This window comes from Pelecanus crispus, chromosome 1, assembly GCF_030463565.1.
Source record: "Pelecanus crispus isolate bPelCri1 chromosome 1, bPelCri1.pri, whole genome shotgun sequence".
NCBI lineage: Eukaryota > Metazoa > Chordata > Aves > Pelecaniformes > Pelecanidae > Pelecanus > Pelecanus crispus.
The window spans coordinates 52,208,103-52,280,191 of NC_134643.1; the positions used below are offsets into that span (position 1 = coordinate 52,208,103).

General features: G+C 40.3%; 1 protein-coding gene across 1 annotated transcript; it reads right to left on the reverse strand.

Annotated features, from left to right (window-relative positions):
- Positions 1-2,924: 2,924 nt before the first annotated feature.
- Positions 2,925-50,770, reverse strand: TMCC3 (transmembrane and coiled-coil domain family 3). Its single transcript, XM_075719615.1, has 4 exons — positions 50,693-50,770; positions 7,621-8,519; positions 5,981-6,116; positions 2,925-3,227 (listed from the first exon to the last, which is right to left on the reverse strand). The coding sequence occupies exons 1-4, from the start codon at positions 50,768-50,770 to the stop codon at positions 2,925-2,927; spliced, it is 1,416 nt and encodes a 471-aa protein (XP_075575730.1).
- Positions 50,771-72,089: the final 21,319 nt, after the last annotated feature.

Sequence of the window (72,089 nt, forward strand, 5' to 3'; positions counted from 1 at the left end):
GGATTATCTCTTTAAACATATAACCATGCAACAGGCAAAGGAATTTTTCTTGCGTAAAAATGATTAATACGTGGTATTTCTTTCTTGCACGCGTACCCTTCTGAACCCATTTAACAAAATGCTAGACAGTGCTTTCTCAAGTGGCCAAACCAGAAGGTGGCTGTGCAAACTGAATAGAAAAAACGGTGATTATAAAAAAGATTGCAAGAAAACAGCATGAAGAGTCACAGCTTTCTGAGGATCCGTACCAGGCCTCTTGTTTTTTCGTAATGGGATGTACCTTGTGGCCTACAGAAATGAGGGGAATAAAAAAGTCATAGGGCTGATTAGCAACATGGGTGGTAGAATTTAGGAAAAGACTTCAGAAAGGAAGGGACTCTGAATAGAAGCATGCTCATTGGCTAAAGAAATGGAAAGTACAGACTATAAAAAGACATTAGATGCCTTTTCGAAAATGAAGATAGGAACAAATAATATGAAAACAGTGGAAAAAACCGAGGATCTCAGGACCCATCAAAAGGGCATAAAAATAAACCATGGGAAACCCTTTCTTGTGACGTAAAGGCCAGGAAAGAGCTACTTCTTTTTTCCTTTTAATCTTTTTAACGTCGTGGAAGGGGCTTTCCTGTGAAGATAAACTTTATGAGCTGCATTGGTGGAAGCAATCTCCTCAGTTTATGAGTTGGCTGTAAAAGGAGGCTAAGCGCAGGTACTTGGAAGGTGGGGGTGAAGGCCTGTTGCAATGCAAGCATACAGTGCCAAAATGGGTTGAGAGAGGTGAGAAGAAAGCTCTCCCGGAACTGAACAGCAGCAGGAGCACATGCAACAATTAAGACAGAGAAGTTTTATACATAACACAATACCTCTCTCCTTCTTCAGGGGATACCAGGAATACAGGGGTAAAGGCAAAAAGGGGAAAAAACCCCAGCATTAAGGAAAAGAAGAATGTATATAATAATTCCTCCTGACACAGCCAGGGATAAACTGGTTGGTAAGTCTGGGCTTTATAAAGGCATATCCCTCTCAGCGGGGCTTTGGCTTTCTGCTCCACCTTCCTCCGAAGATGAGGCAGGGCTGGGTTAGGCTAACATGGGTGTGCCTGATCTGATCCATTTCCAGTGCCTCCGAGCCAGCACAATCCTTCCTGATTTCTCTGTTCAAAGAAGTAGCACATATAAAGAACTCTTTAATGATTTTTAAAGTGTTTTAATTAAATTTTCTAGATGCTGAGTCATAGCATTATTTATGCAGTTAATTCTGTCCTTCCTTCAGTCCCTGAAGCCACAAAAAATAACTGTATTCACTGTTAATCCAATCGTGGTAAAATGTCAAAGTTCTTCCCCTGCCTCCCCTCCCCCACTCCCTTTCCTCAGGATAAGGTTTTCTGACTTTCTACACCAACTATTGCACTTGATTATAAACAAATACACACATCGAGTAATCCCCTTTCCCCTCCCGCCCCCATAAAACCAGCATAACAAATACTGCAACCAAAAAGAAAATCTGTCCTGACAATTATTTTCAAAGCAAGCAACACTGAATATCAAATAAGTGGAGACAGTCTTTTCTTTCATTTAATGGAGAGTGGAGAAGAATTCTGGTTATGGTGGTTTGGTTGGTTGGGGGGGGTGTTTGTTGTGGGGTTTTTTTGTTTGGGGGTTTTTTGGGGTTTTTTTGTTTTTAATTAAAAAATCTTGGTTTACATCATGGCTGAAAGCCAAGCAGATTTCAGGGAAATTTTATTTGCAGTTCTTATATCAAGCAAAATAAATTCCAGTAAGAAAACAAAACCAACCCTGTCTCCTAGTAGTGGTACTGTATGCTAATACATTCTTTTCAGGAATGGTTGTCAAGAGAGTCTGCACAGTGTTTGTATATGTACAAAAGTCTAACTCCCTGCTCTCCTAAGGACCTGTTCCCTCGTTCTTCTTCCACATCCCTTAATCTGACACCAGAAAGAGAAATCCACTGTACCCAGAGTCCCATCACCTATCTGCTTTGCATTCAGTTAGAGCACCCCAACAATTCAGTGCTAACAAAGGCTAACTTAAATGTTGCCTTTCTGCACACTCCTTTCCCCTTGCAGGTTGCAGGGCTTGAAGCGAGTGAGTGCTTTGGTCTGCATGACAACCTACCCACCAGTTACTTGCTTGGTAACTTACTCCTTTCAAAGTGGCCTGGAGATCCTGTCATTCAATTCAGTTCATCTTTGGAAGCCTTGTGCCGTGTTTATGCGTTTGCCGAGTGTGACAAGGAACAGTGCCAGGATAGAACATCCGCTAACTGTGGTCAGTAGTCATCACTGGTCTAATTTACAAACAATAAACTCTCTGTGCAAAAGGGTCACTAGCAGAAGCATCAAATTTTGCTGGTCCTGAAAACTAGAAACCCCATACACAAATACCCATTAATTTAGAATCAAGAACTAATAATACACATGACTGTATAATTTGGCTTATCATTCTAATTGGATTCAGAGAGAAAATTAACTTATGAGTCTAACAGGGCTGATACACATTATGGTGCACTCCCTCCTGATCACACTCTTTGCGCTCCAGTCTAGTAAAAAGCACACCTGACATTTGCAGTTGCTTAGATCCCTCCAGAGCATCATACCATCTTTTGTGGGTGCGGGTTTGTAAAGTGGAAAACCTGTTGCGGATGATAGCAGAAGATTGACATAAGCGAGCAGTTCATCACAGATATAGCCAATTAGACACAATCTGATTGAACAGGCAACTGACTGCCAACAAGTATGCATTTATGTATTTACACCTTAAAGTCCAAGAGTCTTTGTAGCCTTCTCTATCCGGTCTGTACATTAAACTGACAGAAAATAATTTGTATACATACAGCACTTAAAAAACAGGGAGGGGAAGGAGGGAAAAAAAAAAAGAAAAAAAAAATCACCCAGACCAGCAGCTTCATCTTGGTATAATCATCCTTTCTATGGCACAAATGATATGATCCCAGTTTTTACAAAATATTGCCAGCAATGTCACTGCAAAAAAAGTGCAAATGATATGAAAACGGCTCTTCATCATAGGAGCAATGAACTTTGCGATAGTAGAAACGCACACTAAGATGACAGTCATGAAGGCCAGGATAACATTTATACATTTCCCCAGGAGCACTTTGGCATTAACCGTTTCGGACTGCTGTGCTTGCTGTTCTTGCTGATGGAGCTCCAGCTTCGAAACCCGGGTCTGGCATGATTCCAAGGCTTCCTGCAGACAGAAAACAAGAATTAGGGCAGCTGTGTTTCCATACACCACTTTTTCCGGTTTAGCTGCAGAGCCATCCATCAGCTAGATTAGAAGTGTAATTTATTATAGACTCCTAAAACTTGAATGAACCACCAACTCTTTTAAAAATAAATGCACATATATGTCTGCATGTGTGTATCACCACCTGCTCAGGCATAAGCAAGTCTGACAACACTGTCCAAAATGTAGTTTTTACATTTTTCATGCTTGAGAAAAAGTATCATAGCTCTAATGTTCATGACAGATAATGTTTCCTGCATATACTGATGAGATGAAGTACTGGGAAAGCTGTTGCCATGGCAACTTCCACTGCCTTAAAACAGCATCAAAGTTAAGTTTCTTTGTATATGCTATTGAAAACATTAGGGTAGTACAGGCTTGCTGTGATACTAATTAAATCTACATTGCAACATGTACCATTTGGTTTACACCACCTCCCTGGTCTACGTTACTTTTTCTCTCAAAGCCACCCATCGCACAGCGCCGAGATTGAGGCCTCAGTAAGAGATTGCCTTCTCTCTGTCGGTGTGAAGGCTCATTAATCCATATGCCAAGCGGGCAGCGTGCAGTGGAGACAGTGGAGAAGTCTGTAGTGATGCTTTTATGGGATTCTCTCTCTCACATGATATACTCCACATTTTGTCCTAAAGAAAGCAGACCTCACTCTTCTGCTTGAGGGTGGACTGAAAATGGTCTTGGAGTAAAATGGTTCCTAAGTCACTAACTCCACACTTAAGCCCTCTCAAAGCGAAACATGGAAACATTTCTGACTGCTTGACTTACTTGCCAAAATGCCACTTTTTTCTGGAGTTAGGACTTGGGCACCACTATAACACAGGGCAAGGCTAGAATTTAATGAGATCAATCAACTTGACATAACCTTTTACCACTGTGTAAAAGGGAAAAATTATGCTCCAGCATCCCTACTTCCTTCCCCACTCTAACTCCAGACATTTTCCTTGCACTGGCAGGGGTGTTCAGCTGATCACACAGTAAGCTGATTCAACCCAATCCTCCATGTAAAAACAAACAAAACCACTGCACACAGAGTTATTAGCTTTCTTTGGCTGGGTCAGTTCTCCCTTGTTTCTGCAAGTTGAACTGGCTTACTGCGTGACCAGCCAGGCACCAAAGTCAGCACAAAGCATGTGGCACAGCATGTTATAAAAAGCCTGCTTCCTTTCACTGTTCTAGGAATTAGTAATAATAGAGAAGACAGTTCTTAATGGGTGGCACAAAGTCCCTTAGGGTTCATGCATGCTCTCCACTACACCCTAAAGCACTTTCCTGGTTGTTTGTCCACTCTGACCTTAAGTTATTCTCAAATCACCTCGTGCTGCTTTAGAGAAAGTCCAGCTGCAAAAGTCTGATACCTGCAGTTCTGCATTGAGAGGCTGAGCAAGTGTTTTAAAAACAATCTGCCCATCCCTTAGGGACAGAGTGCTCTAAAGTTAGGTTGTTACTTAAAATATCCACAACTTAAATGCTTTTACTGTTTTAGCTTATTTGCCAAACCCCCAAGGAGAGGTTTAAACAGGCCCAACTGTACAGAGACAAAGAAACAAGGCGGTATCAATGTAGCACTTCAATCAGTTTTAGAAGTCTCTGACACCCCTCCAGGGTTCTGCTAATGAGTTAGCAGACATTTCACAGCCCTTCTGCTGGAGAACTCCTGTCTCATTCAGTTTTTACATCCTCAAGATGCCTTCACAGAAAGGACCTGCACGAAAGACCTCTCTTCTTTAAACCTACAAAGGAACCTATGATATGCTTAGATTTAGTACCATCCTTTTCCCACTCTGTTCCCAGGGGGTTCCTGATTCTCACACCAATCAGGAAACAGGGTGATCGTCCTGCTGTCTGTGCTCTCTACGTTCAGAAATGTGAGCACAGAGGTGTACAGCACAGGAGTTTTTGGGTTTGGGTTTTTTTTTTCCCCCATCTGAGCCAATACAAAGATAATCTATAAGCATTCCTCAGTTGTTAGTGAATTTAAACTCAAGGTAAGGAAAAACAACGTTTTCACAATTTTTCAGCACTTGCTCAGACTTTGTGTAGAAATATTATGCATTATATAAATGCTTATATTGTATATAAATATTCAAGTATGTAATTACATGCTGTCAGGACAAACTTGTAGAAATTATTACTGGCTTTTTATTGAAGCCAGACATGACTACAACTGATCACTGAGGTGAACACACCCCACAGCTTTGATTATAAGGGCCGTTGTGACCATGGGTTAAAACTCTTGAATTGTAACTGGCAAATCTACAAGTCCATTTATCAGTTAGCTCTCTTTTTACCTTAAAATCAACTTATAATAAACCTTGCCAGTGATATGGCTACGTATTATTGAAAGTCTGAGCAAGAGGTTTGTGTTGGGACATTGTCAAAAGTGGCATTTTACACAATACAAGCAGACTCAATTCCCTCCTCCTCTGCTGCAAGAATTAAAACAGGCCATTCTTCATCCACAAGTCTGCCTAGGCTATATAATCAATTTCAGCAGATAAAATCCTGAATCCATTCAAACAAATGGAGACTGTCACCAATTTAAAAGTGCTGAGTTTTCATCTTAAAACAGACAAAACATGGGCTTAAATCTTTCCCCACATTCCTTATATACAGAGATGTAGAAAGATGCAAGTGTTTTACAGTACAAGATTTCTACAAAATATTAGAAGATTATGATAAGGAAAAAAGAAAAGTACCTGAACATCTCGTGATCGCTCATATGCCTGATACGCCACTTTCTCCTCTATGCTGGCTAGCTCTTGTTTCAAGTTTGCTGTCTCATGTTGATGAAGATCAGTGAGGTCATTTAACTGGTCTTCCAATCTTTCATATCTTATCAGGAAAAAAGGTCTAAATTTAGTGCATTCTATTCAAGTAATGCTAAATCATGAAAACAGTTACACATTTTAAAAGTTAACTTCCCAGTGTACTATGGATTCATCTGACTGGCATTACAGAGCACATAGGGAAATCAGTAAAAACTTTGGAAACTCTCCATAAGCATTTATTCAGCAAACTGAAAGCCTTTTTTGAGTGTTCCTTGCTGGCAGTGGGTGTTAAAAAGCAAATATTTGTACATCATTGGCAAATTATATGAACTATAAACAGTGGCTAAGGGTATCCAGCTCACATTTTTCCCATTTCTCACCTTTCATTTAAACAAGAAGATACGGTTTCATAAGTAAGCTTGAACCAGTTAACAGCTCGCCAGTAGTGAAAGGAAAAATATGTTCCCCGAATCCCCTGTCAAACACAACTGCAAGGTCCTACCATTCATGTACAGCCTGTTCTGGCATGTCTCTGCACGGTAAACCATTTCAACTAAACCACCAGAAAGCTAAAATTTTTTTGGTGCGTTTATAACTTGGTTTAACACACAAACAGGCAAACACTGCGGTCAGCACAAAAAATATGGAGGCAAAATTGTCTAGCTGTAGAAATGGTGGCAGGAGGCTTGAGATCTTAATGGCAGTGAGCTGTCAGAAAAGGCCACTCTGCCTTCTCCTGAAACCAAGTCCTGGCTGCAGTAGGCCATTTGCACTGTTCTTCCCATGTTACCACCCGATAGCCAGCCTTCCCTTGTATTTCAAGAAGCGTAAACAAGGGAAACATTAAATATTGCAATTCATACTGAGTTTTTCCATTAGCGTAGTAAAGACTTCAAAATCAACACTTGCTTTAACAAGTGATATGACAAATGGGGTATAGGTACAGCAGGTGCAAGCCCTCTGTAGAGCATATCTCACTTCCCACAGTGGATGATAAAGGAATTAATTGCCAGGTAACAAATGCAAGAGGAAGTTGTGCTACAGCACTTAAAATTACATTTCTCTGCCATGTGTTACACCAGGGTACAAAGTGACATTGCATCCACAAGATAGCAATGTGTCTGAGGAGTATTTGAATGAGGTACTCGGGACTAAAGGGTATATTTATCAGCTATAAGCTAGCTCTGCTACACTGTAGACTGATTAGCGTATTTAGGTCGCAATAGATCAGAATTCTTCCACCAGTTACAAAACAATTGGCATCTCCTATATGCAATGTTCACATAACACAATATACCAGTAAGATGTCAGACGAAGGAATTTTCTGACAAGCCTTAGACAAAAGGCAAAGAACTACCACATCAGTTGATAGGAAATATTAACGTTCTACGTGTATTTTCAGTTATTGGAAGGACTGCAACGTTTTGGTACCAGATACTGATTGGAATTATTTTTAACTCTTGCTTCTGAAATATCATACACACAAGCACACATCCACATTTACACTTTTCAAATAGCTTCTATAGCCATTCAAAACTCATTTCAAGAGAACAGTTAAAAAAAAATACCTATATCTTTCCTCTTGTAACATCTGAGAAATAAAGCCATAGTCTCTTTTAAATTGTGCTTTTAAATTCTCAATTTCATCAGCTAATTGGGACTGTGTCTCCTTGATTTCCCTTAGTTCCTCCAAAATCATGGAAAGCTTTCCTTGGCTGTCCAGGGTATTTGCCACAGCAGGACCAAAGGAAGCATTCCCATTACTATCTGCTGAGCCAGAGGTCCCGCTTGAGCATTCATCATCACTAACATATTTTGGTTTGGCAACAATGGTGGCACTGCCCCCATACGTTCTAGAACTCGTTTCCGGCCGAAATTCATCCAAGGTATTTTTGAGATGAGCAATATTGTCTGCACTACCAAATTTGTTTCGGATCAGGTTTGCAAACTCTCTAGACTTGCTGAAAACAAAGACAGGTGGTGTCAAGGATACACCTGGCACACCCGACTTGCTGCTCTCTGTTCCATGCCCAGAGGTACGAGCCTTTCCATGCTGAGTATCTTTCAAGTTGTCTTTGGAAGTATCCTTAGTACTTTTGGAAGATCCATTTTGTTCAATATCCTTGAGCTTTTTGTGATACTGTTCCAATTTCTTCTGCAGCTGGGCAATGGAGTGGGCAGATTTCTGGTTCTTTTTCTCAAAGACTTGTTTAATGCGCCCAGCCTGTTGCTTGTCCGCACTGTTTACCAGTTTCAAATACTCAGCCACATTTCCATCTCGAGCCGTTTGTTCAATTTTGATTTGTTCTGTAACCTTGAGGATTTTCTGTTTCAAGCTATCTGCACTGAGCTTGACTTTGTGAAACTCTAGGACCCCATCTGGTACATCAAAGTTCAGGTTGGTGTCAGAGCCTCCACGGCGAATGTTAAGCGGTAAACTCAGGGTATTCATGTCATGTCTTTCCACCTGTGGAGAGAGAAAAAGAGATAAATGGAATTTGAATTTTACTTTTTAAAATCCAACTTTCAGTTTCCTTTTCCACATGTAATTATGACAAGTACACAATAAAAAGTAGCTTATAGTAGCAAAATAGAAATTTCCTCATATAAAGTCAAAGCCATGGGGGGAGGCATGAGACAAGAATGACCTAACCAGAATAGCTTCATCCCTGTTAGCATCTCGTGCTAACCTCTGTGACAAAGAGGGTACACTTCATTAAAGCTGCCACAACATCCTATCTAGAGAGACTGCTTAACAAACGCTCTAGCTGTAATGGGTTTTCAGAGCTTTAAGACCAGAGGGAACTAACACAATTGCTCAGGCAAGACCATTGCAGACACAAGGCAGAAGTTGTATTAAAGTATCTTTTAAAGATGCATTTATGAAATGCTTTAACTACTCTTTGCTTCAAAATGCCTGACATCCTATGTCAGAAAGATTTGCAACTACAGTGTTTATTATTGTCTATAATACTGAAAATCTTGCAGCAAGACCTACGTACACATCCACGTCCAGTGATCACCATTCAATCTTTTCCTTGATTAAAAACATCATTAAGCATTGCTGTAAGGCTTGTTTTCTCACCCTTGCACAGTTTGGGTGGCTCTCCTGGAAATTCTCTCCAGCACTCTTGTACTCTCCTTAAAATACAGGCTCAGGAACCAGACAAGGTGTCGTACTGTTAATGACATGCATCATGCACAGATTGATCAGAACTATTCTCACCCTGTGTCTATCATGACGGGTTACAAACACAGAGGGGGTAATACAGCCATAAAGTTGGATCTGTACCTGACCATTTCAGAGACAAGATCATCTCTACTCCTACTTTATAGCCTTATCCTTATATTACTGAGGATTATAGTCTTTTTTTTTTTTTTCTTTTTCTTTTGCTACCGCACTGCTGGTACAAACCAGGTAACATAAAAGTTCACATTCACCAACCTCTAAGAAAAATAGACACTTGAAAAATGCAAACAGAAGAGCTCAGGAGCTGCAAATTTCTTCTGGAGAGTATTGGTTAATGGTGACCTTTAAGACCTGGACTCTATTCCAAGGATTAAAACAGTGCTGTGGCCCAATACCTCTGCACTTTACCAGTTTGTTAAAAATAATTGATATTGAGCCATATGCTTAATTATTAAAAAGAGGTGCAAGTAATTTTTATAAATATGTAAAAATTGTATATGATTTAATATCATCAGTCATATGTGCTTCACAGAAAATCCACTTTATTGATGAGATCTCCTTTTAGCATTTGCACATGACACACATGGATGGCATTCTATATTGAGGGTGATGCCTAATTTAAAGAGTGACAAAAATCACAAGTGTCAAAACTAACTTCCATTTTTATTGATTTTTTTTTTTAAATTGAACAAGTCTTAGAAATACAGCTAACAGGAAAAAAATAGCTTTTACAGATCACTTTTTAAAGTGATAACACTCATAATACTGTTGTGGTAGCTAAAACATGCATTTAATATAAGCAAAAATAGTTTGACATAGGATACTTGCATCTTTCAAAAGGCTCATACAGCAAAGGAAAGCAACCAAGGCAAACAGCTGAAAACCTTAGATATTGGATCTGTACCCCATATTGCAAGTATTTCTTTAAATGGATTTACTGAGTCTGGACAAATTCAGTAAAAAGAAAAAGCTCAGTATAAAACAATAGCTTCCTGAAACAACCTAAGACATTTTTTAAGAAGCTTTAGCACACAATTATACTCTAATAAATCACTGAATTGTATATACATACAAGACAGATCCATCACTGATGTCACTCAGGACAAGCTGTACATACTTCCAAGAATGGGTGGGTCTATCTCTAACCTTTACACAGTATTAAGTGTTTACTTCCTTTGTACAAAATAGTCTAAAAATATATTGTAATAATTGGATACAAGCCCAAACCAGATCCCTTTGCCCTTGTGTCCTCTCCCTCACTGGAGTCTCTAGTGGTCAACCAAAGTCTATCATCACTATGCAACCCCTGCCTTCCTGCAACTTCAAGGTCACAACATCAACAGAGATAAAAAGAAAAATAATGTCAAAGGAATACATCTACTGAAAATTGCATTGCTTTTGGAATCGAGGAAATCAATCAGCATGTGGCAAATCTACTTCTCAAGTGAGTAAAACTAATCGTAGGGTCAGTTTAAATTCAGTGAAGTTTAGAAAAGAATTGTGTCTAAATTCCCAAAACACTACTGGGAGCAGGTTTTTAGCTTACTGGATTGAGAGCTCACCAAGGGCACAGAAGAGTCATATCTAAGACATTCCTCTATCCGATTGTATTTGGCCAAAATGACAGTTGTCCTCTTGCCATCATGACGCAAGGTTGGGTCAAGCAACAGAAGGTCTTGGAATCTTCTCTTGATGTCATACACCTTTTTGTTGGTGGGGTGGGTTTTCTTGGGTTTTGTGGTTTGGGGGTTTTTTTTTGGTTGGTTGGCTGTCTTTGTGTGGGTTTGCAGGGGTTTGGCATTTGGGTTTGTTCTTTTGGGGTCTTTTTGTTTTGTTTTAAATCAGAAGCAAGCAGACACTGGAGGACCCAGGTATCTCTAGACAAGTGGCCTATCACCTGTCTTCTATCTTGATGAGGTAGAACAGTTGGCAAAGATCCATTTGGGATTGCGTTATAGTTCAACACTAATGTTACCCCAAGACACAGAGGTCCAACTTCAAATCCTATCTCAAATCCTATCCCAAAGCTTTCTCACTGCAGCAGTCTCATCTTGAGATGAGAAGAATTACACTCTGTGTACCTTCCTGAGGCACTGTAAATGTAGCTTGCACTTCCTGCTGTCTTGAATGCCCAGTTCTTCATACTGAGCAGAAGACTGTCAGTAGGAGTCTGGGATGCTACCTCATCCCCACAGGGACTGGCGTACTCTCCTGTGATGTGGGCTGAAATCCTCCCACACGCAGGAGGCTGAACGCACATCCCCCTCAAACTACACGACTGCTCTTCCAGCTATGCTACGGGAAGAGATGATGAATGCCATCCATGCCATTGTTCTTTCTGTGACTCTAGGGTCACCGGCACCTGACAAGGGCATAAAGCTGTTAATAATAAAGAAGTTGTTGAGAGATTGATTTGTTTAAGATTTTCATTGTGGCTGCCAAAAGAAAACAAAACAAAACAAAAAATATATACACACTGTAGTGGCCCCAATAGCCAAAACAACCTATCTGGGACCAGACATATTTTTGAAAGTGAGAAGCGCTTAAAAGAATGGAATCATCATCCATCTCTCCTATCACAACAACAATTAACAGGGAGCTGGGGATTAGCAACAGATGAGAGGAAGCAGTCCCAAGACAAGTGGTAACACAAGGAAAGCAATGCACCAGCCCAGAGTCTGAGGAAATACCAGACACATGTCCAGGAGCTGGCTTCTAGGAAAAACAGGGGAAAACCAGTTTGCACATGGTTACTGGGATAGCCATAGCTGCTGTTAGCTTGAAAGAAGAAATGTGGGGCTTGGAGAGACCACTGCATTTTATGGAGCAGTTCACATATGTACTTTGCTACAACCCACCTGAGAACTAATTCTAATGTTTGTGCTGCTCAAAGACTAGCTTTTAAGAACAGTGATTTAGGAGTGCAGCAATTCAGGCTCCTCTACCTGTATCAGAGTCAGACACCACAGATGACTAGGTAGGTACCTCTCAGAGGCAAAGCAACTTCGCTCTGCCCCAACCTCCATTTTTCCATGGAGCCAAGCAGATCTCTGGCTGCATGGCCAGGCTGTTCATGCAGTCCATTCCAAGCCAAAGTCCAGAGCTTCAAAGGGGATAGCAGAATAACTGCTTGGTGCAATGAATGCAGGCACACTGCTAGGAACCCTTCATTACACATGAACTGGCAGGCATACTTTCTGCCTTAAATGGTAAGTGGAGGGTTGTGTAAAAGGTAACCTGTCATTCATAAAGAAGCATTCAGAGCACAATAGCGCATCAAAAACCCAATCACAGAAGCAAGGATAGGGATTTTACTGGCATCATAATGATCCACACATTTTCTCACCTACTGCCTGCAAAAGCAACCCAAAGCTCAGATTTGCAGGCCATGCTAACAATGAGCTCAGAGCACAAAAGGACCCATGTGCCCAAATGCCACAGGTAAGACTGTTGGAAGGGGGTTCCATATGGATAGGAACTGCTGAATGGGCAAGAACATCATGCTTAACAGCCTATGTAGATTGGCCATTATATCCTCTGGTTGCAAAATGCAAAGCAGACGTAGAAGGTTATTTCTTCCCCAAAGATCCTGGGTGGGATTCATCTGGGAGAAAGAAATCCATAGTGAATAGAGCATGAAGAGCATGCAGCCCACCCTCAAGCACACATCTCATGGCTGCTCAGATGAATCACTTCCTCTGTTCCACTGACACGTGAGAGCTCAGCCACCTATGTTTAGCTGTCAAACTGAATTCTGCTGTTTATTTCACGGATTTCTTTTATACTCTTTTAAGAAGTGGCTGAAAGAAGCACAGAGAAAAAGCATTTTTAAGTCAGAGTCACTGACTGCATATACGTATCAGGCTCCAGAAAGCACACATCTTTGGGTTGCCTCACTAACAGAAGCAAACCACGAAGACACCTACTCAAATAGGCTCAATTTAAAGGTGGCTGGGTTTTTTCTTTTTCTTTTCCCAAACAGCCTCATTACCATAACCAGTCATAGTTGTGCAAACTAAACAAAAGCTTAGGATGACAATTTAAGTCTATCTTGCAAGACTTTTGGAGGGGTATCTTATTAGTGCTTAAAAAAAGAATCCCATAAGAAACATACAAGACAGGATTGTGGCAGCTCTAAAGCTTTTAGGGTTTAGCAATAGCAACAAAAATAATCAGGAGTAATTATCTTTTTGTCAAGAAGTATACATATACCAGAAGCACAGGGGTTCCAATGGGTAAAAGAGCATGCAGAGGAGGTTTTGTTACTTTTTCAGCATATTCCAAAGCAGAAATGTGTTTGGGGAAAGAGTTTTACCACCTCTTTCAAATTCACTGCTCCTTCTAAAACCCACAGGAGAAGAGTCCTTCATGGAAGTCTTAAACTGGTGCTTAATCATCATAAAAGGTTTTAAGTTATGTAAAATCAGCCCCCAAAATTGCTGTACAGCATGTTACAGCAAAACACCTTCTGCTCATGTTTTTTTAAAGAGCTACTTAACAGTACTATCTGAAAGTACCTACATTCAGAACATCATACTAATAATCATGCAGAGGGTTGAGAATATAGGTAATAAGTGATTTGTCTGAGACGACCTAGCAAATGCTGATGGAGTCAAACAACACAGAAGGTTGTTCTTTTACCATCAACAGTTTCTCTACCACCTACCAAAAAGACAAACATTAAAGCTGTAAGGCATCTCACTAACACACGAGGGGTTTATTCCAGGTGAAAGTCAAAGATAATCCCAGATACCCTTTGGCAGGTATCTGCGCTTCAATATTCAAAGGCTGGGGAGCTTCAAGGCCATTTCATGAGTGAGACATCATACAGAGGCAGACTAGCCTCCAGAGCTTTGGATACTTCTGAAAGTTTTCCCCATTAAGCCAACATGGTCTGGTAATTATAAAAATTCAGTTGTTATACTAAGCAACGTAGGCAAGACCTCAGATACAGAACCCATTCCTTCTCAGGGTCAGTTTGATCATCTATTTTTTCCCTCCATTTACTTCTTTTTATTAGCACCACAGAGTTGAGACTGTAAGCACAGGCGCCTCAAGAAAGCTGTAAATGTGCTTGTAATTTAGTTTAAGAAAAAAAAAAAAGTTTAAAATGTTTTAAAACAAAAAAGCTCTGTAGAAAGCAATGCCAAAGAAAGCATATACACATAAGTTCTGGTGTTACTAGAAAGAAAGCTTTTACTCTCTTGGTCCAATTTGGTCAATGCCAAATAGCTACGTATAACCTGCAACCCAAACAGCCAAGTTCACACCAACGTTGTTTTGCCTCAAATCCTGTGGACATGCCCAGTTCAAACTAGGAGTATCCCAGAAATAACCTTTTATCTAATTTCTAATTAAAGGACTGAACTAAAGCCAAATTAGCTAGGTCAGTGCTTGTGTGTAAATAAGTCTTTAGATATGGTACCATTTCAGATTAAAACAACAATGGGAGAAGAGAACAATGGGGGGAAGAGGCAGTTTTCTGCTTCATTGCTAACACCAGCTCCTTCAAAACCCAACAACATCCACTAAAAAGTCTCCTGTGTCACAACTTGCACTCAGTCCTGTTCCAGGTTTTTCCACAGCATAAAACTGACACAAGCAAACCAGTGCCAATACAAATACCTTCTGTGCCTAGACACTGCAAACCTCAACAGGCCTTTATAAAAGTAAGCAAGCTACTTTCCATTTACTGTCCAGCATTCATGTTAAAAAAAAAAAAAAAAAAAAGGCAGCTAGGGAAAACAATACAGCAATGAACTAATACTCAGATTTACTATGCTTAAGGTTCTTAAGCAGGCAAGAGGTAGGCTCCACACCCCACAGTTAACTATTTTGCTTCAGATCAGTCCCACTCTTTAGATAGGCACCGTTAATTGAGGAGGAATCACCAAAATACTCTCTCCTAACTTCTTAAATCAAAACAAATGTCACTTTTATGGGTATGTTCCTTCTCTCTCAGGTTTCCATAGCAATATAAAGAAATACTTGGGAGCCCCAGAGCCCCAGGTGCTACACAGGTGCTTCCATCAAGAAGTGCTTATCAGAAGCCTGCACTCCCACTGAAGGAGAGTGCCTTTCACCTGACAAACCCCTCAAAATACAGCCACTATGAATCAGTCTGGGGGTGGCATATTTTTGAAAAGTGATGCAAGACACTCTATCTCTTCTTCTAGACAAATTGTTCAACTCACTTCTAGTGTTTCTAATAAGTGCTTTCCCTCCCCCCTCCCCCCTCCCCCCAGCTTTTATGGATTTTCTTCCCCTCCCATTCAATAATAAGCTTTCTTCTTCTAAAGATGTTCAAAATAGGTGGCAAGAATTACATTTTCCAGAATACTGTGAAATAGCCTGTGAAAAGCCAGCTGCTATACATTTTCAATTATTAAATGCTTTTCTATGAATGAGAATTTGATAAAAAGCCAGCCACATCCCTGGCATGAATAACCACTTCTCATAGTTACAGCATATGCTTCTGATTTCCCACCACCTGTGATTTAGAGCATGCTTTCCTTTGTATCACTCCATTGGCTAACTTCACATCACAAATTATCTATTCTGTGTTGACAAGATACAACAGGTCACCGCCTCCCTCCACCCAGTTCTTTCTGTTTGACAGTCAACTCTTAATTTCGTTGCTATTCAGTTTGTCTAAGCATGTCCTGAAATCCCAGCTCCTGGAACTGTACAATCATACAAGAGACTTCCAGGGACTATTACTAAGTTTCTTGTCCTCAGTTACATAGAAATAACTCCCACAACTAACTTAATAGTCAACAACCAACCAAGTCCTCCTTCCCCCAAATACAGATGATGCTAAGGAAATTTTAAATATGCGATGTACAGATCTACAAACATCCAACCTGCAACCCAACACTGATTTTAGAAAGTCTAGTTCATGACTTCTTATTGCTTTGAGCTGGCAACACTTATGTAAAACCTGGTTTGTAACAGGAACATTAAGACTTCACAGTAGCAGGGAATTTTTGAAGTACTATCATTCAGAGATAAAACACTCTAAATTCAGATAGACTGGCCATCATGTGCAAAAGACTTGGGTCTTTTGTTTGTTTTAACTATTGCAAAACTTCCAATTATAAACAAGAGAACAACAGCTCCATCACGCAGAACATCTTTTCATTTGGGTTAATGCTGTGACAGCACATACTGAGCATGTAAACAATCACTTCTTGTCTTGTATGAGAACCGAGTCACTTGTTCAAAGGAGCCTGCTTGCTTCTTCCTTTTTCCCTGCCTCTTCTCTCCACACTGGGCTGATAAAGTAAAATTGCAAACGTACATTTCTGTTACATCAGCAGTGCTGCCTATACACAGGACTTTTAGTTCATTTTTTGATACGAAGGCCTAATCAAAAGATAAGGTCTGCTTCACTACATTACGTGACTAACAACACAGGCTGCCTAATAAGCAGCGTAGATGTCATTTTGCACTATGATGGGAACTACTGGAAGGCTTACAGCTGTGGCTTTGAGCCCTCTTTAAGAATTCACACTTACCTGATATTCCTCCCATCTCTCTGACTTTTAGATATTAGGGGCTCTAAGCTTTGCTTGTCCATTAAGTTCAATACCTGGTAGCCCTCCTTCCAGGTAGCAGCAGCAAACAAACCAACCTAGCTGAACTTGGAAGTGTGCTGAACACCACGAGGTCTCTCCTTCCCCTCTCCTCCTCCCTACCCCTGCCCTTACACTTCAGGCTGCTCTCCAGGAAAAGATCTCCATTTTAAAGAGCCTTCTATTTACCTCTCCATAATAACTAGTACATCTCTTAACAAGGCAACTTTATTCTTTAAAGCTTAATTACTTATATACAGAAGCAAATTTTCACTATTTGCCACATTACATGTATATTGAGTACATTTTTTTGTTCCACACCTGATACCCAAGGCTTGTACTTGTACCCAATACCACAAATAAGGCCAAAGGCAGAGAACTGCAGGGAGACTGGGCCACCAAAATTCAAAAACTTTGGCCATCCTTCATGATCTACATATACTGAAAGAAAGGAAAAAAAGAAAAAAAATAAAGGATACAAGCCTGGAAAAGAAAAAGAGAGATGAAAGGTTTTATTTGAAAGCCTACTTTATTAAAAAAAGTTTAAAATTATTTTTATTAACAAAACTGTATCTCATTATGCAAGATATGGACTACTGAAACTGGAACCACACAGATGCATTACTAAACAGGTCATTTGTTATTCAAAAAACCACTGCTGCAATAATGGTATTTTAAGCTACTATACAGAACTGATTAACACTGCTCTGAAAAAACCCTAGAGAAAACATCTTAATTGCAGTGCAGTAAGTGCCAAAATTCTCTGCAGATTCAACGGATTTAACCCTCTACCTCCGGAAGACCACAACAATGGAACGTTAAAGCATTTTCTTATTTACATTTCTTTTTAAAAAAGAAAAAAATATTTTCCTTTATTTTTACTGAAGGGACAATACACAGCATTAGGCAACAGAATCACAGTTTCCTACTCGGGCAGTAATCTTTGCCATATCTTCATCCTGGAAGAAAATGAAACATTGTCCACCAGGTTAATATAAATAACATATTTTGGAAAAAGTAAAAATATAACGTAATAAGGTTTTCTGCTGCTGCAACTATGCTACTAAACTGGGTCACAGGTGATGATTTCCATTTATGAACAGAATAATCAAGAGCAACTATAACAGTCCTTATTCTAGAGGAAATAACTTCAAATACTGTTTGTATGCTTACATACTTATATATCTCTTCTTATTTATATAAATGCACACATATAAAAATATGCATTTATAAATAATTTTTTAAATCTACATAAAATTATTATTAGTACAAGCAAGTACTAGTCCACAGAAAATCGGAGATATATAAAATTAAACCATGCTTGAGCTGATGTGCACCTTCTGGAGAATCTGGCATGGCATTGTAAGGTTACACCTTAAGAATCAACTCAAATAATTACAACTAAATATGAGTTCACAAAAAGATAACTTTTCCAGAAAAAAAAAAAAAAAGAAAGAAAGAAACAAATAGCACACATTTTGAAGATGAGTGTGCTTCAAGCAGATCTCCCTGGATCCTTTTTGAAGGGGCTCCATGTGCACATAATAGCTACACATCAGAGTGAATGACTACCTCAGCTAGTGTTTGTGTGCTCTCCAGAAACATGTTTCATGTGGGTTTGCATCCCCCTGTGCAGAAGAGTGCACTGAATTTGACCCACTTTGTGACTGCTCTGATTCCTAGATGCGTGGAGGCAGCAGCTTCTACCTTCCTGCTTTTGTAGATTTGAATCTTTTCTCCCAGTGAAAAATATTCAGGACATTTTACTTGAACTAACAGCTCTAAAGTGATGAAAATTACATTATTCAGCCAATAGACTATTCTTTTTTTTGAGGCAACTAGGATGGACACCATCCTGCTCACTTACAGGCTGCTGAAAGATAAATACAATCACAGAAACATTCCAATTTCATACTTGGGTCACAGTTAGCAATGTGTCAGTCAACATATTTGCTGCACCAATTGCCTATTTGTTAGTTGCAAAGGAAGAAAACCCTTTTAGAAGCCTACAACACATTTTAAATAAACTCTTAACCTAAAGTGTCTTGAAGGAATTGCTCTATATTAAAACACTGTCTATAGCATGTGATTTTGAACAGTTTCCCACACCACCTTTTAAAATGTTTGAGTTTGTACTAGCATGAATCATTTCCTGTAACAGGTTGAAGTTCTTTTTAAAAAAACAAACAAAACCAAACAACAACAACTTTTCTACCAGTCTTTTCTCTCTGAACCAAATTCAGCTAAGACTGTTACAAAATAAAATAACCTACTATTTGTACTTAGTGATGGGTCATCTCCATACTCAATTTTTTTCCTTTTTCCTTCAAATTTTTGTGTACACCATACACTTCAAATACTAATGCACATTACAGAAGATACCTCAACCAGTAAAAGAAACCGTATTGTAGAGACATTCCACAAGTCAGTAAGATAACATCAATTAATTAAAAACCCAAAATGCAGAAGGCTTGTCTAACTGAAAAGAAAATCAAAGATTCACCCAATTAGAGAGGAATAAAACCCTACAGTAAAACTTTTATCGAGTCTAAAAAATATTCCTGTCCTGAGAACACACTTCCCCAGTTAGTGAGATTTATTAAACTGAATTACTTTGAGATAGCAATTCAAACAGTAGACAATTCTGGAAGATAAACTAGGTTAAATTACAGTTATAACACCATATTACTTGCCACAAAAGTGTTAAATCACAATTTTTTTAAGTTTCAGAGGTAAAGAAAGAAACTATTTTTTAAACAATTGCCTTTAACGGGGATTCATAAAATTTTGAGAGTATGGCACAAAGCCTCTGATGTCATTTTGAACAAGCTTGAGTAGTGACCATTATGTATTGCCAGTGTAGTACTGGCAAATCAAAGCAGACTTTTCCTCTCAGAGATGTTCGCAAACTGAAAACACATCTCTGTTTGGCCAGAACTAAAATGTCAAGGGTGGAAACTTCTGTGGATACCAAAGGCTCATTACAAAGCTCAGTGCCTTCTACTCCAGCTATAGGGCACATTTGGTGAGCACCTCTTTATGCAGCATAAATACACGGGAGAATGTATATTATGCACAAAATTTAGGCACAAATGCAGTGCTTAAACTAAATAAAAAACCAAGCCAAACCCAAACAGAAACCCCTCTCTTCTCTCTCTGCCATCCAACACAAAAACAATTCCCAAATGCAGGACTGAGATGAGAATCACAGACAAGAGACAGTAGTGACTTTGTTTAACAGACGACTGGAAAGCACTCAGAAACTGTACAATTGCACAGCACCTAAAACTGCTTAGAACAGAATAGATTCAGTAGAAAAACTGTGTTCAAGTTGGTCTTTCTGAATCTGCTAAAACCATGTTGCTAATCTAAAAGTCATTTAATACAGTGAAATTATAACTCCTTATCTTAGATATTATAATTGGGAGGGTTGATAAAATATTATAGACCAACTTTATGCAACTTCTTTGCTACATTAATATGTTTGTGCAAAATCATGCTTAATGTGGCACAGATCTAGTCAAGAACTATCACAGGAGACAGCAGGGCTAAAAAAGCAACACCAATAATGAGACAGCAACAGTAAGAGTCACATAAGAAAATGATAAGCAATGACAGCTCTGCAGCCTGTATTGCTTTTATTGTCTTTCCTTGCCTTTGGATAAGTGTTATAGGCCTCTGTCCTACATATTCAAGGCCTTTCAGGTTTTTTATTTTTGTTAAAACACTGTCTAGGAGGGCAGAGGGGATTAAGGCCTTTATAATGTTTTTAGAGTCACACACAGTTTAATTTGGATCTGAGCATTATTAAGGATATCTTGGGTGTTTCGTCCTCGCCCTCCAGAGGACGTGATGGTGTCAGAGGGATTATTTATTTAATCGAATAGGGCAATGCTAACACTGTTAAATTGTTCTGCGATAATGTCTCTCAGGTAATGATAAAATTATTCTTCAAATAGTATTTGTTGAAACATAATTAAAGTTCAGAGATGTTTACTTTACCAAGATGTTTATATGGCCAGACACCATACTAACCATAATTTAGAGTCTAAAGACAAAACAGGCAAACTTGTCAATTCATATCAATGAGGATCACTGGCTAATCAAACTGAGATTTTTTGGAAGAGGAAACCTTAATATTGTCATTAGAATATTGTACTACAGTCAACTTTGCATAAATAAAAACAAGTATAGCTTGCTACAGAAATAATATCTACACTGACAGTTATGTGCTTATTCTTCCTCTAAGTTTGTACAATTTTCTTTTCAGTTCTATCTTTCCTCCTATCTTCCTGCTTTTGCTCATTTGCAACTCCATCTTTTTATCTGAAATTAGTTTAATCATGCTTTTTATCTGGGATATATTTTACCTGGTACAATACTTACCAAGATTTACAAAAATTGCCAATCTATGCATTAATGTTTCTTAAGAGGCTTACAGAAGGAGATATAGGAAGTTAAGACTATCCCAGAACAACTCGTCTTTTTAAAATAACAGCTGTGATTTATATTACACCACACAAACAACAAGTGTTTATTCTGGATACTGCAAAATCCAAAGCACATGATTTTATGCCATCCATACATTTCAATTTGAATGGATACTTGACACAACAACTGATAATATTGCTTAATTAATAAAATACAATCTTAAAAGAGAACAGATTTTGCTATAACCTCAGTAGTGTCTACTACTAAATCCACAGTGATGGGTAAGTCAGCTGGTATAAATACAAAGGATAAAAACAAAATTTTCAAGTTAGACATCAGTGTAGACCTGTGTTTTACTCTCAGAATCTCTTTCAGCATTGCCAGTAAGCTTCACATGCCATGAAGAAACATAAAGCTACCTATATTGTCTAAGCAGCAATTGTAATAGGAGCTATTCATATTATATCTAACAAAAACTTGTGAAGTGAACAGGTATTTCAGATTCTTATATAGCCATAACCTGTGTTAGCTAGACCAGGATAGCAATAATAATTATGTACTTCTGAAACAAGAGCACAGGCTATTGCTTTTCCGCTTGGTTGAGTTGTCACACAAATGCTCATCATCCATGACTTCCACCTTCCAGGAACCAAGTCACAGAGTTCACCAATTAACTTCTCTGCCAAGTGCATGAAAACAATAAAAGATGCTTCAGAGCATTTTTAAGAGTTATTTTTCAGCTTATTGAAAGTCACTGCCTCCTTTACCTAACCACAGAGAACTGGGAGAGCCTCTCTCAAGCCAGTGCCACAGCCAAACAGTTGCACTCATCTCATTATAGTATTTCTGTATGAAGCTACAGGCTGCCCAACTCAGGTAAGATTGTTCCCCATGTTCTTTGGCCGTTACAGCACAACAGAACCATTTAAAGCAGGATACTGTTCAGTCACGTGCTTCCCTACCTACCTTCCCAATATAATTTTATTATGACATAAAATACTGCAATAAGGCTGATGGTCTTTTTAAGGCAGCTTGTAATCTTAATTCAGAGCATTTAAAAAAAAAAAAATCTCAACGGAAAATGGTATGTGTCCAGCTTACATTCAAGCTAAACATAGAGGGTTTCTCAAAAGCACATAGATGTAAAAGCTAGTTGCCCCTAAACTCTTTTAGTGCTAGTTCCTATGTATTAAAGTCATATTAGATTTTTCTGTTTTTAGAGTTGTGGAGATGTTAGCAGCCTATTCACCAATATGATTTGATTAGAAATTAAGCTGTAATCAATATTCCATTCCTAGCCTGCCTGCCTCCCTGTCCTTTGAACTTTCTAAATAGATTCTTTTTTTTTTTTTCCCCTCTTAAGTTTCTATTCAGACAGTCTAAAAGGATATGCTTTATCACATGGTTGGCTTTGGTGTAAAAGATTTATAAATATATTACCATATTCAGTCATAGCAACAGCACAGAAAAAAGGAACAAAGCGGAGCTCAGTGGGAAAGGAAGCAGACAAGAGTCATGCTGTCCTTGGAGTCTGACCACAGTTACTGGCACGGCACTGAGCCAGAGCTCTGTACCTGAGCAAGGAGCTAAGCTTGGCTACAGCTCCAGGATCCTGTAGTAAACAGCCTATCATTCAACACAGGAGACCTCATACCTTTGAAAGTGGAAAAGCAAAACAAAACCCAAACCACAGTACTCATTTTAAAAGATCAAGGCATTAGAAAACTGTTTAAATATTTTTTTCCCTTTATCTCTCATTTGGTCATGTCCTTAGAGTAATTTAACCTGCATAAACTACCACCTATAAATTAGATATTTAGTGGTCTCAAGATGCAGATGAAGCTCTATATCCACTACTAAACCCTCAAAAATATGCCTCCTGTGAGATTAGCCAAATGATGCTAGCCTAATTACAACTTCCACACAGTGAGTTAATATTCTATACTGTATTACGTGTTGAAAAAAAAATTTCCCAGATACTATTCCTAAATAAACAGACTGACAAATACACTCACTTTCTGTAGTCAGTTACTTGACAAGTCTGAGAAACAGATAAATCGTACCACAGCTCTTTAACAAGCCAATGGTGCCAACAGTTCCTCAAGCAAGCCCCACTCTTTCTTTCAACTACTGCTCTTTGCTCATCCACGAAGTCTCTCATGCCTCGACTTAAATTCCATTATTTCTAAGGAATGCTTTTACCTATTACCTCACTGAAAATCCCACAACATATGTCCAGGTTTCACAAGTATGACCAAGGCCAAAAATTCAGGAGCCACATGGACAGTGGTTATGTTAGATCTTGGAGACTCTCTTCCCAGAACAACTTGTATTTGCTGCTATGTCAAGAAGCCTTTGCTGATACAACTTTGCATTCAGAGAAATAGAAGGTTGTCCAAGAAATTATAGTGTAAACTGCAATAGAAGCTGCTTCAGCTTATGCCTTCTAGTTCTTGGTATGTACCTTACAATCAAAGCAGACTGCTGGCAGGTAAACAAGTGGAAGAAACAGATTAGGGGTGTCACCTTCTGTACACAGAAGTAACATGCACCAACCTAGCTGCAGTCTGGATTTTGGTTCCAGAGGATCAGCTGTTTTCCAAAGTTGAGAAAAGTACTTGCTACCAGCATTAAGGCTGGACAGAAATATACTTCAAAAAGTAGCTCCTGCAGACTTAACGCTGCTTACAATAAAACAAAGGGGGGAATGGGGAGGAGCAAGTAGTAAACTAAAACCAATAATACCCAGCATTTCAGCAACTCCAAGCGGCCTGAATGGCTTATATTCTATGTCAGCTAGGGAGAGAGCTTGTAGATTGGTAGTGTCAGGTTAATGGTTAGACTGGATGATCTTAAAGGTCTTTTGCAACCTAAATGATTCTATGATTCTGTGATTTGCAAACATTCATTAAATGCTTTGGGAAACTGTAACGAGTTGCAGGGATTTGCACAGGCCAAAAACTTTCCATGCAACAGAAACAAAACAGGAATGCAAGGAACTCCACCCCCTTCAACTGAAAAAGCAAATAACAAGTCACTTCTTTAATTGATCTTCTTTCCAAATTCAGATTTTAAAAGTCTGTCCCTACGTATGATTCCGGTACTAATCAGGCAACACTGAATCATTTTAACTTTATGGAATAAACTCACATAGTAAATTATTCAGCCCATTTGGTCTATAGGCTTTTTACTTGTTTTTTATTATCTTTCTTGTTCATTTACTGCTTTAACAAGGGTGTTGTAAAAATAAAGGTCAGTACAGAAATAAATACAACAGGTGTTATGTTCCTCTGTGTAATTTAACAATATTTAGACAATAGTCATATAGCCTGAAAGCAAAAGATACAGTAAAAAATACTGAAAAAGCCTGTTAGGGCTGTCTGCTAGCTGAAAGCCAAAGATTCACCAAAATAAAAGCAGCTATATGTTCAAACATTTTCAGATTCACTTAGCCACAGATCCTGGGACCAGTGTAGTGTAGTATATGCATCTAACAACTCTTAAGCACACTTAAAGGAGTATAAATAGACTAGTAAAAACAACTATTTGTCATTATTTAGGTCTTTATTGAAAAGCTGTTTCACTCCTCTTAGTATGACGTAAGTGATGTTTAGTTTCTGGTATTGACTTCACAATACAGGTTTTAAAAGATTCATGCACAATGCTGTGCAGGCATTCTTGTTTAGCATGCAGAGCCGGGGTTGGGCATTAGCAGAGTGTAAATAACTTAAGACACTTATGACGTGGCATAATAAAAAATGTATACCATTTTAACACTGCTTTTCAAGTTCTCTAGATGGCTTCTGGGTCACATGAGGTGACAGATAAAATTTCTTACTATGTTTAAAATATCACAATATTGTGAAATTTGATTACCTAATGTATTAGGGTTGAAACTTGCGTCAGAACTGATCACAAGCTTTCTTACAGTTTTACTATTATCTGTAGGGAAACGAAAGGACTCTTCCTAGAACTACCTCCTGAAAAGAGCGTTGTTCCAGAAGGTGTATCATTTCATTACATGTGGCAACAACACTGTAGGCACTATGTAAGCTTTAACACAACCAGAGAAATTTTGTTACAGCCTAGAATGCTAAGACCCAACTACAAGTACTTATCTTGCTGTCAGAAAAAAAATCTCACAGTGCAACTAAAAGAAAATCTAACGGATTCAGTAGATGCACTAACAGACTGGTCATATAAGAGACTCCTACATGTGAATGTACATAAAATCACTACCTACAGACTTGGCAACCTGCCAATATCCCTTACAGTGAGCAAGTCTAGCAAGGTCGAAATATTTCTACAGTAAAATTACCAGAGTTGGGGTATTATGCCTTTATTATCACCTTCTGAAGAGTTCTCATTTTTAATAGTAGAAATTAAAAGTTATAGCTGGTAGTTCTAGATACCTGTCTCTGGCACAACCTGCCGGAATGATTTGAGCTGTACTTCTGACCTGCAAAAGGGCAAATCCTAGAAAAACTCCACTAGTTGCAAGAGAAGCCCCAGTGACAAACAGCATCTCAAAGCTTCCATTGAGATAGTCATGCCGGATGTACTCAATGATGTGTTCCATAGGCATTTGCCTTTCCCCTTTTCACAAAAGCACAGACACACACTGGTGGGCAATATGAGCCAGAGATGAAACGAACAAAAACTAATCACATTGTTGCTTCAAACCAATCACAAGTTCCAGGTATTAAAACATGATCTATTTATTTCCCTTTTGATCAGTGTTGCCTCCTGAACATGAACACATGCTGAGCAGAAGATGAAGATTTTGTGATCTCCCGCCCACAGAAGATCAAGTGTCACAACTGCTTTCATTGTTGAAACATTCAAGGACTCCTGTTAGGCCAAAAGTAAACAAAGTGTGTCTTTGACAACCACAGACACTTGATCTGTGCTTACATTTAGATGCCACGTAGCTCCTGCAGCCACCTCAGGTGAAATTTCACCCTCAGTCTGATACCACAGGCACCTGACACCTTGCACATAGTGATTCTGCTACCTGCAAATCATAACCTAAGCTCTTACGTCTTCACTTTTTCTCATCCATGGCATGGCTGGCATCCATGAATGATTATGGTAGCCACTTTGGCAGGTGGAAGCTGAAGCAGTCACTATTTTGGGTGAAGCAGGAAGGCCTGGAATTTTTTCTAAGTGTTAAACTCAGGGAGGACACTGCAGGACCTGTTCTGCTCCTTCCTGGAGGATGGGAGGATGCCACATACAAGGGCTTTGCTTCAACTGATAGCTTACTCGTTAAACACAAGTTTGAGTTCTATTTGCATGAGTAGAAGCTCACATGAGTTTCTGCCTCAGACAAGCTCAGGCTTCTCCCCTTACCACTTCCACCCTTCTTTTATCTCTATATACTTTTCTGTGAACCCTTCTGTTCTCAGTTCTTTTTCTGTCCCTGCTTCCCTCGCACTTTTCTACCTACATACCTTGTACTAGGTGGGTACCTTCTCCTTACTCAGAACTTCTGCAAGCATCTACCTACTCCCCAAATTTTCCTGACTCAGTTTAGATTTTGCTCATCTCTGAGCCAAGGGGTCTTGAAGCTAGGATCTAGCTTTACAACATTTAAAACAGAAGCATATAATTTGTCATTAGTAGTACAACTTCCTGTAAATCATATCAGTATCCACTCACATTAGGAAGTTTGAAGAAAATAATCTCACTATCCAAGCACAATCTTTCTAGTAGGTCATTCTCAGTCTCTCAGAAGGTGCCTTATCAAGCATAGACACTCTTTAGCTTTACATAACTTTACAAGAAAAGCAACAGCAGCTTTAATTCTGGGAGTCTAACAGTAAGTTAACAGCAGCAATATGATGCAGCTGCAGAAATAAGAACTAACACAAATGCAGAACAAGCCACTCTAAGCCACATAACAAGCTCTGACACTCAGCCTTCCCCATGAGCCTGCCAGTACCTGGAAGAAACTTTTTGCTCTCTAGTCTCTTGTGTATGCACCTTCAGTTCTCACAAGTACAAAAAAGTATGAAAGGGATGACATAGTGATCTGGACTTTAGTAAAGCCTTTGACACCATCTCCCACAGCATTCTCCTAAGGAAGCTGGCAGCTCATGGCCTAGGCAGGTGTACTCTTCACTGGGTAAAAAAATGGCTGGGTGGCCAATCCCAGAGAGTTGTGGTGAATGGAGTTAAATCCAGTTGGTGACCGGTCACAAGCAGTGTTCCCCAGGGCTCCGTTTTGGGGCCAGTCTTGTTTAATATCTTTATCAACGATCTGGATGAGGGGATTGAGTGTGCCCTCAATAAATTTGCAGATGACACCAAACTGGGTGGGAGTGTCCATCTGTTCGAGGGTAGGAAGGCCCTGCAGAGGGATCTGGACAGGCCGGATCAATGGACCAAGGCCAATTGTCTGAGGTTCAACAAGGACAAGTGCCAGGTCCTGCACTTGGGTCACAACAACCCCATGCAACACTACAGGCTTGGGGAAGAGTGGCTGGAAAGATGCCCAGCAGAAAAGGACCTGTTGGTGTTGGTTGACAGCCAGCTGAACATGAGCCAGCAGTGTGCCCAGGTGGCCAAGAAGACCAACAGCATCCTGGCTTGTATCAAGAATAGTGTGGCCAGCAGGAGCAGGGAGGTGATTGTCCCCCTGTACTCAGCCCTGGTGAGGCCGCACCTGGAATACTGTGTCCAGTTTTGGGCCCCTCACTACAAGAAAGACATTGAGGTGCTGGAGTGTGTCCAGAGAAGGGCAACAAAGCTGGTGAAGGGTCTGGAGCACAGGCCTTATGAGGAGCAGCTGAGGGAACTGGGGTTGTTTAGTCTGGAGAAGAGGAGGCTGAGGGGAGACCTTATTGCTCTCTACAACTACCTGAAAGGAGGTTGTAGTGAGGTGGGTGTTGGTCTCTTCTGCCAAGTAGTTAGCAATAGGACAAGAGGAAATGGGCTCAAGCTGCGCCAGGGGAGGTTTAGATTGGATATTAGGAAAAATTTCTTCAAGGAAAGAGTGGTCAAGCATTGGAACAGGCTGCCCAGAGAGGTGGTGGAGTCACCATCCCTGGAAGCGTTCAAAAAACGGGTAGATATGGCACTTTGGGACATGGTTTAGTGGGCATGGTGGTGTTGGGTTGATGGTTGGACTGATGATCTTAGAGGTCCCTTCCAACTTTAGTGATTCCTAGTTTTACTTCATTAAAAAATAATCCAGCCACCAAGCCAGGAACATGAAATTAATTATCACTCGACCCTTAATTAGTTTAGTGGTGGACTTGGTAGTGTTAGGTTAATGGTTGTACTGGATGATCTTAAAGGTCTTTTCCAACCTAAATGATTCTATGATTCTATAAAAAAACCAAACCAAACAAAACCCAAAACAAACCCAGGCCAGTATTGAAAGCTTAAGTGCTACTAAGTTATTATTGGCCATAATCTACTCATGAGGCTATCTAGGCTGCCACTTGCCTGTCAGGCAAAAATAACAGCTGCTTTAACATCTACCATTGCACTGTACTGTAGATACTGCATGAGGGAGAGATGATTGCAATTGCACTATGAAATATACTTCCCAATTTTTTTAGCTAAACTTTTTTTTAAGCTTACAGCAATTAAAAGAATAAATTAAAGCTCTGTGTTATCTGTATAATGAAAAGAATTACTAACATCTTTTTGTCTCTTTTACACCACTCAGATAACAAAGATTGGAAAGATGGTAAGTACTACTTCAAAAGCAATTTTAGCTGATTGAAACAGAGCCATGATTCTAAATAACCTACAAGAGAACTAACGTAGGTAGTCTGAAGACTTTGTACTAAGGCAAATGTCACTGTTTCAAGTGAGATGCACTTAGCCAGTCATTTCCTGAATTCTTTTTCCTGTTATTTCACATGCTTTAAAATGTATTTTCCTGAAGAGTTTATTCCCTCATCCTCCAGGGATTTCTTTGCAGCGACTTCAAAATAGTCCACTAACAGGGACACTGATAGCACAATCCGTTGCCAGGGGAATCAGTTCAGATACAAAATGCATCATGACTTCACTGCAGAAATCGATGGGGAAGAAGTACTTCATCAAAGATGAATCACATGTTTAGTCATATGTGTCTTCAGCAACAGGCATGTGGAAAGAAATAACCTGCAGGCTTGCTTATCAGTTAAGATCATTCATCAAAGAAGGAACAGTTGGGTTCTAGGCTCTCTCCAGCTTCAGACACGTTCAAACTCTCAGCTTCAAGGAAGACACCCCAACCACCAAACTGACAGCTAAAACAATGGTATTCCTCTGCCTCTCCTGAGGAGCTCTGGCCACTGGACCCTGAGATTTATGGAAAGATTACAAAAGAGAGTAGGGCAGTGAGGACATGCCCCAGCAAGGGGAAAACTGTCCTCACACCACAGACATGTTTTGAAAACACACACTGACACTGAAAGAAGGCACACTAGTGTGTTGCTTTGTGTTCTCAGGCTTGTTCTTGTTATTCTTCAATGGGGAACTCCTTGCCCTGAGCCCCTACAGTGCTGGGGCCAACCTGCCTCGGGAGGTGCAGAGGCCTCGATCAGATTGCTCACCTCAGAAACACAGGCTCCCAAGCATCTCACACAAGGTGGTGGGGAATACACAAGGTGTCCAACAGACTCCTTTCCTTAGTTCAGCACAGCAGCTTTCTCATGCTGCACTACTTCTATGAAATGTGTTGAGTCTAATTTTTATCCTATTCCCGTAAAACTGTGTTTTGGATCATTTTTTCAGTCCATTATTAATCAGCAGGGTTTGAGCCACACATTTCTCCCGTTCAAAGAACAATTGTGCTGTAATATTCCCCACCAGCTATGACCTGAATGGAACTTACCAAAATCCACACCCATCACTACTTAATATTGACAGAAATAACTTGAAAAATGGTATTGTATGCAAGCCAGAGTGCTTAAATGGACTGCAGGCAAAACCCAATTTCCATACACTCATTCTTACCTCTTGAGTAAATGCATAACACAAGTAATGCCATCTAGTTACCTCTAAAATCATGGTATGCTGGAATTGGCTTATATACCTAAATAATTCACCACTGAAGAGAGATGATTGCACTCCAGTCTGAAACCAAGCCACGAGAGCCTGTCACTGTTGAGACTCCTCTGTGCACTTTTCCTGACTTAAGAACCCCAAGCTGTTGGTTACAACAACTTACACTGTTATGCCTGAACATTCCATGTTATTTTAAAACTCTACTGATTTTATTTTTCTTTTTTTCTATTAAATATACTCATGAAAGAGACTTTCATCAACTAGTCAGAGGGCAGCAAGTACCTGTACAAAATAGCTTACATCCTTTGGAACATTTTCTTGGACAATCCTGCTCTATATGTCAAGTTATTAAAAAAGGGAATAGGAAAATTCTGAAAAAAAAATTTATCAACTGAAGCTTCAGTTCTTCAGATTACGAATCTTAACATGGATGTCTAAAGTTTGGCAAGCAAAAATGGTACCAAAGCTAAAAAGTTACCTGCAGTATCCAGCCTTGTATGCAGCAAAGCCCAACACTTAATAAAAGTCACATTTTATGTTTTTTAATGAAAGTGCACTAAGTGTAGACAAGCTGTTAAACACTTAACACTTGGTAAGATACTATGCAACAATCCATTCCAAAAAAAGCAACATTTGTTAATTTTTTATGAAGGTCATGATTTTCTTGCTTCAGTGCTCGTGAAAGTGAAATATTAATGTCAGGCACAGGAATGAAGCATACTGAAACCCCCCAGAGCTCTGTCAAGACACCTAGATCCAGAGTTTCAGAAGCAGCAACCAGAGCTACTTCAATAAAGACCGTTCTTCCACACTGTGTGGCAGCTAAGCAGTGCAGAAAGGCTTTTCAAATATTTGACTAACATCAATTGCTTTTTGTGTTCGCAAGCATGGATTAATCCAGATTCTCAAAAAAATTATCAGGAACATCACTATACTATGCACCTGAAGACAATGAAACACTGTCAAACAAAATTAAGTGTGCCAAAAAACCAAACCACTAGACAGCAGTAAACACGCTGTGTTCTTGGAGAGAGAATTCAAAATGTAGATTGACAAGAATCTTCCATTTATCCCCTGCCACATGAAACGTGCCCAAATTTAGTTAACACTAGTCTTCTGTAAATCTTAAATTAACTCATAGAAAATGGATGAAAAAAACCAAGACCAACAATTGTTTAGAACTAAAACCTAAGATTTTAGTTTCCAATAACAAATGCAACCATGGAAATGGTCAAAAAAAAAAAAAAAGAACCTAGCCCCCTTCTAAAATGTCAATGACATGTTCTATATGTATCAACAGAAACACTTCCTATGGCACTTGTTCTCAATGAAGGAAGCAATGGTGTGATAGGAAATAGGCACATCAAAATGCAGTAGATACAAGAATAACTGCACATCAATTGTGGCAGGAAGCACTTTTGAGTAACACCAAGCACCATACCAGAGCAAAGTGGTCTCCTGTCAATATCTGCTTCTTCACTTGATATGTTTTGCCTTCCCAAAGGCACACCATCTCATTTTGAAGTTGTCTACCTTCCTTCACAGTGCTTTCTCTGGCCACTTATTTGCTGACAAGAGCACAAGAGTTGTCTGGGATGTTGTGTTCAAATCAAACTTGCCTTCCCAATGCTCCTATAGAGTTCTCTCTGGCGGGCCCATTTTCTCTTTCTACACTCCAACGTGACACACTGAAGATGCTAGAGCACCTCCACCCAAGCATTTAGGGCATATTAATAGAGTCTTCACTATTAACACACTTTTGTCAATTCATCGCTACCCTGCTGTTTGAAAACTTCATTCAAGTTAGAATATAAAACTGCCTTTCACAGGAGAGCTCCATGGTAGTCATATACACTATCAGAGGACACACACTACATTTGATTGGCAGCTGAATAAGCACAAGTTATACATCAGGTGGCTAACTTGATCCCACATTAACTCCATGCTTCTTCTGAAGGGTGTCATTATTTTTAGCAACACAATATAGAGGACACAACAGATGATTAAAAATGGGTGGTGGGAAGCACAAGAGAGAGAGAGAGAGAGAGAGAGAGACAGTGCTCTTTTGCAGGGCTGGTTACATCCAAACTGATGGTCAACCCAAAGACAGCAGCATCAGACTGTGTTCAGAACCAGCAGACAGGCAGGCATCTGTTTCTCAGGTTACTAAAGAAGCTAAATAGGAAACCTCATACCTGAGCACAGCCTGTATATTAAGCAAGTTGTCTATAGTTCTACAGCTCAAAAGCAAATACCAGTAACTGCTTTAAAGCCACTAGCAACCCAATTGTCTTGCAACTGACAATTGACAGATGAACAACTATTACTATGACAAGTTGTATGAATTATCCAAGAAGTGTCTCTAAATCCCTACTAGAAACCACATATGCCCACAAAGTCTAGCCAATCCATTTTTTAATAATAGACTGGATGTCCCTGGAGCATTAATCTTCTGCTATGCTGTGACTTAATGCTTGAACTGGTGAGCACTATGGGCAAGAACATCTATGCATTAAAACAGCATTACTATTTTTTTAAGCAATAATTTGTGGTTGGCTTAAATTACCCATGCTTCAAACTTCAGCAGCATGCTGCCCAACATATAACTTTTTCCAATAAATCTGGAGGGTATCAGGACCAGCAGCTAGGGCAGAAGGCTACAGTGAGTATGTATTCTAGTCTAACATTGTTAAGCAAAATTAAGGCTTACCCATCACTAAATGGATTGGATTGTTAGCTAAGCAGTTTAACATAATACTTTAATTTGAACTGAAATACAAGTGTGTATATACTCCTCTGTGTGGAAAAGCACGAGACAGGGGACCTGACAGTTCTCTACCACAAGCAGAATTTTTGAAAGTGTTCCATAATGCAAAATCATCCACCACCTCTTAAGGATTTGAGCCTTAGCTCAGCTTGAACAGCAGCATGGAACAATTGCTGTAATCCTTTGGACACATTCAAATTGATAGAGAAGAAATGGCAGGGACAGTCTGCTGTATAATCCCCCACAATCCAGCAGAAGCATTAGTTCAGCAAAACCAATGAAACATAGTTATCATACGGACCTTAGACTCACTTCCTACATCAACAATGCCAGCAACATCTTCCGAGATCCCCTCACTCCCCACACTTCAACACCCTCAGATTCTCTTAAGTCCCTAAAATGCTACAGAATATTTCCTGCTTCCTCCCATGTCCACAATTGTCTTTTATAATGGCTCCAACTTCATTAGTAACCCTTGCATAACCCTTCTGACCCAACAGGTGGGCAAGAGGGCATATTCTGTGGATAATCTTAAACTATGCGCCTACTGACAGACCAGCAGGCCAGCCAGTGGACAATGGGCAAATTGTGTCTGACTTTCACTCCCTACAAGAACAGATAAGTACCTGGTGAGGACACATAAAAATTATTTTCACAAGATGTCTGGGCTTGTTACCTTTGAAGTCACTAGTCTCCCGTCACATTTATTAGACAAAATACATTCACTTCAACAAACTTGAATGACGCAAAAGCCTCAGAAAACATGCGAAATAATTTCCAAGACAGAAACAAAGGACTTAAAAGGAAACTCCTGGCTCCTAACATTGAAGTTACATTCATAAACTTATCAGGCTTTCTTTCAAAAGAAGTCATGTATTTTTCCTGCTATTCAAGTTTGGAAAGTAATTTCAGATCATCATTATTCCCATGAATACAAATTTAATCTTGATTTACTACCTTCTCTTGCAGTTACATCTTTCTCTTCTACACCCAACTTGATTTCAACTGTTTCTCCTTGTTATTGGCACATAGGTGCAGGATGACATACATTAAATGAAAATTAATTTAATAGTAGAAACTGCCTCTCTTTCCTTAAAGGAAAATTATACCAGATGCTTTGCAAGATTATTAACGATCTCTAACCCCATCTCTCTTCTATGTCCCAATCCGCTGCAAAATCTCCACATACTGTTTATCATGTGGCACCACAGCAAGACTGACTCAGGGCCACACTCATATTCTAAGCACAGGGAATTCAGCAGACATGGTGTTTACCTTTGCTAAGATAACAGACCATATTAACAGGCAGAATCCACCAGTGGTTAAACCAAAAGTTAAATGTATTTCATTTTCTATTTACCTCCAAGTCTTTAAGTCTTTCATTATTCTCACCTTGAAAATTTGCCGAGAGATCTGTTTGCTTTAAAGGCCTCCACGTCACTGAGGTTATACTAAGGCCTTTATTTACTTGGACTATTCCTTTCTCTTTTACAAGGAGGTCCTACACTTGTTATTCTTCTGAAGGGGGGGTTAGTCCTGCTAACTCCTTGCAGCAGTTTCCTCTCCAGCACAAACATTGAAGACAAAGTCCACATTTTATTTTCACCTTGATTACAAGTACCTCTTATTTCTATACATTCACTTGCCAGAAAAGAGCTTTATACAGTAGAGACAGTCCATTACTTTGGTGAGAACGGGGGGATGACTTGACATAATCCAGAATAAGGACATTAAAAATAGAAGTGTATCTTCTGGGAAGTTCACATATCAGAATATTGCAATATTTTCACATTGTCAATTTGTTCACTTCTGAAAAAAAAAGTATACAGAAGTGATGTGGAATATATAACATATTCTTACAATTTCAAATAATGCATGCGCATCATCTTTTGTCATTCTAAAAAGGGAGAACGATTAAGGGCTGAATAAACAATGCAAAGCCTGCTCAGGCAGAAGCAAGCTGAGCATAGTGTTAGCCTACGGAATACTTCTGAGCAGTCAACATTCAAAAAAGCAAGCACATCCACTGTGATAATGCTGAGGGTTTTTTGTGTTTGGAAACAGGCTGCTGAATTGAGGACACTTTGTACCTTTGTTAACATGACTGTCTCCTAAATCTTACTGCTATTGCAAAGATAATGACAACAGATAGACCTGTCTGCCCCAGGAGGAAAAGACATTTCAGAGAATGACGCAATTTTATCACAAAAGTCTCAGAGCACTCAGAACTGAATCTTCCCAGTACGTTAATCACAGCACTGGATGGTACCATTCAGAACCTTTCTGAAATTAAAGCTTCCCCAAATTTAGCAAAGAATAATTACTACAGGAAATAAAGATACTGCTTCATGTGTTGGCTAGTAAAATAGATGGCAAGTTCAGTGCCTCTTATACGGAAATTTCAAGAACTCAGCTCAAATACAATACTTCCATGCCAATTCTGACTGTAGCATTAAAACACACTGATATGATGATTCAGTATATTAAGACATGAGACTGTTCAAAATCATCTTGGAATGAGAATTTCTTCCTACTTCCAATTCACTAACCCTACTTTAATACAAGTATGTATTTATCAGTCCATCAGCCTGTTGGTCACCAAAACAGCAACATCATAAGCAACATATTTGGTCCTACATAGAAACACACAGTGATAAATTTTAAACAAGTATTCAGATGCAGCTATTAAAACTTCATCTCACTAAACCATGAGGAGTTAACACCCCTAAAATTAGCAAGCTACACCGGATGTAACCAGAGACAAACATTTCTTCTTAAAAATAGAAATTAAAGACTCTATTGCAATGTGCAAGGGTTATTAACAATATTAATTTAACTCTATGTGACATTTTAAAGCTATCTTATTAGGCAGTCTACATATTAATTGTAGCCCTTTATTTTCCTACAATCAGACATAGATGTTATTAAAAAAAAAAAACCCAAACCATCATGAGGGTTCTGTTTCACACATAGAATTACTTTCTCCACTTTTAAATATGCAAATTCTAACCCAAGTCCTCAGTTAAGATTTCAGTTTCCATATTAACAACTTCAGTACAAGTTAATTCAATCAGCATCTGTAATAATGGTATAAGGCTGAACAACTTTGTTTTCTCATTGCTAGAGAAAGACAAAGTGAGGGAAAGTAGCAAGATAAGCTACATGTCTGCAGGAACAGAGACCAGTGCTGCAACTCCCTATGTACTGTCAGTCACAAGCAAGCAGGCACAAATATTAACTACACTGTTACACTTGATGAGTGATGAGCACCAGACCCAAATTTCCTTAACTCACACACTGATTTGAGCCTGCAGGTAAAGGGCAGAAATTCCTGCTTTCCCCCAGCTCCCTCTTTTCCCCTATTCTCTTTAAAATGTCCATTCAGGAATAGCAAAAGCAATTACATACTGAAGATTACTGGGCACATTCTGAAAAGAAGACATTACAGTTTGGAGAATTCATTGACAGATCATGCTGAACAAGCACTTACAATGGGAACTAATGCATTCTTACTCTGAAGATTGGAATAGAGGAAATTAGAAGATCATCATAAAGACTAAAAGTTTCCAAGGAATTAGGACAGTATTATCTGCCTCTGGAAGTCCAGGATTTATGTAAGTTAAGTTACGTATTTTCTCAGGCACCCTCTAGTTTGGACCTCTGTTGGAGCCATTGGGTACAAATTCTATACATGCTTTAATACAACAGCAGCACTCCAAGACGGTCTTTCCACCTCAAGCTTTAGCCACCTTTGCCCTTCTCCCCCTGCCACTGTGCTACATGTGTTTCTTTTTCAGCCACACCTACTTTACAAAATAAACGTGACAGCACTAATACTTGCCAGTGGCTGGGCAAAAAGTAGTCTCATAAACAACATGTAAGAGTGATACTGAAAACTTACTACACAGCACTTCTTGCCAAGATGTGAAGACTCACTGCATATGCTCAAACAGTATACAACTTTACATCTTAGTCTTAGAAAACTAGATTCCTGCTCCTTAGGAAGGATTAATTTCAATTGGCAGAACCTGCCAAAAAGGTCAAGGTAGACTGAGGTCTGACAGACACATGAGGAATAATAAACTGTCTAATATGTCCTATCATTACATCTTTTGCTGTAGGTTAGGCAATGCCAAGGTTAACTCCTTAAACCAATAGAAAAATGTACTGAAAAAATATAGATTACCTCAAACCCAAAGTAATACTGTATATATACAAACACGTTCAATCACACTTTCCAATTCCACATTCTAAAAATTCCTACAGAAGTTTCTGCCTTCGGCTTTTTAAAAATGAAGTTCTGAATTTCTGAACCTTCTGATGCCTACCTTGCTGAAAGAATGATTTTTTTTTTCCCCATCAGCAACACCTATAACAAGACAGTACAAACACTTTACACTGTGGCTGTGTGCTCCCAGTTCCTATTGCTAAAAGCTCGTCTCTTTCTGACATGCTGTAAATTCATAAATGCCTGCTTTCATTAATGAAATTATTACAAATAGCACCTGCAGGAGGCTTAATCCTGCACCACTGAAATTATGCAGTGTTGCTGCTGATCTACCCAAAAGCAGGACACAACTGATGGGAATGCCCTGGTAGTGGTCTCATCTACTTGCAGCCTCAATTCTCCACAAGACAACACATGGAAGTCAGTGCCAGTCTAATTCCAATTCAAAGCACCACTAACAAAGCATAAAACACTGCCAAACTTAACATTATTACATGCTGTTACCAGAAGTAAGAAGAGCCCTACAGATTTACAGAAGCAACCTTTCACTTTCTTGCAGTAATGATAAGGTAGACTTAAGATTACTCTCCTTCTCTCCAAGTCACACGCTGGTATTTTTTCACCTTTCTTCCTTTATTAAAAAAAGGAACCCTTCCACAATTTAATTCTGGCTTAACTACATAGAGAAAAATAATGCATTTCTGTGCAGTACTCACAGCAGGAGCACTCTGTAATAATCACAATTGAGCCAAAACAGAGAGAAGAGGGGAAAGGAAAGGTAACATCCTGTACTGCCAAATTTCTGAGCAACAAGAGACCAATGGTTTCTATGCGTAATGGCAAAGCTGGCAGAAGACAAAGATTTTAGAAAAAAAAAAGTTGTCCTAAAACAGTATAGTTATGCATAAGCGAAATGAAGATTCAGTAATATCAAGAATGCACAGTGCAAGGGGAGAGCCAGAAAAGCCTTTTGCTTGTCTGCCTAATAAAAGAAACTAAGTCCCACTCAAGAGTAAAGTTGATTTGGCACAGATGCCTAGATATTCAGTACATACATCTAAAATGTATGAAAAATGGCGAATCTTGCACCTTTTCTGCAGTGCCTGCAATATTCACTGCTACATGGCTATTTAGAGTGGATTTAGTCTCATCCAGTTTCAGATGCTCACCTGTATGTGATTTAGTTTAAGCTTCTAAGCTTCTACCAAATCAACAGAGATCAGGCAGATCACTTGCAAGAGCTGTACCCGTCTCAGCTCAGAGGGTGCCCTACACAACTACCGTAAGAGCAGATGCCCAATTTCAAACAGCTTTTTATTTTTTTTTTTAAAGTCCATCCAGATGGCTAATGATTCTGAAATACATATCCTCTCCCCTGTGCACACTGGGAGAAATCATATTCTCGTCAGAGAGGTTAAATGGCTCCCATAGTTACACAAGGGCTGAAAACTGCCACAGTAGCCTGAACCCATGGCACCAGAGCCTTAGGCTAACATTGTCACCACTGCTCTAGACTTAATTTCAAAACATATATACTCTTCAAGCAAATAACTGAACTTCAACCTTCTCTGACATTAACTGCCAGACCGCATAATGGCACAGGGCACACAAAGATTATTCTAGTTGACTCTCTCAAGTCCAAACAAGAATAATTAAAACAAAGACTTGGCTATTTGTTTCAAAACACCAAGAGTGGGTGTATCTTCATTGCAAGAGTACTTCTTCAAAATTAAAGAGCAGTTTGCATATATGCTACAGTGTAAAGTACATATTCACTAGTAAACAAGAAATCCCACCTAAAATATGCATGCAAAGTGGCAACATAGGTCAAAACATTTTGTGAAAGAACAGTTTGTAAGCTACTGCACTCAAAGCCCAGCTTCCCAAACCTAAAAGAATATCATAGCTTCTGGCATCCAAAAATCACAAGCAAAAGCTTGACACCAAGTTTTATGAATGTCACTAGAGATTCCACTAGATCACTTTCAGCTCAACTTTGTCAGTTCATGTCTTATTCATTCTCCTGAATATTTACCTGCAATCCAAGACTTTCCAGTTCCTTGGTAAAAGTGAGGAAGAGTTCCTTGGAGGCAAAAAAAAATGCACAGAAGACAAAGGTGCATCCTTTTTCTACACTAAATGTATATTGCAAGACACAATGATGCCCCTCAGGTAGGAGTCCACAGGAAGCCGGTTTCATAAATATCAGGAATAGAAGATTTGCTCAATAGGATCTTTCTGTGCACTGGAGAGAGAATACCATAGGAGTTAACACTGGAAAGACACAATGGAATCACCTGATAATGGCACACCTCCTTTACCAGTAGCAGTAACCATCTAGCTCTTACAGACAGTAATGATTCTTGGTGCTTCCCAAGAGAAATTACTTGGAACCACATCCATGCAGTTCATGGGAACAAAACATGCAAGAGCCAACATGGGCAGCCTCAGAATTTCTTCATATACCTACTGGCAAACAGAGGAGAAACTCTCACTGATTGTCAAAGATCTTCTCATTGTCTTCACTCTTCTCCTTTTCTTAAATCTTCCTCAGGTCTTGTTAAGAAATGCTTTCACTCTCTCTCATCCCCCAGCCTTCCCATGCCTCTGATACAAAGGTCTAACAAATCCAATTCACTTGCACAGGACAGAAGGAGCGTAAATCTTATACAGATCATAGGCCCTCATCAGGACCAGCAGCACCTGCTTGTGATGACACTGTGTATCAGAAGGGCCAGAGTGTCACCCATTGCATGAATTCATGTGTGAAGAAAGGGTTCTACTATAGAGACCTTCACAAAAAGCTGAGCAGGACAACAACTTAAAGGGTATGGCAAACTCACTGTCAACCTTCTGGACACATTTTAGCACAACGGGAGCCTGGCAGCTATTGAATCAGTCTGTTGCCATTTACTACCTGGCTTTAAAAGAGACTCCTAAGACTATCCCTTTAACTCTTATCTTAGGAGCAGGTTGTCATCCTTCTTTTGTTCATCCAAACTGAAATTGTGTAATTTGCTCCAGAAAAGGACTGGTTACATGTGGCAAGATGTAACCAGATTTCTTCCTTAAGATATGGGGGGAGAGTGAATGAACAAAGATAACCACTTTTTCTGGACATAAGAGGAAAGGAGGAAGAAAGAAATCAGAAACCTGATTATGTGAAGAGATACTTTGCTGATCTAGCAACAAATATCAGGGACAACCATGACACAGAATTGCATTATTCCTGCAAAAACTTCTAGTAAAACAAAGATTCCTAACATAGTAAGAGCCACCCCCCCCCGCCATATTATGCACATGCATCAGTAACTGGAGTAATACTGAGTACTGAAGCATTTTATTTTATTTTCAAGTCATCTGTGTGAAGTCAAGAAGGGAAATAAAAAAATTACACCTGACATCTGGCACAAATTTTTAGACTGATTCTAGCCAAATCCTATTTTTCACACTTGCTTCAATACATTGCAGATTCTTCTTAGTGGTTTAAGTACAAATGAAAAAAAGAAAGCCAGATATGTAACTCAATAAGTGCAGTCAAGTTTATTTTACCAGACCAAAGAGAATCCAAAGGCCTGTGATACAGGATGCATTCTCTTCATAACCCAATGTATCATAACATTACTGGTAAACAGTAGAATCGAGGCAGGTGTAAGAAGAAAGGGTTCCAGCAGTTGACATTTAACAAAGCTTTCCTTCAACAAAATGCCTTAACAAAAAGACATATCACAGGAGCAATGTACATTTGTTGCTTAACATTTTTACTGTATTAGTCACTCTCACACTAACAATATTTTATTACCTTTTCTTCCTTTGTTTTTTGTTTTTTTTTTTTTTTTTTAAATGTGTGCCCCACCCCCAGGACCAAGAAGCACTTCTGTCCTTTCCTGGTTACTATAACTTTCAGATTTGAACTCGTGTTTCTTCTAGACTTACATAAGATAATGATAATTTATTATTTTATAATAATAAAATAATTATAATATACTGACACTGGTATGACACTATTGACACGGATAATTCAGTGTCCACATACAGCGCAAATATCGAAGTGTGGATTCAAAGGCTCCAGACCAGTACATACAAAATTTACTGCAGATGAAGTTCTATGTCTCACAGCATCTACAACATTTAGACACTTCTCTTAAAAAAAAAAAAAAAAAAAAAAAAAAAAAAAAAGCACAGGGGCAGGGGGTGGTCTGTGAAAAAGACACACACAGAGGGAAAGTGGGAGTGACTCCACTCTGGGCAGAGCATGCTAAGTCCCACCTCTATTCCTTTTTTCATCATATGTCCGTCCCTACTATCTTTGCTATTGCCCTGCCCATGCCCAAAAGCTGCTGAGAGCTGCCCACACACCCACATACTTCCCCTGCCCTTCACCCCTGGGACAGGGAATGAGGAAGCTTGGCACTGGGAGGGGTGTGGAATCTGTAAGCACAATATGACCATAGTGGGGGTGAAGGAGCCCCATGCTAGTGTAGTGTTAATGGACTCGATACAAGATAGCTCTGAGCAGCTTTGGGAAAGCTGGCAGGGTGAAGGTGGCAACCTGCAATGCTGCAGACTGCAGCTGTGAATGAGTGCACAGTCAAAAGTCATCTTTGACTCTTCTTAAGTAAGAAGAGTTCCTCACAATTGATCCAGGCAACTCTGACTCAACAAGATCTGTTCATTTACTTTTTCTAACACTAAATGTCTCTGAGACTAGTACTGGGTTTGATCCTATTCGGTCTCAAAGCTTCCACCTTTCCTTGCAGCTGTCTGCAACCGTCAACCAAAGCTTCTTGTCTACTGTAATCCAAAACACAATGACCACTACAGCCCACAAACAGCCACCTCCCGTTTGATTTAAATTTATCTCCTAGAAAGTGAGGGCGAAGCAGTGAATCTTTGGAAGTCCTTAGTATACTTACAGTACAGTATGCTACTAAGCTGTGCTGCCCTGAATTAGAAAAACATTAAGAGTCAGTTCTAATTGGTGTGTCAGTTTGATCTTTGGGCGTCACTCACCTGCACAGACATGTTGGTATAAAGCAGCACATTTCCTGCATATTTATATCATTTTGCATTTGAACAACGAGCACTAGCTTAATTGTAATTTCTGTATTACATGTCCTAGAATAAATTGGAATAAAAGGAGGCATGAATGCTGTAAAACCAGAGAAACTTGCTACATCTACTTACCGTAACAAGGCTTCTCTTCCCGTCACAGTAATTCTTGTTGGGTAGCACTGAAAGGCCACTTAGAAATTCATTTAGATTTAAAAAACCAATAATCTACAGACCCCAAAACACTGACTCCTCACATTTCCTGTAAGCTGCATTGTTTTTTTGGTGGTGGTAGTAAATATTGGGTTTTTCTTAAGAATGGAGAACTTACACTTCCACCAGCTCTGTGCAACGCTTTGTATCACCTTATAAATCAACACCTCTTGCACATATAAACTGACTCCAGAGCGTTGCAATCTTCCTTATCTTTAAAACACCAACTTCCACCATAATGCTTCATCTTCAACTGAAAAGCCTTGCTTTAAATACAGGATTAGCATATCAATAGAAAAAAAAGAAATCTTATTTAATGCTTGAGAAGCCAATGGTGTAGTATCTTGTAAATGCGAGTAGCCTTTTGAAAGCCATAGTCCTATTAACTTTAACAAAAATCACATGACATAGATAATCAGACTGTTTAATTCTTGCAATCCTTAGATATACACACAGGCTGCTCTTTTCATCACAACTTTTGCCAGGAAACTAAACAGGTTTCCATACATTTTTAGCCAAACCCACTACAAGAGCATTCATTTACAGAACAAAAACAAAGACGAAAACCCACCTACACCATCCTGGTTTAAGCTAGATGAAACTATAATACAAACTGGAAGTAGAATCTACCATCCTGTAAAGAACACTTAATACATAGAGAATTTTCCATAAGGCTGTTCTAATTCATCTCAGATTGGTTCCATGGGCCACTGATGTCAATCAAAAGTTTCAGCACTACTTGGATCACATTTTTATTTTAACTCAATAGCACAGTGTTAATTCTTTGCATCCCCATGTAACTTCTTCATCCAGAGCTACTGAAACAAAAGTTTACAAAGGAAGGTAACTGTTACTAAACTGTACACAAATAGGCAAACCAAGGAAAAGATGCCTACTATAGTAAAGGTTAACCAAGAGGTACTTAGAATTGATGCCAAAAATTTTATATCAAAGGTCCATGAAAGTACACCATAGTCTCAGTGTCCAATACAGAGGTAACTAAGAAAATATTAGTAGCAGTGGTTTCCATAACCTCTGCCCTCTGGAATTTTATCCAGTTGCAACATCTAAACAGAACAATAATAAAGTGGGCCAGCTCTCAATATTACTAAGCTTTTCTGGATTTTTTTTTTTTTGGGGGGGGGAGGAAATCCACATTTCAGCTTTCTACAATAACAGTATCATAGCTCACAATTTGTAGATATTCTTTATACCTCAGCCAGTAGAGACATCCCTCCACTCTCATCCTTGTCCCTAAATTAAAGCTTAGATTATGTACAATGATATAAAAAACTGCCTTAGAGAAGTTCTCACTTGCTGAGTGCCTGAAAAAGGTTAGCTGCACAGCTACAAGCCATCCCAGTCGCATACCAGGTCCCATATGTCAAGGCTTTAGAACAGCATGTTTATTTTTGGCTTTGCATATTAATCCTCCGCTCTTCTTTCAGACCAAGGGAAGAGCAGAAAACTTTCAATTGTAAAGATATTTGCAACCCTCATTAGCAATAGTGCAAATGCTCTTTAGCAAAGTTTCTCTACCTTTATACATAGATGAAAAGCGAGAATTATGTTCCACCAGTCCCCAACACTACATAGAAACTCATCTCCCGCACAGGTCTTTCCCAAAACCACACTCACTGTGGGGGTGAAGATGAAAGCTGCACACTTGCTAATGGTGCCAAAACAACTAAAACTGGACAACAGACAGTGGCAATCTTTTTTGCCTGGACAATGTTAGACATCAAATCCAGCCAAAACCTTAAAGGCTCAGCCTCTATGCAGACATTGTGCCTGGTGGTGCCTAGTTAAAGCCTTACCTATGGAGATGACGACAATAAGCAAGCTGTGGATCTAGAGCTGTTGGCATCCCCCTACATCACCACTGGCAACCTGACAGAAGGACAATTACATGTCCTTCAAAAGGAAAGCAAACCAGAGGGTTGGTGATTTTCCCCCAGAGATCATTTTTTTAACATACCCAACATTTAAAAAGGTGATAATAGATGCCCCAGTCCTGCAAGCAATACCATCCACTGCAATAAGAATTAATCAAAAGCACAGCAAAGGGAAGGAGACACTGTACAATCTTCAGAGACATGAATTTTCCAGGTGGAGATCAAGAACAATGAAAGGTCTAAGTATAAAACTTGCAAACCTAAAAATCAGCTTAAACCTTGAAAAGAACATGCATCCCCACTTCTACTTACTGTTTAAAACTGTCGTCTTAGGTTGGAAGGGAGAAGATGGATTGGGTGAAAATACGATCTTTATGGCTTATAACTCTACCAAAGAGGTTCAACTTGCAGGATCAGGGGAGCACAGCAGTACTACACTAAGCTGTACAGCAAAAACTTCCCCCTTTTTTTCATTTGACAGTGACAAATTACACCAAACATTGACCTTTAGCTTCTAGACGTATTTAATGCCAAAACTCAAAGTATACCAAAAAAAGATACCAGCTTTGTAAACTTCCTAGCATTCCTTTCTGGCACTAGAAAAAACAAACAAAAAAAAAACCCAAAAAAACCCCACAAACCAAAAAAAAAACCCCCACAAAAAACCACCAAAACTTACAGTTTTCCAAACAGTTCTACAATGACAAAAGAACCAAAACATGATTACTGTTTTACATGAACAAACCAGGCTTTTCTTCAGTTCTAACCAGCTAATCTGTCTTTTCGGGTTCACATTAGAGTTGTGGCTTCCCTCTCTTATTCCAGTACTCCTGCATTGTGCAGCCTACTCTGACAGGTTTCACACATTTCTAGATACACCATGGATTTAAAACCAACGCTTGGAGGTCTTAACAATATTCTGTATCATCAAATTATCTTCATCTCATGTCAAAACACAAGGGAACTGTGGGAAAAGTGTGCATAAGTTCTTCGAACACAAAATATCTGGAGGTTTGGTTACAAGTCACAAAAGCCCAGAACAAGCATTTCTTCTACACCGATCTTTGCATTTAAAGGAACACCAGGAGATTAAATCTCCCTTTCTCCTAAAACTGTGGGTGGAGTGTTTTTTTGTTCAGGGTGGGGGGTTTTTTTTGGTTTGGTTGGTTTGGGTTTTTTTTTTTGGGGGGGAGGGGGGATTGCTTGTTTGGATTTGGTTTGGGGTTTTTTTTACATTTTTAATCTTTCTAGGTCCCTTTATGTTAGTTCCTCTAAACGCACTGCACTAAGAAATAAAGGGAATCCAAGGACAGATGATGAAAGTGATTAGAGGCTTAGAAAGATTTCCATATGAGGAGAGATTATTAAAACAACTGCCTCACTTATAGACAAGATGAATGGGAGGGATCATAAGAGAGACATGGAAAATGAGAAGAGACATTCCACAGAACGTTTTTTCATCACTAGAAAGCAAGTGGATTTCTGTATTCTTTTTTAATGTAAGCCTTTGTGTGTGCATGTGTGATTACGTAAGAATCAGTTCATCCACAGAACTGATTCTATTGCTAGTCTCACCAAGGCTGAAAGCACAGGAAGATTGAAATTAAGATTCCCTGTTTGTTCATAAATAAACCACATCTGTTCCAGGTAAGTTTTGTTTTGTTTTGTTTTTAAATAAAGGAAGAATTCTTACCATTTCAAATATAAGTCTACCACTAATAAGAGAAAGTTCTGAATAGGCCCCAATATGCAAGTAATTACATAATTAGGGCTTCCTGCATCTCTCTCTAAAGCATCTGGTACTTGTTAAAAGCACGACGTATCACTGCATAGACTTCTGATGGGATGCAGTAAAGGAACTCACATGTTTTAGTTGTACTGGAAAAGAACTTTTCCCCTACAAAGCCATATGTATAAATTTATAACCCTGATGAAATGTGGAGGATTTTTGTACTGTAAGGGGTAAGAGATCAAGAGTGAAGAGCAATGTCCTGATCAGCAGCAAAAAAATTGCATACAGAGGTTTCTGAGGTCTACCTGGTGAGCATTCAGAGATGACAGCTTTAATAGAGCCTTGAAAGGTAGCCCTGACACAATGCTCTAGAAGCAAAAGTCAACACAATGAGGCATAAGTTAGCATAGCCAAGATACTTTGAGCATCAGGAATGTTACTATTGCAATTGCATAGACCTCTGCATGGACTTACTGCCTAACAATAGAATCATAGAATCATAAAATCATTTAGGTTGGAAAAGACCTTTAAGATCATCCAGTCCAACCTAACCTAACATTACCAAGTCCACACTAAACCAATTAAGGGTAGACTAGACTAAACCATGTCCCAAAGTGCCACATCTACACGTTTTTTGAACGCTTCCAGGGATGGTGACTCCACCACCTCTCTGGGCAGCCTGTTCCAATGCTTGACTACTCTTTCCATGAAGAAATTTTTCCTAATATCCAATCTAAACCTCCCCTAACGCAGCTTGAGCCCATTTCCTCTCGTCCTATCGTTATCTACTTGGGAGAAGAGACCAACACCCACCTCACTACAACCTCCTTTCAGGTAGTTGTAGAGAGCAATAAGGTCTCCCCTCAGCCTCCTCTTCTTCAGACTAAACAACCCCAGTTCCTTCAGCCGCTCCTCATAAGACTTGTGCTCCAGATCTTTCACCAGCTTTGTTGCCCTTCTCTGGACACGCTCCAGCACCTCAATGGCCTTCTTGTAGTGAGGGGCCCAAAACTGGATGCAATATTCCAGGTGAGACCGAGTACAGTGGGACAGTCACAAGCACAGTATAGCCAGAATCTGAGCACCTCTAGTCTCCCACAGTAGTCACTGCAAAAACAAGTCCCTTAAGGAAGCACCACAACACTCTTCAGCTGTCCTGCAAGATACATTCCAGCAAGAACAGTACTTGGTGCACGACAGCTAAAAATGCAACCCTTGTTCCCAAATCTTGTCCTACTTCACAGCTGAGGTCCTGATTTTGAAAGATGTTGATTAGTTTTCAGAGTGTTGCAGGAATCAACTAGTAGCGGATGTGAAGCACAGTGAAGCTGCCGCAACTGGCGTTAGCAGAGGTGAACTGAAACATTTTGCACAGCTGTATTTTCCACATTGATTTTACCTGTGCCACCCGAGAGAGCTGCAGTAATCCAGATCATCATGACCAGATACTGTTGACAAGGAGAGGCAGGAAGTCTCCTGGAAGGGTACCCTTCTTAAAGCTGGGGACGGATGATTCACCAGAACCAAGGTAACCACACAACTGTAAATCTATACCCACCAAATAATACCAGAACTGTAAGGCACTGATACCATTACGCTATGAGCAATAGTAGTTTTATGCCCCACTCTGTACTGCCATGCACAGCACAGCTTGGCTCTCTTGTGACTCGTCCAAGGAAGAGAACAGGAATCCAGCCTCTCCCTCAAAATACTTGGCCCCCTTAGGCAGCAGTGACTCCCCCCATGTTAAGAATGACTCAGCTGTTCTTCATTAAAGTGTTTTCTCTCTCTCAGGCACTGGGGACTTTGCACAAAATGTGACATATGGTTCATTGGAGAGCTGTTAGCAGAGCCCAGGATATCTTCAAAGGGCCTCAAAGAAGAAGGTATTGAAGAGACCTGTTGCCTTACACTGAAGGAGATTTTTAGCTGCAGCAGGAATTTTAAAATCCCCTTCTCCTCAGATTCTACCCATTTACAAACTCAGCAGGCTATATTCACAGTAAGTTGCTCTAGCACTTCTGCAAACTGAATTTGGTGATGCCTTCCTATCATATATACAGCTGCAATTTTGGAACAGTCTTCTTGCCTGTCCACAGAGAAGGCTTCACTTTCTCGTAAGTAAAATCCTTAGATGAGCTCAAAAGACACAGGCACTAAGCTACAGAGCTGGAGAAGTCCTTCAAAACCTGCCCACCCAAAAACTGGAATCAGTAGCCTATGTTATACAGACTATAAGATCAAACAACTACTTTGACACCTCTCTTTCCCCCAGGCTTTATTAAATCTATCTCACCCTACTTACTATACACTGTCCCTATCCTGCTGACAAAACCAACTCCAAGACTTTTTTCACACAAGCAAGTCTCCCTAGTTTGTTCAGGTTCTCTGAGCATCCTCCCATCAGCTCTGTATTGCTGTGTTCATGCTCTGCGTTGCTTTTCTTCATGGACGTTTGGAAATAGCAGCTTTAACTCCAGCTGCTCTGATGCTTTTTATTCCATCTCTGAAAGAAAAACAGCATCCTGCTTTCTTGCTTCATTCCTACGTAACACCACCAGTTGTTGCTCCAGTGCCTGCACATTTCCATCCCCCTGGTTAAAGCAGTAAGAGGAATGTTGAAGTTATCCAGGCAATTTACTCAGGAAAAATTCTTATTTGTCCAGAATAAGCACAAATGGATTTAATGCAAGCTCTTGCCATCATCTGGAACATACAACCTGCTGTTACCGCCTCTAGCAATTATATTACAAGTTCTGTGATATCTGACACAACTTGTAAAGCCCAAACCCTGGAGCAATGCAATTACATACAACTCTACAAGCTTGTTCCAGAGTTACATTTCCAGTTCTCAGGGTCACAGGAAGGGAAGGAAAGTCTAATTCTGATGAAAAGAAACCCAAGATCAGACAAAAGCCCAATGCTTTCATAAAATTGTCTTAAGCATGAGATTGCTTTTTTTTTTTATGTTTCAATACACAAGTACAATACACAACACTGAATGTTAGCCATAATACTTTATGCTTGTAAGCAGATCAGCTAGACTATAGAGCAGAGGCTTCAGGTTTAACTCTTAAACATACCAAAAATCATCCTTGAAAGTATGCAACTTTCTTCCATAGCCACAGTAAGCTAGGTAGCACATTATTCTTACAGCAAGAACAATGAAGAAAAACTATGTAGTTCAACTTGCAAAGAGAAAAACAAAAGAAATACATACAATTTTTAGCTGTGTCATAACTAGTTTTAACTAGTCATAACTAGCATGTGCACCCTGCTTGTGGTATGAAGAGCTCTGTAGACTCCAGTAGTAAAGGTACAGTGTATAGGGTTACCTATTTTTAAAACATTTCATTATGCAGCAACAATCTGAAGCACACCATCTCCTTTCCAGCACTGTCAATTAATGGACTGGAGGGATGGAAAGAACAGCTAATGCACAGTGGGGGGGGGGGGGGGGGGGGGGGGGGAACAAAAAAAAAACCCAAAAACCAAAACACACCCAAGCAAAACCTCAAGAACCCTCCCCGCAAAAAACCCAAAACCCAGTCTTCCTTCATAAATAGCTAATCCCTACACTTCAAACTGTGAAGTTCATTTATTGACAAATGCAGGATCTCATCTTAGCATAGAAAACAGAATAAACAAAATTTCTGCTGATATCCCAAGTCAGCTAGAGCAACCTTCTTTTTTTTCACATCTTTCTGCAGTGCACAGGAAGAGCCCTTTGTTTTACACCTGTTTGAGCTGAGCATTTAGGTAAGAATTTGAAATCTGTGCATAAACTAGAGAGCCAATGCAGCCAACTGTGTGACATTCACCACAAAGGGTACTAAACATACAAAAGGATCACAAGTATTGCCTATACATGGTTACCACATATTGTATGAACAAACCATTGAAATAGTAAGATAAAGAAAGATGAACTTGCCAGCAGACCATAAGAAAAACTGTCTCATAAAGTCATACATCACGGATACACAGTATATTCTTACCTTATCCCTAGCACACACACAGATACACCTTTTCTGTTGATCTTCATCCCTGCCACAGCCCTTCCTCTTGTAAGTAACTTCAGGAAGGGACCGGTAATCATTCTCTACTGCTAGATACAATCACCTGATCCACAGTTCATTAAACAGAGACCTTGAGAAACAGGACCAAACCCAGATATCCACCAGTGTGATCTAGACAGCGAGTCACTTCATTAAATCATCAGCGCTGTTGACTTTGGTGAGTAAGTTCTCTATTACCCTCACTTCCAATTAGTTTCTGTTCTGGATAGATCTTGAACATCGGTTTCTGTTATGTCAGCAACCAGTTTCGTTTTGTTATACCAAAGAGGATGAGAAAAGCACCCATGAAAAACTTCCCTTTGGATCGACAACGCAGCAAACGCGGGGACCGCTCGGGGAACACGCCGCAGGTTAGCAGTCCCCCCTCAGAGCTCGGCACCCAGGCCCACCTGGCAGCCCCACCACCTCCACCTCCCCGAGCCGTTTTGGGGGATGGCCACCATCAGCCCTTGCCGTGCCCTCACACGCTTTACCCGCGTCTTGCGGCGCCGGTGCCCCTCCGGGTCCGAGTACGTCCTATCCACGGCCAGCGCCGTGTCGCTGCCCGGCATGCTGCCCCGTCGTCGTCGTCGTCGTCGTCGCCGCCGCCTCCTTCTTCTCCTCCTCCTCCTCCTCAGCGGCGCCCGCCAAAAGCCCGCGCGCAGGTAGGGGTCCCGTTAACGGCCGCCCAACCGCCAGCCCAACGGCCGCGGCACTGAGGGGAATCGCGGCTGCCGCCGCGGTGCGGGAGGGCCGGGCACGCCCCTCCGGGCGTGCCCGGCCCTCCCGCACCGCGGCGGCAGCCGCTCCGCTTCTCCTCAGCCGGCACACCCGGATTAACCCCTCAGCGCTCCGGCTCCCGCCCAAATGAGTCGTGAAGGGGTCGAGGTTCTGGTGTTCCCTCCCCCGCCCCGCCGCCCGCGGCCTTCGAAAAAGGGAGAACGCCTGAGGGGAGAAGAGGGTGGGAGCGAGCTTTAGGCAGAGGGAGTGGGCCATAAATCGCCTTTTTTTTTTTTCATTTTCATTTTCAAGGCTGGGGCGAGGATGATCTCCCAGAGGAGATGGAAGGGTGACAGGCCCATTCCTTCCTGCCGACAGCCGCTGGTTTGGTGCAGGTTTTTCGCTGGACTTCTGTTAAAAGCAACCTAGACCCCGTGGCTACAGCGAAACATCGCAAATCCTAAAGGTTCAGAAGTCCAAAAGGGTAAGAAAGGAAGAAACCAGAAGTATTAACTATGTTGTCGGTTTGGGGTAGACTCACTTGTAAGGTTTTGACAGTTTGCGGTAACATAAGGCACCTGGGCACAATGAGTGCTGCTGCTGGAAAGCCCTTGGTACCTAGAGCTTTCCACAATAAACATGTTATAAAAATTCTGTCAAACCAACTAAGTCATCACAGTCTGCATTTTCCAAAGTGGTCAGTGGAGCACGGCAACCAATTCGGTCCCCATTTCTGCACATTACACATATGAGATAAATCCTTCAGTGTCCTGGCACAGGGGAGCTTCAAACCAGACTTGTAAATACCCAAGGAATACTTGTTTTCCAAAGGCATGCGTATGCCAATGTACTTAAATTCCTAAGAGTTGAGCGGAGTTCCTGGCTGATTTTTGCATTTCTCTTCAGAACACCTATGCTGAGGAATTAATTTAAATCAGTAACACTTAACACATTTTAAACTACTGAAAAGTTTAAGTAGCATACTCTTTTTATAATCATTAAGTTGTACAGGAGATGTACTTTTTTCTTTTTCTCGTATAAGTAGAATAGTTGGGTTACCACTTCTGCCTTGTTACACAAAGTAAACCTGGAGTTCCTTCGGACTGACTCCCTTGCAACACCAGCAGGACTTCACCTTTTAGGTACAGCTGTCAGGATGCTCATGCACGAGTCGCACTGCTTTTCTTCTCTAGTATGGAGACGGCAACAGTCCCAAGGCATGTGCATACACGAACATACATAAATCAGCACAGCTAACTATCTTACGGTGGGCTTGCAGCTTTTAAAAAATATTTCCCTGACACCATTTACATTTTTTATTGAAATCTTATGTTCTGAGATAACTCTACTACCAGAGGTTAATTATCTGACACAAGGGCCTCCTTGGTGTTTTCATGTAACGAGGTCTTCAAAAACGAAGGACCTGAAATTCCGAAGTAAAAATAAATCCTACACCTCACCTTCTTGGCAGGTGTTTCTTCTTCAATCGTAACAGTAGTTTTTACGAAGTTATCCCAAATTAAGTAGTGAGTGGGTTTCCTAAGGGGACCATTATTTGCCCAATGCAGTATTCAAAGTAACCAAACTAACACAGGATACCTGCACACAGGTGATGACTTGCCATCCTTCCCATACTTACGCAGCTGAATGAGACAGCCGAAGTTGGAAGGCTGCTGTGAAAAAGCTTTAAAATAGGAATTGGATTTCTTCAGTCCTTCAGCTCAGACATGAAAGTCAATTCATGACTCAAAATGTGCCAGAGGGTGGGGAACTCTGGAGGTAAAGGTCAGTGAGAAATTAAGTAGGCAAATGTTGTGGGTTCGGGGTTTTCACTGAAGTCATAATTGCACATTTCCAAAGGGGACTGTGCAGTTTCCAGCACCTAGGATGAAACATCCTTATTTCCTCAGAAACTTTTGGGGTTTTTTTAAAGCCTTGCCAGATGCAGTTGATCAAAGCATAGAGAGGGTAAGTAGTTGGATAAGGGGCACATAAAAGGCTTCAACCTCTTGGCTCTTCAGTAATACAACGCTTACTGTAAATCATAGTTTATTCAAAAGTTTAAGAGTTTTATTTAAATAATATCAGCGTTATTTAAATAATACCAGCAGACTAGCCACAAAATGATGAAACTTCTCTTCAAGATGAAAAGAGGCAGGCATGTGCAATATATATTTAGAGGTACATCATGTATGGTGGGGTTCAGTGGTATTAACATACATACTAATACACTTATGAAGAAAGCACTCTCTCCTAATGTAACTTCTTAGAAGAGAGGATAATATGGTTAGTCTCACAAGACCTCGGTGTTGCATTAGTCACACCTTCCAGTCAAGCCTGTGGATCTGTTTGCTTGGGCGCTGCTCTCAGTGGTGGCACTTACCACCACGCTTACCAGCACCTGTCCTGCACCAGTAGCGAAAGAAAGCCCTGGCACTGGCCGGTTCCTGGAGGAGCTGTGACCGCGGGGCAGCAGGCTGGGCAACTAGGAACGGCTGCTGCACACAGCAGCAAGTTATGGTGGAGCAGAAATAGCTGCTTGGGTCGAGGCACCTGTGCCGCAGGTCAGGAGAGCCCTTCTGCAAAAGCTGAATTAGGAGCTGTTGCCATCTCGGCAGTCTCTGCAGGTGCCACGCTTTGCAAACATCTCAGTAAATGGTTCTTTTCGTATGTTGGAGTTAAATCAGCTGCATCTTCAGAATGTAAGTTTAGTGTATATCAAGCTATGGTGCCACGCGATTCTCTGGCCAAAGGCCGCTCTTTTCCCCCTTTCCCCCTCACACTCGTGCCACTAGGTCCTTCCCAGCCTGTAGCAGGAGCAGAAGGACTGTTACCCTATGTCATGTTTGCGGAATACGATTCATTTTGCTTGGCTGAGGAAAGGCAACTCCCCCTCCTCTCGCACACACAGCTGGTTTGTACAGTTCTCCTTCTCCACTCCAAAACAGAGACATGCCTCCCTGAACGTGGCAGAATAGTGCACAGCACAGTACTTCTGACAGCCTCACCAGGTACTTCTCTCACTGTTATTTTCAAAAGCCCACAGAGTTTAAATAAATGCTCTTCCCACACACTGCACGTACTCTCAACTGAACCTTCAACCCACTAAAGCAAATCCTTCCAGATACTGGCAGGAGCATGAAGCTGGACTCACAGTGACATAGATAGAAGTGGTAGCCCGCAGATGAATTCCCTCACCTTTTGTTCTTCCCACAAAGTGTTTTTAAAATTAATTTCTATGGTTTAAATTAAAGGTAAAAGCGTTAAACCATCCCAGCCATCCATTGTGTCAATCTTAAAGTTCAAATACCTCAAAATCCCTCACTGACTGCCCAGCTGTCCTTAGAGGCACAGAGTGACTTCATCCTTTTCCAGTGCTTTCCCTCACTTCAGCATGCTGGCACAACCCACAACGCTCAACTCTTGACATTTACATTATTTTGCCTACCTTTTTAAAGTGACCTTTCAACAAATAATGCCAATTAGGAATGGAAGGCCTGGTTAGACTTAAGATCACTGTACAAGGGCGTACACCACTGTCTTCAGCTTTCAGAGGGACAGACATCGATATCGGGTTTGCCTGCACCGCCCTGTTTAGGAAAATCAAATCTCTGGAGGGGCAGCAGAGGCACTGCCCAAAGCAGGCCTGTCAGGTGCAGCCTGAGCTTTCTACAGATGACTCCTGTCTCACTCTTCCCTGCCAAAGCTGCATCTTTGCCATCCATTTCCTGCTGCATGACCCCACACAGCAGACACGGCAGTCCCACCTGTGAGCCATGAATTATCTATACTGACTTCTGTATAAGCCATGGAGGGAGAAGAAGTGGCAGTGGCGACAGTGGGATTACTTAGCAAAACCCAACTCCCACACAGTGTAATCCCATAGACAGGGTCATGCACACACACTGGGAAGTAAGTGTCACAAGAAAGGAAACCTTTATTGAGAAGGAAGGCATGGAAATCCTGTCATTAGGAGGCTGGCTTGAGTTTTGGCCCTGTTCTCTTTTGGCCCTGTTCTCTTTCCAGTTTTATCATGAGTCTGGATCTTGGCAGTTCAGTTCTGTGGACTTCCACTGCCATATTTGTAAAAGGAGAAGCACAGCACATTTTTCTTCTGTGGAGCACCTTGAGCTCTCCAGAATTAAAAGTACTATTATTAAATGTTGTGTTCTGATGTTGTTGGGAGAAATTAAACATATGGTGTCAAGTGTATATTTCAAAGGCACAATCAGGAAGGAGGCGAAGGTCCCTTGTTCCACAGTGGTAATACCTGTACTCTAAACAGGATACTGGGGGCTTCTTACGAGACCCTTTTTAACGTGCCCTCCAAACCTTTTTCCAAAAGCTTGTAGCAGCCAGCCTCTGGGGAAAAGGTCTATGTGATGACAGACTCTCAGTGCCATTTCTAAATCTGACGGCAAATGGAACAGTGCTGAGTGACGTAGGTCTTGCAGTTATCCATGAGCACACTGTCACGGTTCTCAGTTTATCTGCCAAAGCATGAGCCTTTCACACCCACAGGAAAGGAGATACTCCGCTTGTCTGTACCCAGCACAAACTACCAAGGGATCACACTGAGACTTACAGATTGCATTGCCAAACTGTGACGTTCATTCAGAAGATGTTGATAAACATTCAGATATCAAATGAAAATTTTAAATCTCCTCTCCCCCCATCCTCTACTCATTAAGAAACATTTTATGTGCTTTTAGGATATAACAGCCGTGGACACTCTGTGAGTACCCATTTTCTACACAGGAAAAAACTCCAAAACTAAGACTGTCATCGTGTATTAGTGAGATGCATTGATGGAGGGTGAAGGATAGAGAAACAAGTGAAAAATTCCAGTTGAGGGTAACAGAAGTTGTCCCTCTTCTTTCTTTCCCCTGCATACTATCCTGTGTCCCTTGCTGTGCAATGAGAGACAATTTCAAGCCCTTATTCTCATACAGCCTAGGAAATCTCTGCTACATAATTCCTCATTGCTGCTGCTGAGTGACAGCAGTAGTGCAAACAGTACCTACAGGATGGTGGCAGTGTTTTGCATTTCAAATGCTGTGAATAAGAGCCACCTTTTTAGCAGACTTGAATGCCAGCTGTTTTGTATACACAAGAACTTGCCTGGAGCCCAGCTATTTACATTAAAGATGACCTACGTTGCAGAGGCAAGTACAGAATTCTCCCCTGGGCAATGTGAATGGTTGCTGCTCATCAGCTTACAAATTTTCTTCAGCCTCATAGCATGTGATTTGGGGCCCTTCTGGGAGTAAGTGTACGCAGCCTGTCTGTCCTGAATCAGCTGCTTTGAGATTGTCATGAGGTATGCAGGACCAACAGCTGCAGCCTGGTGGCACAAAAAGGTGTACCCCATTCCAAAACACAAATGTGAACTTGCATCCAAACCGTTCAGACTGCAGCCAGAAGACAGCCAGCCTGAATCTCCTATTACTGCATATCCCGGGGTTTACATCAGTGCGACCTCTTATCCCAGAATAAAATAAACAAGCCAAAACCTCAAACTAGACATAGCCCATGAGCACACGAATTGCTCTCAGGATGTGCCACCTCTACCCACTGCTCAGAGAAGTGTACGCAGCCCCTGTGAAGTGGCATGTAGCTGGGTAGCTGACATCTGAGCTCCTAAAGGCTCAGTTAATACACCACAGTAAGATAATACACCACAGTTTTCACCCTACTGCTTTATGGCCGTAACTCCACAGACATCCCCGCGCAGTTTGTGGCTGATGGTTGCACACATTGTGCTGGATAGGAACCTGTCACTTTTATTTTTCTGTGAAGTGCATTGCATGGCTGTGGCTCTGTATAAGTTATGTCATGCTAAATGTGTGACATCAATCATTTCCATATCAAGAGACAATGTCCAATGCAGGATTAGGACTTCTTTGCCAGTCAACCACAAAACAAAGATGGGTTATGAGAGGACAGAAAAATTAATGATTACACAAGTAAGCCTACACCTCTTCCTGCTGAGCATTGTTACACTGCAGGCCTTTGGGTTTCACTACAGCGACTATCTATAGAGATGCAAGTTACAGGGACATGAAGCTCAAGTTCCCTCACCACTATCAAAGTCGACCACCTACAACTTGTCTAACCGCGGTTCTGCTAAATCTAACTCAATGCAATATGAAAGCTTTCCTTTAAAACGAGGTGAACAGGGAAGTGTGTTAAGTTGGTTATCTGGTGGGTTACCCAGGCATTAATAAAAGCCATTAGATAAATATGGTTAATACCCCGTTTAAGATGAGCATAATAAAACCAGAAAGCTCCTTCCAGTTTACTTCTCAATCTGCCAGACCTAAACATATGACATCCAGCTCTGACTTGGGTGACAGGGACTTGAAAGATTAACATCAATGATGCTGAAAAGCCCAAATGCCATGATGTTTAATGGGCATAAATTTTCGAACTGCCTGATTTTCACAACAAATATTTTAAAGGCAGCAAATTGCAAACAAAAAAAACCCACAGCGTAGCATAGACATTTGCATTACGCTAAGTAAATTTGTCTCAATCATCATTTCTAAGCATCCAGCAACACACTCCCTTTACTCATCTAAATATAGTCATTTATCAAGGAGCCAGTTCTGAGTTTTTGCTATGTATTACTATATAATTCTGCAGGACAGTTTTCACTGAATAAAGTATTTGCTGTATTTGCTTCTTGGTTGCATTGCTGACAGTTATTACATTCATTTTACTTTCATTTTATAATGCTTTTTATGGAAAAAATCCAGGTCCATTGATTAAAGTTTTGCCAATTGCTTCAATATGCAAGGCCATTACCACATATTTCTGCATATTCCACAGCACATTCACTCACTACTTACGTCCCAAAGGTAGGGCCAGAGCTTCATAACTTCCTGCATGTAAGCATTCTTAACAGTATCAAACTGCAGCATCTGTATGCATATGTTACTACATCAGAACTATATAATTATGACTACTGGAATCATGATTTAGATTGGAATTTAGATTTAGTGAGTTTAGACATGTGACTAGTTGACCATGGAGGCAAGTGATAAGATATAAAATGATTCCTATTTTTAACTAACCTGGTGCTGTCAGATGCTTTAGAATAGTCTGTGAGAGAATACAGATTCTAAGCAGAAAAAATAAGTTTGAATTTTTAACATATACTCATATGCATCCTTTTGGGCCTTTTAAAATCATAATTTCATAAGCTATTATTCATTACTAAATTTGGGGGACAATTCTTGAAAGATTGAGGTCTTCTGCTTTGTTGTTACAGAACCAGTAAAATGTATGAAATATCATACAGTACAATTTTCTTATCCCTGGGACCTGAGTTTCAGCAGGAATATATAAGAAGCTTATTTTACAATGTTTTTGGTAATTGTAGCAACACAAGGTAGAGTTCCAGCATTTCAGGGGAATTTTCCCCTGAACTTCCATAAGTGGAAAATGTTACAGCATGAGGTCACTAGAAAATGCAATGGTAGAGATACAACATTTGCCAGTAAAAATTTCTGTTCTGCTACACAGGAATATAATTTTCTGGAACTAAATTAATACCTTTTTCCCCAGCATAATTGTAACTGAGCTTTTCTTACCAAAGTTATGTCCACGAAGGGTAGGATTTCTTTTTCTTTACCTTCTTAACCAATAGAACTATGTTGATAAAGCACTTCTATGTAAAGCAACCCTAAGGCAACAGAAGCGTAGAGAACAGCTGTGTCCACAGACACCTGACAGCACTGCAGAAGACACCCTGCAGCAGCCAGACAGCTCTGTGGCTGGAAGAAACTGAAACCCCTCTGCCCTTCCAGCGCCCACCATGTACCCAGCCCTGCCCGTCACCAGCTAGCCTCAAGTGTCTCTGAAAGATGAAGCTGTCCTTCTTCCTACCTAAAAAAAACCCAATTTTGGCAGCAGGGTTTGGGTTGGTCTGATCTGGAAGGTTGGCAAGTAATTGCCTCTGCTCGAGCTACGAGCAGCTCCCCATTTCTTTTTTGTAACCACCTCAGGCCAACAATTTTACAGATGTCAGACAGATTTTTCAAGCCCAGTATAAAGGCATGACATTATCAACAAGAATCTCACAGGCACATGCTTGCAAATCAAAACAGAGGAAAAACTGTAATAATTATAGGCTTACTAGTGAAACTGTTCTTTTACAATGTTCCCTTAAATTTATTTGTGTTTGTGCGTGTATCTCGCACACATAGACAGCCTTATAAACAATTTTATTTAAAGTATTATGAGGGGAGAAATGTTCCAGCTTTCCTATTCGGCTAATAAAGATTAATTATTACATGTAGGTTTTGAAACACTTGTAATTAAGAGTCTCAGTAGAAAGCATTGGAGCAATACATAAACTCTAATAGCAACATAAAAACTCCAATAGTAACATGGTATATATCAAAAGTAATTAAGAGTTCTAGGGCCCAGGCATATAAAAGTTATGACAAAGGAACACAGCTGAGGAGAAGTCGTGTTACACAAACCAAGACAAACCCTTCTGAAATAAGTGGTATTGAAAAGACATAGGACATGAAGGGAAAGTGCCTACCTTGCAACTCACTCTGACGCTTACCAATTCCAACGATTTTCAGCATCTCAAACACACAGGTCTGATACAATTACGAAACAACGGAACATATTCTTCATTAACACTCACCAAAACCTTGCAGTTCTTTCAACGGAGGGTTGTCTTTTTTTCTAAATGATACATTTTCTCATGCATTCTATCTTTTAAAACAACGTATCACAAACCTTTCACTGTTTGAAAACTTAGCAGGAAAAAGCTCTTGAGAGGGCTTTTTTTTTTTTTCTTTTTCATTTCACTTATTTTTCATTTCTGCCCCAAGCAGCTGCAAAAGGGCACTCTCTATACATGCCCGTGTTGCGTAGATAAAGAGCGATCCCAGCTACAGGTGGGGCCTCCCGACAGCACAGCCACCAGCTGACATCAGCAGCCTTGCAACTACGGGCAGGGAAGGTATCAGAGGCCCCAAGGCCATAAACAGAAATCACCAGTTACCGATACCGACCTGGAAGCAACCCATGCGAGCTGCCCATGGGCAGTGGCACAGGCAGGGGCCTATTTATACTATGTACTTAAGCTGCAACAAAACCCACTGCCTGCTTGGGTGCCACTGCTTCAGAGTTAGTATGTGGAATTGATGACTGGTAGCCTGTAATGCTGCGTGTGTATGTATTATCAGGGCAGAGAGATGTATCTTTAATGCCCATGTTTGGTCTAGTATCTTATCCTTGAGGTTGGGTTGTAATTTGGATGCAACAACGGTGAGCTGATCAGAGAGCTGATCCAGGTTAAAACTACCTCTGTCAAAACAAAATAAATTATTAGATTGCAAAAATACATACGTATTAGTTTTATAAGCTCCCTCATCTGACTGGCTGCACAGCTCCTTTAGCTGTGGTGTTGACTCAGGAAAGTGGGCAGGGAATCATACCTGAGGGCAGAAGGCAGAACCTAGCAGAAGTCAGAAGTAAGGACTAAAGTTGATCATGCAATCACATTCTTAGTTGCCCGGAGCTTCATTGTGTCATAGCACGTTGGGTACGTTTGTATCCAAAGACTCTTAACATCAATATTCTGTGGATCTTTATGGAGGTTAATTATCCTTGTAAAAGATATGGAGTGAGGATACAGTCAAATGTTAAGCCATCTAACATTTACGGAAATCTGTAAAAGCATGGGCACCCCAAAATGAACTATTAAACCTTTAAAATGAACTACTTTCTCATTTTCTAACAGAACTTCAAAAATAGTATGATTCATTCAGGCCTTGGAAAAATAACAAACAGCTTCAGCCAAGCAAAAACCTAGTGGGAAGCTTCAGAGTGAATCTTCTGGGTGAGATCGGCAATTATATGAGTATCATAATACCAGCTGCTGAAATTATGATGAGGGAAAGATGAAAACTAACAGGACTGCCTGAAGGACCAAGAATAATGCAAATGTGGCATTAGAACATCTGTGGAGATGAAGCATCTGAGGTATGACATTGTGACAAACCTTTTTTTGACTCGATTCCCCCAAAACTTCTTGACACAGCCCTCTTGTTTCCTTTCGTAACTTCTAGATCTACACACATACAAACGTGCATCAGTAAACATGTGCACATGAGCATTTTCCCCTCCCCTCATTTTCCAGTATTCCTCAGTAGCTGTGAATGACACCTGCAGCAAATGAATCCCTACTATTTTCAACATGTCTTTATACTGCCCTGTGATCTCAGAAATAAGAAAAACACTAGACAGAAAACTTTGAGGTTAAAAATATATTGCTCAAGCTATCTTCTCTCTGTTCATTAGGTATTCTACAGACATGCATATGTATAAACACACATTATTAATTTATGCCTCCCCAGTGCTTACTGCATTTTATAGGCAGAGCAAGCAGTTTCTGTGTGGCACTGTGTGGTGTGTAGGGGGAACACCCACGTTGTGCCTTCTTGACTTCAGTCTGCCAAAAGCCTGAGCAGTTGTCAACTGGTCACTGTGTTGGATGGAGAGTAAATAGTAAAAGGGCAGCAGGAAGAAAGTTAACAGGGTTTGGGGTATTTTTTTGAGAAGGGATGTACCCATCTTGAAGAGTGTATTTTTATCCCAAGAAGAAAAAAATAAGTGGACCTGTGTGCATGTTACGGGTTGACTGGAGAGGTTTCAGAGCTGTTTTTTAGTAATTAACTCTTGCAACAGATTTTTAAAATGTCCTAAATTAGGACAAAACTTTTAACTTCTGTGAGCATTACCAATTTTCAACAGCTAAGGACCCTCCCAAATCTCTTCTGCTATTGCCAATGGGTTTTAGTTCACTAAATTGTGGACAGCCATTAAAGTAGGAAGAAAAATCAGTCCTGTAACTGGAGCAAGCAAGTTCTTCTCATGTTCTGCAGAACCATTCAAATAAGACAGCATCAGTGTCTGTAGTTTACTGCAGTCCTGCTGGAGGTGTGCAATAAAATCTTGCTTTCAGCCACTAGTAAATTTGCATTCTTTTCACCACAAATTCTGTGGCACTTGGATACCTTTGAATGTCGGATATGGAGCCCTCAGTCACACTTACTTGTGTGTGTCTAGCTATTTCAAGCTAGAATTTATATACATAAATTATATTTATGCACATAAATACATATATTTATAGGTACATATATATATACACATATAAAATAGAGAATACGCAATAGCATCATTTCTTGAATCACAACTATGAGAAGCTGTATGAAAACTTGCAGGTTTAATACTGAGCAGCTGCAGTGTTTTCATATTAACAGGTTGGCTGCAAGCTAGCAGGAGCACTTCCGCCAGAAGAGTGTCTCAGGAGGAGGGAAGAAATACATAATTTGTTCTAGCCCGCTTTTCCTAATTCCATTTACTAGGATTTAATTGAATGAGTGCAGAAAAGCTACCTAAGAACCATATCCATGATGACAGTTTGTTCCCAATAAGAAATTTCTGAAATATGTCTCTAGGTTTCTGCATGTATGTTACTTCTCTGATTCAAATCTAATGACAGTAATTGAACAGATTTTGATCATCAAGGATTTGATCAGCATATAGTGCTGCTGCTTAGACATATGGGGATTCCTACACGAGACATCACAATTTAGTTAGACCTTGTAGATCATGCTGTCAGTACTGGTCAGCATCAGTTTCTGGAGCAGCTGTGGCAGAATTTACCACGTAGGTGAGACATGTGCTGCAATGGATACTCAGGACTAATTCTTTCTACTTTGAATTTCAGGTAGTTTTGCAAAGACACTGATGTATTTATGCAAGTACTTTGAAGAATATGCTGACCTTGTCAGATTGTGTGGCACCTGAGAAAGAACATGGAAACTATTTTCCAGGTTTTATAAATGCGCACATACAAATTATTGACTTAATTTATGGCCAACGGCTCTTCCATAAGGTTATTTCAAAGGCACTCTGATGTTTTACTGAATTATCCATCACACAGGGCTATAGTATGTGCATCATTTATTACAACTGAACTTTCCTGGATAATCTACTTGGTCTTTTTATTTCGTTTTTAATCTGTCTTTCCTTAAAAAAGATCTGGAGAGCATCAGGGTGAGGTGCTAACAAAATAACAGAAAAAAAAAACCAGAGTTAACTTTCAGATATGGCCACAGCACTAACACTGCTAAGCAGGGAATCTGAAAGACCTCCCACTGCAACCTTTTATTAATATTCAACCTTGATCTTTCTGCATCCTTTGATTTTGTGGCTTCTTGAAAGACTTTACACATACAGGCATCTTTCAAATATCAGTCTGAAGGATACTTTCTATTTTTTTATATATATGTATTTATATATAAATTGTTTATAGCAGCTGTGCTCTAATAGAACACAAATAAATATATCTAAGTGATACCACTAAATCAGAGACAACATTGTTCCCAGAACAGAACCTCCTGAGCATTCCCTGCATTGGGCTCCATATCACTGTCAGGGGTATTGTCGTATGGTTTTGCACTGGCAGCACAGGATGAATGTCACCCCTCAGATGGTTTCCAACCAATCTCATTTCTGTCAGCCTCTCTGAAAGATGGAAGACAGCGGATGGATGCGTTAGATGAATTTGAAATAAATCGTAAGGAAGATGGATGTTGTTAACTGGGTCTCTTCTTCTGCTGAAGGCTGACGCCTCAGCTGTATACTGATGGAAATTCTTGTCAGCACAGATGGTTTGTTTTGACCACGCTATGTAATTTAAATGTTATAATAATAACAGACTTTGGGTTATTTTGTGGCAGCAACCAGTTTTCAAGGGAAGTTAAAAGCACGTGGGCACTGAGAGAGTTATAACTGATACTAAGCACGACAACAAAACTCAGCAATCTGCTGTGTAGGTGATACTGCAAGACACATGAAAGCTTGTCTGAAACAGTCTACCGCATCTGTTGGTGAGCTGTAACCCAGTGGTACCATGTTTTAAATTTGCCCTGAGGTGAGAGAACTCAATGTAAACAATCTGCTTATACTTCTCAACATTCATCTTTAAATGTATATTGGTAACTGGAAGCCTAGAAAAAATAAAACCAGTGTACATGTTTTAGCTGCAGCTCCGGCAAAAAGAATGTTTTCTTGTCCTAGGTGGAGGACAGTGAGCACTTTCTTTCAGTCCAACATTGCTTCATTTGCAGTGGAGTTACACATCTGATCCTTCCTCCAGCAAGAGCAGAGGAGGAAGAGGAGGCTGGGGTGGCAGATGTCACCTACTGTGTCCTTGAGGAGCTGACGTGGAGTCGCGTGTCCTGCTCCATCTACTCATGGGGTGGGGGGAAACTCTGCTGAGAGATATTGTTGCCTCCGCTGACGTGATATGATAAATTCTTAAGCTATTTTTTTCTGTTAAAATCTGCCTGTGGCCTTATTTACTAATGCCAGTTACCCTGGATAAATGCCCAGCAAGGACTGATTTGCACCAGTTCATCTGGGAAGGAAAAGAGTTGGACCATCGGTAGCTCCGATGTTGCTATGTTTTTCAAATATTTTCGGACATTACGCTGCTTGTACAGGACCCTGGGGACTGTCATGGGAAGTTACTGGGGTATATACATTTTTGTGACCCTTCTCCAGGTGCATTTTTACAAAATGGAGATGGGGATGGGGACAGGGGAATGGGCTCAGCAGCTGAGGCTTACTTGGAGGTCTTTACACAAGAAGTAGAGACAAACCCTACACAGGAAGTTGACGGACAAACCAGGAGAGCACATGGTACTTGGCATCTGCTCTTGTGCAGGATGGAACAAGAATGGAAGAAGGTACCTAAAACACTTTGGCAAAACTTTCCTGCTTCAGGGGCAGCCTCCTGAAACAGCTGCTACCTTCACCTTCATCCATACTTCCCAAGAATCGAAATAAACTGCATAGCAACAAGAAAAGAAATCTGCAGAAACCTTTCAAATCCCCAGTAGCAGGAGTACGCATGAACACTTGATTATGCCTTAAAATTTTTATGTAACTTGAAATGTCTGTGTAGCCTGCAACAGGTCATTTACCTCACAAAAATCTCAAATCCCTTTAAAGCTGAAGACATTAATGAAACTGTGAACCAGAAAACCATTTCTATCCATTTTTTTTTCCCATCTCCTGTTGCTGTAAACATGCTTCTCATTCAAAAGACTTATTTTTAACCCATGTGTTGCACCATCATCAGGACATATGGGGAGGAGAAAGTGATAGGGCATGGAATAGCGCAAGGGAGGAAGCAGCAGCACGGGAAAAGCAAGAGAGGAGACAGGGAAAACTCGAGCAGTGGCTATATGCTTGCATTTTTCAGAGCAACAAGCACGTTGGTTTTTTAATACACCACCATCCTTGCTTTAAGTTCCCCGGGGAAGATGCTAACTGCTGAGAGGAGCCAGTGAAACACGGCAGCACCAGCTGGCACGTGCAGCATGGGAGCGTGCAGCAACGCCAAGCGTGACGTCTCGCTGACCTGCAAAGCCCCCAGCCTCTGCGGGGGGATGCAGTGGGCTGCGCAAGTCCCACACGGGCCAACGGCGGGTTGGGGCAGGTCATAGGGTCTGTTGGCCGTGTACCACCATACCTGGAGGAGGTGTCAGGTAGGGAGATGGAAGCAGAATGGCCAGGTCAGAGGCTAGATAGCTCTGCCACTGTGAGAGGCCCAGAGGACCGAGCCATCCCTCTGGACAGACGTAACGTCATCCTCTGATGCTTCCCTTTGCTAACCTGGAGCAGGGCAAAAGACAGATGCTCATCATGGAGAGAGCTGGAGGCAGTACCTCCAGGCGTGCTTTTCCCCAGCCCTGTGCCCACCACAGCACAGGACAGACCATCTCTCTGAGGGCTGCTGCAAGACAGGACAACGATGAGTTGGAAAATGGCAGCATAGCAAACACAGAAGTCTGTAACTTCCTGAAAGATGTTTTGACATCCCCTATGAACCTTGTAGCTTATGCGTAGGATCTGCCCATGTTGTAAAACTGAAAAGGTGCAATGTATTTTTAGAACATTGCTGCTGGACTGTAAACCATTTATGTACATTGCCCAGCACAATTACCATGGGTTGGGTGGCCCCCAGGCTCCTCAGCAGTTAAGTAACCTGTGTAATCAAGAGAAGATTATGAATCGTCTCACAATCTTTTTAAAACACCATATTAACAAAAACCACAAACACATAGCATAGATCTGAAGCATAAACATACACACAAAAAAGTCAACTTCAACTTCTGTGTAACCCAGTAATTCCTTGCCCAGCATATATACAAGGACAGCAAAGGCAGTATTGCTAAGCCTCTCCCTTTTTTTATGATCATTGTACAACAAAGTAATTAAGGTCAGCTGGGGTCACCATTCTTTAACTGAGTTCCCAACCCTGACAACAGAAACCTGTGTCTGATCTTTGGTTTGCAGAAAGGTTTTTTAACCTTGTGTCCACCCACCACTACTGTTATAAAATTTCTCTAATGTGTGTTGGCTGCTGTTTTTTCTTAACCTTTGGAGGCTGTAACATTGTACCTTTGCAAGGCTGAACTCTAAGGCTGCTGAGAAAGCAAGCATATGGTACAAGGTAGTTCAAATAATTTAGGATCAAGAATTATATACAAGACCTAAACACACCAGTTGCAAGCTTAGTCTTAGCTATATTTTTCCTGATATTTGACTGCTGAATTCCACTACCATGAAAGTTTTCTTGAAGGCCTGGACTATTGGAAGCTGCAAAGCGAAAAGGATTGAAAAAAAAAAAAAGAGGGATAAAGTCTGTCAAGGAGAACAACATGCTAACCTTCTAGGGCAACAAGTCTAGTCAGGTACAGTGAATCACAAAGAGAGAAATCACAGCCATGCTTGAAACTGCCATCACGGACTTTCCTTTACAAGCATCTAGGTAACAATATCAACAGATGTGGAATTTTGGGTTTCAGCTACCGGGATGACTAATGCCAATAAATCAGCACAGCAAAGTAGGTCACAGAGTTAGCACCTCACCTGCTGCTCCCAGAGTCACAACAGGCTTGCTCTCTTTCACTTTGATTTCACATGCTAGTTTGGCATTTGCAACTATTTCATTATTTCAAATAACTTCCCAACATTTTACATAGAGTTTATTTCTCCAACTTGTTCATTTTAGTCAGTGGATTCAGGTGCACAACAAATGGTCCCTGGTTTTACACTGATAAGCAGAAGAGCCTTAATTAAAATGCCAGTTAAAATGGTAGCACAATTATAGGGACAATTTTCTCTGAGCAATGGGCATTCAGAGCTGAAGGTAATGATTAAGTTTCTGCAAAAGATGTTCTTTATTTTGAACTACTATCAGCCAGCAAAGTACTTGGAACACATAAATTAGACTCCCCCAGAAAATAATATTCTGGACAAATAGTTATTCTAGTGGCATCTAGAATTTTGAGTGGATGTGTTGCTTCCCCATTTTGTGGAATTTAATAAAAATGCCACCACGGATAATGGGCCAGAAATAGAACTTAGATTTTTCTATTCAGTTAGCATCGCCTCATCTAATGCAAACTACTTGTGTCAAAGTAAGATCTTAATTTTCGGTAGGCATTTAAATAACCTACCAAGTAATAATGATGCAGAAAAAATACTGACATAGACTGTAAATTAAGAACTGTTCACTACTTTGTACCTGTGCAGTTGTTCACAATACTCCTGTAACCCTAGTTGGCCTTTAATCACTGTAGTGATAAACCCAGTGCATCATAGTCCAGTGACCAATTGAATTAGTAACTTCTGACACTTTAGCTGTTCCCACTCAAAAAGCTCATTGCGAAAGGCATTGTGCAACCCGCATGAATGCTGCTCCCATTCCGGCAGACCTGGTGCCAGTCACACCTCCCAGAGTATTTTGTAGCAATCCCGGGTGACAGCAGCCCACGTACAAAATGCCCGAGGTCTGTCTGGAGCGTAGCTGAAACCCAGAGTGCACCAGCCCATCAGCTGCTAACCCCGACAGGCTCCCTTCTGCTGCTGCTCATGTTCACGGCACACCTTCTCCCTTGGCTGCCCTCAAAGCTGCACAGGCACCATTACGCTCCCCAGATATCGCTGTTACCCATCAGCATCATGAGTTCACCTTGAAAGAGCAACCACAGGCTAGAACTTGGGCCCTCATCCATGCACACTGTTGGGTTTTTTATTTCAGGTATGCACAACTTTTTATCCTTCCAGTTCACCGACAGAATTCTTTAATTTGCGACTATATTATTGTAGCTTCTTGTATTGTGAAGTAAAATAATGCTAATGATAAAAATGTCACATTTCTCTCAACACTGGCATTAAAAATCTGTGTCAGCACTCACTGACTGAAAATATACAAATAAATAGATAAATGTTGAAACAATATTTCTAAAACCATCTATGAATTTGCCTAAGGTAGACAGTGCTGGTAGTGTGGAGAATCTGGCACTTAGATTTGCAGTCAGACATTAGGGACCATGTTGCCCTGACCTTCAGCATCAGTAAAGCAGTTTATTGAATTGGAATTGCAGAAAGCTAACTTGAAAATGAACTCGATGGTAATCTACTAATTAAAAAACCATAATGGCATGTGACTACAGCTTCAGTACTATTGCCACCTACAGGTATTCTTCTCTTCCCTCATTACAAAAAATAATGTAGTAAACATGCTCCTCCTGGCACTCTACTCTGATAAATTCAACCATTACCATGTAATTCACTGAAGATGTAACATCATCAGCTCTCTGGGTACAAGCTACAACTGAACATCTACTGTAAGATTCAGTAAACTGCTACCCACTTCAATGAGGAAAAATCTTTAAAAATTCAGTGGCTAAAAATATAAATTCTGTTCAGTTAGAGAAAAAAACGCTTGCTTTATATGATCAGACACTATCTCAGTAGTTAGATAGCTTCTGCAGACAGTAAAAACCTGTAGAGGACGTGCTTGACAGTACACCCCAGGCAGTGAAGCGTGCCCGCGTTCAGGTTTGTCTCGGGCAGCAAAAATCCTATAGCCAAAGCTAGCTCAGGTCTCTGCTGAATGAGGAATTAGCGGGTTTGGTAACCCCAAGCTGCAGCTGAGAACACAAAGCGCACAGCAAGGATGTGGTTGTCCGTCTCTGCTGCCTTGGCTGAGGGGGAGCAACAGCCTTCGTCTTTTTAAAGTAACATAAGCTTGTGCGGTGCAGAGCGCCTTCTGAGCAACCTCTCTAAACATGTAATGTTTTTCTCTTCATTTGGAAATATATTTTTTTTTTAAAAAAAGATAGCTTAATCATAATTTATAGTGGTGACTATAATACTTGTTGCTCAGACTGATCGTCGCCTATGAATACGTCAACAGCAAAGGCTTCTAAATGAAGTACCTAAACGTATTTGAATCCCTATTTTAGCTACCTGCACTGGAATTTCCAGATATGCTCAAGTATCCGCAAATATCACTGGAGAATAAAAGAAGCTGTGAGTGCTTGACATTTTGAAAAAAGCTGAAGAAACTGGAATATTAGCAAAATGGTATAGTCAGAATAATAAAATAAACCGCTTTTGGCACATTTTGGTCTTACCATTAAAGCACAGCACTGAAAAGTATTGAGAGCACCGAGACACCAGGGCATGTGAGGATGAGACCTGGTACACAAGATCTTAGAAAACTAAAGAATGTAATGGTATTTTTTGAGAAAGCCATTTAAAAAAATGGTTTTTACTGAAAACAAGGATCTGATTTCAATAGTGTTTCCCAGTTTTACATACATGGATGGATGCAAGTACTGACAGAGAGACAAGTGTTGCTGTCTGGAAAGGTGAACACTCAGTACAGCCACAGATTCATCTTCACTATTGCTGCCCCACACCATATTAATATTCTATATATTCACAACATTACCGTCAGAGCTAAATCACTGTGACTAACACTTGAGCTATAGCTGAGGCTTGTAATTATTTCAGAGTCAGAAAGCCATAATATATCCACTCTGAAAACAAAATTATTTGGCATATGCATGTATACAGAATACAAATTATGTTGATATATCTTGGTGTTTCATATTAATGGATCATTTCAATCCAAATACAGATTATTTCTTTTGGCATGCCTTTTGTCATGCTTACGTGCATAAAAAATTATGAGCTGATAAATGAAACGCAACCACCACTTAAACACCACATACCAGATAAACCCAATTAGATGTGAAGCTCCATGCAATAGGGTACCAAATAGGTGTGTATTACTACACTGGACATCTCCAAAACCATATCCATTCAGGAGAAGAAGGTTCACACTATATAAAAAGAAATTACAGAAATGTCTTTCTAGAAGCACCTGTTTTTCAATGTTCTACTTTTAAGGTAAATGGTGAAGTTGGAACTTTACCAGCCTCAGGCCCCTTTACTAGATTTCAAAAAGGTAGTGAAAAAAATATTTCCTTTTCTTCATTTTCTCATACTTTCATTCGACAACATTGTGTGCACATTTGAGTTCCACCTGTGTCTCCTCTTTGTATGGGGTCTTTCCACAGCAAAAGAAAAACCAGGTTGTTTTCAACAGTAGAATTAGAGGGGGAAAAAAACAACGGGAAAAAATTATATATGCAAGCATCATCCTTGAAACAATTACCTCTGTTTTTGTAATGAACTACATTTCAACCTGACGAGATCTAATTAGTCACAAATTTCAACCGAGCGGTCAGGAAATGTTTCAGAGCACCGAACACACAGCGTTTGAACAGACATAAGCCGCATGAAAAGAACTCATCTGGATCAGAAGGTGCTCACAAACCACCACAAATCTCACAGCTGGGCTGGCACATCTGTTGTGGGGGCAGATGTGGGGGCAGCGTTATAGCCAAAACTGCCATTTGCCATTTTATCCCTAGAAAATAACACTTGTTTGAGAACACTTGTTTCCGAACTGGTGTAAAGCCACTCACCAAGAAACCTGCTGTGTGCTAGAAGAGACGCAGCTTGCACCCTCTGCCCAAGACGAGAGCGACCAAGACTGCACGGCAGATGGGAGCGAGGGATGGGGAGAGCAGGGCTGGGAGCTGATGGCTACGCTGACAGTGCCACCAGTTTGGTAGCTCTGAGAAGACAGCACAGAGAGTCAGGAAAGGCCCGGTGTTTCAAAAACAAGTGGAAAAAGACCTTTTGACGTGCCCTCTTGGAGGCCAAGCAAGAAGCTGGGACTTGTAGCCAAGTGACTGGGAGCTCTAAGGTTCTCCTGCGCAGGATCTGACAAAGAACAAGATTTTTTTACAAAGAACTAATATATTCTTAAACACACTAGGAAATCTCTGATTTCACTAAACTAAGTGAGAGTTTTGCCTCTAACTTAAGTTACGCTTTCGCTCATCTTCCCTGGTACTGTAATACGGATGTTTCTTATCTTTTATGCAGATAAAATCTTACCAAGAGTTTTGCCTCTAACTTAAGTTACGCTTTCACTTATCTTTCCTGGTACTGTAATAGGGATGTTTCTCATCTTTTATGCAGATAAAATCTTACCAATGTGGCCTGTGTCAACATGAAAGGAAAGTAGACGTGCTGTTAAAATTTATGCTAAACTATAACACAGTTTCACTTCCATGTTTGTCCAAAAATGTCAAGTATTTAACCTTTAAAATAAAACCCTTTTAATTATAAATGTGAACCAGAAACAGTATATTCACTCGGAATATGCACTTTTTTTTGATCGAGAATATTTTTTACAGATAGTGTCTGAGTTGTATGAATTTTTAAATGGAATTACAATATTTTAGGTACAACACCTAAAGGTGCAAAGTCTAAGTGATTCAGGAGCTTCAGTCTTACCATCAAAATAAATTAAGAATTTAAGGGCTGGATTCTTAAAAATATTCAAGTACAAAACTCTCTTGGAGTTTATCTGTTTAATTCATTGGGAATTAAAGCTCTGACTCATTAGTAGATATAGATAAGCTTAGGAAAGCTTAGAAGAATTTTCTGTCCCCCCAACAATCTGCCCATTTTAGATGTCTCCCTCCCTCCTTACAGGACCAGCTCAGCTTCTGGTGAGGTAGATGCTGTTATATGCTCTGGCATATTAACATAAACTGGCATCAATTTTGGTCTTTCCCAGTGCATCCAGCTATGACTTAAGCAGATCTGCAACTGCTTTCTGATTAGACGAGCAATCCCAGCAGCAGGGGCAGAAATCTTTGAAGAAGAGCAGAGTGAAAAGCTTGGGACCAG

Excerpts from the sequence above, each read along its gene's own strand:
- TMCC3 (XM_075719615.1), bottom strand. The coding sequence starts at position 50,770 with ATGCCGGGCAGCGACACGGCGCTGGCCGTGGATAGGACGTACTCGGAC. Across the intron at positions 6,117-7,620 it reads TTACAAGAGGAAAGATATAG|ATATGAAAGATTGGAAGACC; the intron begins GTATTTTTTTTT and ends TTTCCTGATAAG. Across the intron at positions 3,228-5,980 it reads AGCGATCACGAGATGTTCAG|GAAGCCTTGGAATCATGCCA; the intron begins GTACTTTTCTTT and ends TTCTGTCTGCAG.